The sequence below is a fragment of the Psittacula echo genome, assembly GCF_963264785.1.
Source record: "Psittacula echo genome assembly, chromosome: 5".
Classification (NCBI taxonomy): domain Eukaryota; kingdom Metazoa; phylum Chordata; class Aves; order Psittaciformes; family Psittacidae; genus Psittacula; species Psittacula echo.
This window is the reverse complement of record NC_137739.1, coordinates 50,981,307-51,053,395: the sequence shown is the minus strand read 5'-3', so window position 1 is coordinate 51,053,395 and position 72,089 is coordinate 50,981,307. Positions and strand designations below refer to the sequence as shown.

The 72,089-nt window shown below is 43.6% G+C and overlaps 1 protein-coding gene across 1 annotated transcript; it reads left to right on the top strand.

The window, feature by feature from the left end:
- Nucleotides 1-24,446: 24,446 nt before the first annotated feature.
- Nucleotides 24,447-31,480, top strand: NKX2-1 (NK2 homeobox 1; the record flags this gene model as incomplete). Its single annotated transcript, XM_080619416.1, has 3 exons — nucleotides 24,447-24,499; nucleotides 28,865-29,241; nucleotides 30,037-31,480. 3 exons carry the CDS (start codon nucleotides 24,447-24,449, stop codon nucleotides 30,705-30,707), a joined length of 1,101 nt encoding a protein of 366 aa, XP_080475542.1. The 3' UTR covers nucleotides 30,708-31,480.
- Between the last annotated feature and the right edge of the window lie 40,609 nt (nucleotides 31,481-72,089).

Below are 72,089 nucleotides of genomic sequence, written 5' to 3'. Positions count from 1 at the left end.
TTGGAAAATTCCTGAGCCACAAGATGCTGGAGGTGGAAGGTTATTTTGGAGAAGCATTACTATATGTTGTCATCTATCCTCTTACTCTCTTCCAGAGGCCTACTGATGGTTATTTTAGGATATTGGCTAGGTGGACTTTGATCTGACAGCTCTGAGATTCTTATAAACTTACATATTATGTTGGGTGAGATTCTGCTCTGAGAAAGCCCTTACAGTTGGAATTTTGTCAGAGATACCCTCAGACAAATGACTAGATCTGTCCAGCTTAAAAAATGAAGTAGAGCCACCAGAGATAAAACTAACCACCATTCAGTAATTCTAATCTTTCTTTGTTCAGACCTCTTTTTATTACTGTTTTGGTTACCTGCTGTAATAATGAAGAAGAGAATAGCATCACTGATGTCTTCTCATTACTGATGAATTTTTAATTATATTTTTGTTTCAATTTTTTGTTGTTAAATTGCATGCACTGAATTGCAGAAAAACCCACAAACCCACATCCACTACACTCTGAAATGAACAGGGAAGAGGTTGAATCTTTTCATATATATGTGGACACAGAAGCTAGATGTCAAGCAGAGGTGTTAGATAATCAGTCTTCGTAGCTTTTGCATTAGAAAGTACTCATCTTTGCTTTGATATCAAGGGCACCTGGAAAAGAATATCCTTTTCACCCATCCATTTGTTTCTGAGGTGTGTGGGAACAGCACTCACAGAAGGCAACAACCAAGAAAACAGCACAAAGGCATATGAAAAAAAGGAAAACAAAATCCTCAAGCTCATAGCATGTTCCCTTCCTTTTTCCTATTGCGTCATGAGGAGTCCTAAGAGATGATTTTTTTCTGTCTTCCACAAGTTTTTCACAAAACCTTGCTGTGGGACTGCCACACTTCTCAGGGCATGGAAACAGACATCCCTATTCTGCTGTGAGCTCCCCTTGTAAAGCCATGCAGGCATCAGCCTGTCCACCCACTCCTACCCAGCCCAGGCTGTTGACGATCTCAGATCAGCAGAGGACACCCTCTTACCACCATTCTCATAAAATCCAACTCTTCTTTTTCCACGTCTTGAGCAGCTATTGCCCGTTGTCTCTGTTTCTGAAGGAACCTGGACCTTGGAAGGTAGGAGCTGAATCAGGAATCAGGTGGCTCCTGGGGGGAGTCGAATTGAGTGTCTAAGAGAGAGAGGGGAAAGCACTTCTGGGAAGCAGCACAAATTCCAGCAAGTCTTTGCCTCCAGTGGAATGCTGTCTGGCAGTGGCACTTGTGAAACCTACTGCTTCCTACCTATCCAACCATCTCCTGGTTACCTTCATGACCACAGGAGGTTTGGACCCACTGCCATTGCCTTTGGCAGACCAATTCAAATTCTTCTGGTAGCACCCATTAGCACTGAGGTGGTCACAGGTTACTGACACAGCAAGTTTCAGGTAACTTTCGGTAATTTCAGCTGGCATTCAGAATGCAGTAGGAGAACAAAGACTTTCCTCTGTCTAAATATGCAAAGTACTTGACCTTGGTTCTAACCAAGCTTTTCCAGATGCAGTGATATATTTAACCTTCACTTTCAGAGTTTCAAAAACTAAGTCTTGAGGTGTCAAAAGCCCTAGATGTTTTTTAATGGAAAGTGAGAGAAAACGGCAAATCAGCCAGCGAGAAGGCTCTGCCGAAAACTGCAGCTGCATCAGTGTGACTGGGTAAAAAAAAATGTTTTTAAAACAGAAACTGCTGACACGGCTTTTGGTGAAGCCTCTGCAGCAGCTGTGATGGCTTTTAACTTTGAGTTTTCAGTGGGGGAAAGATATTTCTTGCGTTGTCATTTTTATGAATAACACAGGCGGGTCTCAAAATGCCAGGTCAGGCTGAGGAGCAGATGTAAGGTTAGCTGTGCCTTGGACTGGTCTGAATAGCCGGGACTAAGCAGTTTGCTGGGGGAGGTATGTACAATGAACGCAGAGGTTGTCTTTCCTCCAGCTCAAGTTAGCTTCAACACAAGCTGGTGTTGGTGTTGTGTGGCAGTGGTGACACTCAGGAAGATGGCTCTGAGCATCTGCCTCTAAGGGAAGCCAACATGGCACATGGAGAGAGCAAAGCAAAGAAATACAAATCAAATGCGAGGAGATGCATGGCATCTTAGGGCATGGACATCTTCCTTGCATGGCAGAACTTCTCAGCCTCTCAACAGTCCACACAGGACAGGGTGGCTCTGGGGCAGTGTCTCATAAGATGTCTGAAAAGAAGAGATCTCTGAAATCAGTCTCCTTTTCTGCAAAAAAAAAAAAAAAAAAAGACAGCAAAGCAGTCAGCTTCAGGCACTGCAGCTCTGGATTAAAATCTGACCCTGGGAAAACAGAGGGATGAGAAATGCTTCTGCCAAAAGCTGGCTGAAGAGCAAATGCATTGGTGAAAAGTTCTGGTTTTGAGGAACAAATGTTTTCAAAAAGAAATTAACAATTTCTTATTGTCTCATTAGTTTTTCCTGAATCTATCCTAAGGAGAAGGAAATGATCCTGCACCTCATGGGTGGCTCATATTTATCTCTCAGAAAGACCCTGAATTTTCACCCTAGGAACAGAAACACTCCCAAGAGGGGACCCTTTATACTTCAATAGCTATTCTCTGTCTGAGAGACCTGGCAGTAATCTTTTCTTTCTTTGAATACGTAAGAATTGCAGTAAGGGTATGTTACTGGGAAATACAATTCAATTTCTCAGAGATGGTAACCTTGAACCCACTCTCTTTCCCTGCTAAGATGTATTAAAAGTATGATTTGGGATTTGTTCAAGCATGAGCCAGGGACTAGGAGTCCATAACAAATTTCCCTAAGTAACATTTTATTTTCACCCACCCCTTTCAAATTTCCTTCCTTGCTCCCCATGCAAGATTCCTAGCCCTGCATACAGCTGGTAGATGGAAGTAAGAGTGTGGCCATGTCAACAGGGCTGCATGCTAATGGCAAAAAGGTAAGACTTGCCAGGAACTGCTAAATGCCAAAGACACACGTCACCTATTGACATGTAGCAAAAGCAACAAGTCTCCTTTGTCAGTTGTTGTGGAAATAGATAGAATCATAGAATCACAGAATGTTTAGGTTGGAAACGACTTTAAGATCATCTAGTTCCAAACCCCCAGCCGTGGGCAGGGACACCTCACATTAAACAGTGCTGCTCAAGGCTCTGTCCATCCTGGTCTTCAACGCTGCTAGGGATGGAGCATTTACAACTTCTTTGGGCAGCCTGTTCCAGTGCCTCACCACCCTCACAGTGAAGAACTTCTTCCTTACATCCTGAACTTCTCCTGTTTTAGTTTGAACCTACTACCCCTTGTCCTATCACTACAGTCCCTAATGAAGAGTCCCTCCCCAGCATCCCTATAGGCCCCCTTCAGCTATTGGAAGGCTGCTATGAGGTCTCCACACAGCCTTATCTTCTCCAGGCTGAACAGCCCCAACTTTCTCAGCCTATCTTCATATGGGAGGTGTGCCAGCCTTTTTACCACCCTGGTGGCCCTCCTCTGGACTTGTTCCAACAGTTCCATGTCCTTCTTATGTTGAAGACACCAGAACTGCACACAATACTCCAAGTGGGGTCTCATGAGAGCAGAGGGGCAGGATCACCTCCTTCGACCTGCTGGTCACGCTTCTTTTGATGCAGCCCAGGATAGAGTTAGCTTTCTGGGCTGCGAAAGCATACTGAAGCCGGCTCATGTTCGGTTTCCCATCAACCAGCTTCAGGGAGTCACATCCCAAAAGCTTTATAAATGTTTATGAGTTGTCTATATGTATGATGAAATTGGGTCAGACCACGCTGTGCTAACAGCAGTACCGCAGCGGCGCTGAGAGGCCTCGGGCCCCCTCAATACTTCCACTGCAGATCTGCTCTTTACTGGGAGCTTGTTGAAATAAGAGAATAGGTATATTGCAGCTGGAGTTCATTCTCAGTGGGAGAAGAATGAAACAAGGGGGCTGGCTGCATTTCCTGTTTGGAAGACTCTGGAGGTGGCTTCTTAAATTCCTGTACTTTGTGTTTATAGGAATAGGAAAAACAATGCACTACTGAAGATCAATCTATATGATATAACACCACTGACTGACCAAACCCAAGACTTCCTCCCTGACTCCATGCTGAGTTTTTGATGCTAAATTAAGCATTATGCTGTGTAAGATGCTTACATTTAATATCTTTAGTTAGTACATTTGTTTAGACCATTTTTTCTGAGACATTGAAGTGACCTCACTAGTGTTGTGGTTTAACCCAAGTAGACAGATGAACACCTTACCGTCACTCACTGATTCCCCAACAGTAGGGTGGGGGAGAGAACTGGAAGGCTAAAAGCGAGAAAACTTGTGGGTTAAGATAAAGGCAGATTAAAATTAAAAAGTGTCCTGGGTTCAGCAGCAGCAGTCAGTTTTTCTTCTTTTTAGTAGCTGGTGCAGCGCTGTGGTTTTGACTTTCGGCCTGGGAATAATATTGATAAAGCCGATGTTTTCAGTTGCTGGTCAGAATGTTTACCCTGACCAAGGACTTTGTGAGTCTCATGCTCTGTCAGAGAGGAGGAGAAGCTGGGATGAAGCAGAGACAAGACACCTGACCCAAACTAGCCAAAGAGGTATTCCATACCATAGCACGTCATGCCCAGGATGTAGAACTGAGAGTCGCCCAGAAGGGCTGGAATGCTGCGGGGTGGGGAGCGAGGTATCGGTTGGTGAGGTGTTGTATTCTCTTCCCTTGTTATTTCCTTTATCATTATTACTATTAGTGGTAGCAGTAGTGATTTGTGTTATACCTTAGTTATTAAACTGTTCTTATCTCAACCCGTGGGAGTTGCATTCTTTTGATTCTCTTCCCTGTCCCTCCAGCAGCGGAAGGAAGAAAGGTGTGGGGGGAAGTAGACTGCATGGTTCTAATTTATGGCCTGGGCTTAAACCTCGACAAAAAGCAAAAATCAAAATCCCACGGTAAGGAGGAAATCAGGCAAAACACAGGAAAAAAAAAAAAAAAAAGAAAAAAAAAGTGATGTAAAAAACCCAATTGCTCACCATTTGATTGATGCTGAACAAGACCCTAAGCAGTGGCAGCCCCAACAAACCTCCACTCCCCCCTGCCAGTTTTATTGCTGAGACAACATCATATGGTATGGAAAATCCCTTTAGCTAGTTGAAGTCAGCTGTCCCAGCTGTGTCCCCTCCCAGTTCTGTGTGCACCCCCAGCCTATTCACTGGCAAGGTGATGTGAGGAGCAGAAAAGACCTTGACTCTGTGTAAGCATTGCTCAGCAATGACTAAAGCATCCATATGTTGCCAACACTCTTTTCTTCACAGATCAAAACCATAGCCCCGTACAAGGTACTAAGAAGAAATTTAACTCTATCCCAGTCAAAACTAGCACAACTAGTCACATCTTTGTGGCCTGAAAATCTTGAAAGGACTGCTTGGATTTGGGATAAAATTTCCACTTCTTCCTATGTGGCTAGCAGGACTAGGGTTATCTCTGTTTTCTGTGTAAGACCCACAAGTTCATTTTCTATCTCATCTGACAGCTAAATTAGGTCATCAGACACCTGCTCAGAAGAACCTCTTCCGGTCAGATAGCAATTCTTGTTCTAAATCTGAAAAGTATCCAATTTCTCAGGCTCAAAAGTTTGCAAGGTTTATTTCCCTTCTCTAATCTCTTCCTTGGAAAATCAGCATGAAAGGACTTGGAAAAGTGCTGAGTTTTTTCTGAATGTTTGGAGATAGAAGCAGAAAGATGGAACATTTTCTTCTGTAGAGAGAAAAGAGACTCATGACCTTGAGGACTCATACCCTCTACTTTGCCTCAGGGCATGAACCAACATCGTTGTGATCTGAAACCATCTGACATAAGTCTTGCTGTGATGGGATCAGGGATCAGAGCAAAATGGAAAGAGATGGGGCTAACTGCAAAATGGATTTATGAAATGGGATCTGCTACTACTGCACAGCTCAGAGGAGAAAAAAACCCATCATTTTTCCCTGAAGTTGCTTACCGTCTGTGCTCCTGTTACAACAGGCAGCCTGTGTTTAAGATTTCATTGGAATATACAGCAGGGTTTCAGTGGATTTTCTTTAATATTTGGTGGAGTTTTCTCAGTAGGTTGAACTGGATTTCCTTAGAAATTTTCAGACCTGAACAAAGGGATAATTTGATTAGGCTCATTTCTTTGAAATTCTTTCCTGCTTTCCATACTGCCCATTTTGTCTGGATGCTGATCTGATTCTCCTTATTCTTTATTTTACTCTGATTTTCTTCTTTTGTCTGCTGCTTGAAGGTTTGGTATCATGACAAATATTCTCAAACAAGAAAATTTGGAGTTGTGATCCTGTCAGGGACCAGCAAAATAACTCGTATTTCAGTTATCAAGCTAACTTCTCTTCTATGGATAATTTAAAAATAGAACCCAGTACATATGTGCCACTGACAACACCAAATGTCCAAAATTTCAGGATCAGTCAATTCAAATCTTTAAACTGCCTTCAAAGCATTAATTTGTTAAAAAATAGAAAATCTACCTGTTACAATTTGAGCCTTGCATGTTCCATCAAGCTCTCTGTCCTTTGTAGGTATGTGAGCAAGAACCTTGCCTTAAGAGGGTGAAAGAAGACTAAACTGAGACAGTCTTATGTTTAAGGATACCTCAGGGTCTGCACAAAACTCCAAGTATCCGAGAGCTCATGTTAGGATGATGCTTGAGAGAGTCTGAATTCTTTATTCCAGAAAATGGAAAAAACAGTGGGGTGGAGGAGAAAAAAACACTCATGTTTTTAACTCTCCTATGGCAGACAGAACCTGACACAGGTGTGCAGCTGCCTGCAACAGGCTGAAATAAAGTATGAAACCATTGGAGCAAGTCCAGAGGAGGGCCACAAGGATGATAAAGGGGCTGGAGCACCTCCCATATGAAGACAGGCTGAGAAAGTTGGGGTTGTTGAGCCTAGAGAAGAGAAGGCTGCGTGGAGACCTCATAGCAGCCTTCCAATAGCTGAAGGGGGCCTATAGGGGATACTGGAGAGGGACCCTTCATCAGGGACTGTGGTGATAGGACAAGGGGTAGTAGGTTCAAACTTAAGCAGGGGAAGTTTAGGTTAAATACAAGGAAGAAGTTCTTCACTGTGAGGGTGGTGAGGCACTGGAACAGGCTGCCCAAAGAAGTGGTAAATGCTCCATCCCTGGCAGTGTTCAAAGCCAGGTTGGACATAGTCTTGGGTGAAATGGTTTAGTGTGAGGTGTCCCTGCCCAGCGGGGTTGGAACTAGATGATCTTAAGGTCCTTTACAACCCAAACCATTCTATGAGTCTGTGAATGGCCCAATATAAGAAACAAAATCAAATCAGTTCTGCTAGGTTGCCTGAATGGGTGTGCTGCATCTCTATATGTCTGTAGTTGAAGAAAAACTGTTGCAGAGGCACCAAGCAGATGAACAGCATTTGGCATTTAGCTCCCAGGGTATTAAGATCGGTATTCACATCTTTGCTCCTTGCAAGAACAAGGTCTGCAACTTCAACACACTCTAAAATTCTAAACACAGCAGAAGACAAAGAGATTAGAAGTGTATGTGCATACTAATGTTCGTCAGCATGTACCTGACTAGAAGTTTTCAAACCAAACTAGAGATGAAAATGCATACACACAGAATGAATAAAATGGCAGCAGTAACCCTCAGACAGCCATTTTTACAAAAAAAAAAAAAAAGCCTTAAACCAGCATCTGCGTGAGGTCACAATTTGTTTATTGAAACAGAAGGAACATATAATTAAACACAACACTTCAGATTTCTCACTGACAAGCAAGCGATGACCTCTAGATACAGATGTATATCAAGAAATAGTATTTAATACAGTAGGATCATTAATGTATTATCTTTTATTGCAAAGGCTGCTTAAATAATTTGTAAAGCTGATACAATGAGCTAAACACATAGAGAAATAAAGATTTTTTCAAGGAAGATAAAATTTCTATTCCTTCATGTTATTACAAAAGATTTGAAAAACAACATGTTCTGGCCTTAAGTATCAGACTTACATTTTGTCTTTTGTTACCACTTACAATAGAACCGCTGCTTGAATACCCAGCCATATCAAATGTAAGTTATTTGTATATCTCTATCCTCTCAGGAATTCTTGACCTTGAAATAGAATAAATATGTAACATATGTATTGGCTTTGCGTGTTCATAACTACCACCACCAGTGCTAAAATCCATAGACATTGAACACAAAGATGCAGAAGATGAGCTTGTGCAGTGCTATTTGACTCATTGTTGCAAAATGAGAAATTACAGTTTAAATGTTTTGCTGTCTTTGAATGACCCTTCATTTGTAATTGATTCAGCTCAACAGACTACAACTCTAAAACCATTGAGATATGGAACTTATTTGTCCCATGTTTAGAGTATGCTTCAGTCACTTTACCAAAATCAAACTGCACAGAATGGGACCTTCTCTATTTGAGTGCTTTGATAATGTGACATATTAACTTAGTCTGAGATGACTGGTTTTTCAGATTAGGAATAAACACCATACTTAGCATTTGTTGACCAGCTCCTTAAAAGGGAGTGGATTACATAAACTAAAACCTATAAATGAACCCACAATGTGGAAAAAAAAAAAAAAAGAGGTAATTTCTTGAATGACTGCTTAGACAACTTTGAAAATTCCCTGTGAGTAGCCATACTTACAGACCCATAACAATCCTTGAGGTACCTGCGTTGATAACAAAGGACGTGATCAGCTGCGATCAAACTGGTACACTTTGAGGAATGTGATTTTTACACGAAGACTTGAAGGTCTGTGCTCCTGTGTAAGGCCACAGCACAGACCTCTGGTGGCAGGAGAGTGGGGTAAAAAATTTTACAGTACACAACATGGGTCCTTCCTTTCTCCACTACCCCAGTGTGAAGGTGGGCTGTAGCCCTAAAGATTATCAAAGACAACAGATATCAACTTTAGATATATGAAAGATTAAGCAAGCAAGGTTTGGAGTCAAGGGATCATATAGTAATAATTTTGACTCCTAAAAGGTATAAAAGGCCTACCCAAAATCTTGCCTATTGTCACCAGAAAAAAGGAGCACAAGACATGTAGTGAGGACTCAATAGCTAGTTTTCTTTATCTTCCCAGTCATACACAAGTGATCCTGGAGACATGCGCACTGAGTGCTTGTGAGTATGTGTATATGAGAACACTAGGGATTGAAATCCATGGGGAAAAGAGCATGAGAGACTGCAGTCAGTTTTCTTTAAAACAAATATCACCCTTGCTTCCAGAAGGTCTAGAATTGTGTTTGTTAGATTAATTTTCTTCAAGAGCACTAACGCATCTGTTATAAGTTAGCTACTGCACTGAAATGACAAGCACTAATGTGACAAGCTGGGGAAGGTATCTAGAGGGTTCTCACAGAGACTGAAGCTGGCTCTGATTTTATTTAATATCTTTAGTGTGATTAATAAAAAAGAAGATTAGAAACACACTGATGGCATTTTCAGATGATTCTTCCCTGGGAAATGTTCCCATCCTGCACTGGGGACATCATGTTATGCAGATGTATAATAATAGGAAAGGACTAAAAGAGCCTGGGGAGACAGAAATAAAAACACAAGATTGATCTAGGGAAAACAGAAGGTGCAGAATCTGAAGGAAGAGAGGAAAGCCCAGAACAAGGCTATACAATGGGGATAATGAATCATATTTTCATCCTTGATGATGCATACGTTAGCGGTGGACAGAAAGTGCTCACTGAAATGTGCTATCCAACAAATACTTCTCATGCTATATGACTAAGGAAATACTGTAGCTGTCTTACTGATGCTGTGAGCAGCAGGACAGTCATCTAAGCTAGAAAAAAAAAGTCCTAATTAAGAAGCATAAACTCAGGAAATTAATCTTGTTTCTTAGTTTTGTATTTTTATTTCAAACTATGAGTAAGAGAAGGGCAGGGAAGATGGATGTGAGTATTCATAGCAATATACCACACCAATGGATATAATTTCAAAAGCTGCAGTCCTGCTAAATGGGTGATGGGGAAGTGGAGGGTGATGGAGGGAAAGAGGTAAGGAAGCTTTGAATACAGGCATGTAAGAAAAGGGAATGAGTTTCAATCTTGAGCAAAGAGACATAGATGAGCAGAGAGAAAGGACTGACAGCCCAGCATTCAACTGTCTAGGCAGTACCACTCAGAAAGAGAATTTAAAAATGCTACTGTGCTCCCCACCAGTTATTGTGCAAGGATGCTGGTGATGACCAAAAGAACTATGTTCAACACACCTATTTGGATATATCAATATACAGATTCCTACTCAGAGACAGCTATGTAAGCTGCTTTTCATAGGCAATGCATGGAATGAAATATTCCTATGGTGAGTCAACTCCTTACAACAGAGCTGTGTAAAACAGGGCAAAAGAAGACATCTGTAGCACAAAAATGTGACAGAGACAGAGTATTCATCATTAAAAGTGATGTAATAACAAAATATGTGAATAAAAGCAGCAGCTTGCAATAGAAATTAAAAACAAGACAACACTGGAAAAATTGAAGGAGGGGGAGACTCCTCAGGAAAAGCAATGAAAACCCATCTAAAACAAGATAAAGCATTACAGAAGGAAGAATCAAAACTTCACTGCTGCAGATATACTACTGGGTGTAAACCACAACTGAGACACAAGCTTGGATGACCATGATTGTGATGTCTAACAGAGGGTCTGCTGTGCTGGGCTCAGGTTGCCCCTGCTGCAGCCAGTAGCATATCATCTTCAGCGAAGCAACAGTCTCAGAAGAGGCCGATGAAGAAGTGAGGTGCTAACAGGCACAATGAGGCAAAGGCACTAACCTTTAGGGCTAGTAAGCATATTCAGATTCCTACAGGAAGTATCGTCTTCTACTCCATTTAAAAAGGAGACAACTCAGCCAAGTTGTTTGCTTAGTCCTATTATTTTGCGCAATACATACGTGGATAATATAATGAAGTTGATTTACTGCATTTTCTAGCACATTTACTCCTCATTAAAATTACATATTTGAGCAAGTAAAAATGGCAGAGTTCAAGTTTGTTTTCTCTTACTTATGATTCATCTCTACACAAATAAATTAGGCAGTCACAGGAGACCATCAGAGCTACCAGATGCAGTGATTCAGAAGAATTACTTAATCTGGGCTAGTGGAGAAAAGAATTGCAAAACTGGATGATAAGAAGGAGAAATCCAACATATTATCAAAGTTCTCATCTCACAGCAGTTTGCAAACAATAAAAAAGTACTTTTTTAAAAATGAACATTGTCTGACACATCGGATATTGTACTACAAAGCTTTAAACAGTTGTGACAACAGGCTTTGCTTTGTTAAAAATACCTTGTCCCTGACTTTTCTCTCAAGTACTCCTGGAGTAACTACTGAAGTTGATACAGTTATATTACAGCCACATACGCTTCAAACTCCAGCCCTTTGACTCTGCTATGCACATGGATGGAGAGTAAGGAAACCTGCCCTTTTCTGAAGAGAAAAATGAAGCACATGATGTAGAAAAGAAATGAGATGTGGCAAGAATGAATTTTAAAGAAATGATAACCAGAAAGAAACTAACCTTGAAAGAAATGAATGAATATAGAATATTTAAAAGTATAAAGCTTCTGTGTTCCTCTCTCATACAATCACTTTGAGAGGGACTTTATCATGTAAGTGGATACTAGAGATGAATTTTTTTTCAGTGTTGCATTCAAACATTCAGGGAAAGCTTCAGTCACATCGAGTCAAGTCCCAGACCAATGGAAAAAGCACGTTTTCTCCTAATGCACCAGGAAAATCTTGGCTCCACAAACATCGAAGCAAAGGAACATCCTCCCCTAAGTCCTCATGGTAGCCTCTTCTACAAGCTGTATTTCATCAGACTGCTGTCTGAGTGTTGGCCATACCACCTCCTCACCTTGTTGCACACCTCTCGGGCTATGTGAGAGGAAGAAAAAGCTGTTTATGACCAGCTTCACAGGCTCTCTGATGACAACTGAGTTGGAGTAAAGGTGAATGGATACAAATAGCAGCCACCTCACCTGAATCCAATCAAAAGCTATACATCAGATGTAACTATATACTGTTAATATTGATTTGATGAGTTGCATTTGAAGTTAAAGAATGAAGCAAAAAGAACGATTGCGTCAGTTGCAGTGGTGGCCCCTACCAGGTCTCTACCCTTTCTTTATGTGTACACAACTCTATACAACCAGTAGAAGTTATGTGTGCTCATAAAGCCAAGAAGGTTTGAAAGTGAAGAGCTTTACCTAGTATTCATTTAGATGACTAATCCAAAGACTATAATGTACAAAAAATAATACCCATTGTAAAACTTGGTAGAAAACATTTCCCGTGGAAAAAAAAGAGAGATGTTTGCCTTTCTATCTCTGGAGCTGTTGACTTGAAAAAAAGAAATACAGGAGCTTTATACTACACTAATAAATTTAAGAGAGCAGATGTTTTATGACAGATTACAGTGTGTCTATGGGTTGTTTTATCCAAAGTATTCCACACTGCTCTGCTTGGAAGTGATAGTAAATAGTGTAGTCAACCACATAAAAGGATAATATGTGTGCCTTATATGGAGAAACTGGATTTTGTTTTTCAGTAAGGCCAAAAGGCTAGAGGCATCCTCATTCTCTATTGAAGACCAAGCATTTTGGAAAAGCATCTTTAAAGTAAAATTCAATGGTACTATAAAAATGACAGAGGGAAACAAATACACTTGGAGGAACTACAAAGAAAACACTACTAGTTTTTTATTAAATTATTTTTAAACTAGTAGAGAGAGAGTAATATGTTAAAAAAAAAATCCGAAGACCCACATCCTCAGATCTGCTAGAGCAAAGGCATCCATATTTTCTAACTGAGCCTTGTAATACCACCAGTTTCTGGTGTTGTATCACAGGTGACTTCACAAGACTCAGAAATATCCCTCTAGGAAACAAAGGGCTATTGCCCAGCTAGGATAAGCATGACTGCTGTCTTTGGCAATGCGTCAGTTTTGCCATCACAGTGATGAATAATGTAGTCAGTTCAGTGTAATGATTATCTGAAGGCTTTGTAATGCAGTGAAACAATATGGCTTGACCAGACTCTGTAGTGCTCAGGAGTTTTGCAGTCTAGATTGTAATGTTGTCCATAAATGCAGGTAGCTAGCATCTAGTATCTGTAGCTGCAGCCTAAAATTTGATTCTAGCTGTTTTCCAACTACCTCCATTCCCAATTGTATGACTTCTAGGGCAAGAATCTAAGCCATGCTGCACTTTGGGTACAAAACTCCCTAATAGCTAAGGATGAAGCCCTTCTCTGACAGGTAATAAATGTAGACATCGATTGGCAAAGGAAAGCCAGACACCTTTCAGTGCCTGGAAAGTGGATATAACATTCCTACATAAGGCTTATTTACTTCTGCCGTGGTGACAACATGACTGATTTTCCATTCTGGTTTATCACTCTGCTAAACTACATTAATTAGAATCATAGAACCATAGAATAGTTAGGGTTGGAAAGGACCTTAAGATCATCAAGTTCCAACCCCCCTGCCATGGGCAGGGACACCCCACACTAAACCATGCCACCCAAGGCCTCATCCAACCCGGCCTTGAACACCGCCAAGGATGGAGCATTCACAACCTCTCTGGGCAACCCATTCCAGTGCCTCACCACCCTCTCAATAAAGAATTTCTTCCTTATATCCAATCTAAACTTCCCCTGTTTAAGTTTGTACCCGTTACCCCTTGTCCTGTAAAGCTATATACTGGGTTTAGGTTGCTGGAAGTGGCAACTAACTGCTACCCAGTCAAAGGCAAAGTGCTCTCCATCATATCTTTGTCCAACTAAATTTGGGTAAACAGAAAAGAACAGAGAAATCATGGTTCAAAGGTATCTTAACCAAGTTGTTAGCATGCACCTGGATAATCATGAATCTCAAGAGGCAACTCAGTATAAAAATCATACTATGACTAACTTAAAGTGTAACAGCGTTCACCGGAGCAAATTCACTGTTGCTGTAGATTCCTGGAAGCACCTCCATAGCAGAGGGGAGATGGCCTACTGGACATCTCCAGCTTTTCCCATGAATAGACTCAGTAGCAGACAGGGACACTTCTCACTGGTTTCTGCAAGGAGTATGACCAGAGAGCTCCACTGCAATGGAGCATTCACAGCAGAGCAGGTTGTGAACACTATTCAAAAGATCAAAGGGATGAAGGAGACTGAGCAATGCAACACCTGTGCTGGGTCATGAAGAAATCCTCCCCTTCACCCATCCAGGCAGCATTACTTAGAATCATAGAATCATAGAATAGTTAGGGTTGGAATTAACACCACTTATTCATAGAATCATAGAATCATAGAATCATAGAATCATAGAATAGTTAAGGTTGGAAAGGACCTTAAGATCATCTAGTTCCAACTCCCCTGCCATGGGCAGGGACACCCCACACTAAACCATGTCACCCAAGGCCTCATCCAACCCGGCCTTGAACACCGCCAAGGATGGAGCATTCACAACCTCCCTGGGCAACCCATTCCAGTGCCTCACCACCCTCTCAATAAAGAATTTCTTCCTTGTATCCAATCTAAACTTCCCCTGTTTAAGTTTGAACCCGTTACCCCTTGTCCTGTCACTACAGTCCCTGATGAATAGTCCATCCCCAGCACCCTTTTAGGCCCCCTTCAGATACTGGAAGGCTGCTATGAGGTCTCCACGCAGCCTTCTCTTCTCCAGGCTGAACAGCCCCAACTTTCTCAGCCTGTCTCCATACGGGAGGTGCTCCAGTCCCCCGATCATCCTCGTGGCCCTCCTCTGGACTTGTTCCAACTTGCTCCTTCGACCTGCTGGTCACGCTCCTTTTGATGCAGCCCAGGATACGGTTGGCTTTCCGGGCTGCGAGCGCACACTGAAGTCGGCTCATGGTCATTTTTTCATTGACCCACACCCCCAAGTCCTTCTCTGCAGGGCTGCTCTGAATCTCTTCTCTGCCCAGCCTGTAGCTGTGCCTGGGATTGCTTCGACCCAGATGTAGCACCTTGCACCTGGCATGGTCAAACTTCATAAGGTTGGCATCAGCCCAACCTCACAAGCGTGTCGAGGTCCCTCTGGATGGCATCCCTTCCCCCCAGCATATCAACCGAACCACACAGCTTGGTGTCATCGGCAAACTTGCTGAGGGTGCACTCAATCCCACTGTCCATGTCACCGACAAAGATGTTGAACAAGACCGGTCCCAACACCGATCCCTGAGGGACATCACTCGTTACTGGTCTCCAGCCGGACATCGAGCCATTGACCACAACTCTTTGCGTGCGGCCATCCAGCCAGTTCTTTATCCACCGAGTGGTCCACCCATCAAATTGATGTCTCTCCAATTTAGAGACAAGGATGTCGTGTGGGACAGTGTCAAAGGCTTTGCACAAGTCCAGGTAGATGACATCAGCTGCTCTGCCCCTGTCCATCAGTTTCGTAGCCCCATCATAGAAGGCCACCAAATTGGTCAGGCAGGATTTCCCATTAATTATTGATATAGGAGGGAAAAGTTTGTGTTAACTACTTAGCTTGCACAATGAGGCAGGCTTCCAGCAAGCATTTGATGGTCAGATGTACATTTTGAGAGGCTTCTTACCACTGGGTTTCACTTCCCTAGAAGGAAGGATACTAATAGGTTTTCTCATGGACTTTTAGCTGTTCAAAACAATTTTAATAATTCAGAGTAATTGAGTTTTTTAATTTAAATTTGAGGTGATTGCAAACTTAAATTTTTCTCTCACAGAAGAATTTGGTATTTCTCTTGAATCCACACTATTTATCAAAACATCAAGAGTTCTGGTGAAATTTCTGTCTCTGGAAAAAAAATGAAAAATTGATACTTGCTTTGCTTCTGTACTGAAACAGAAAAAAGAAGATTAGTGGGAGAGAAAATTTAACTTCTGATAACATCAGACTGTAATCAACAATAAAGCTGGGAAATAGTGTCCTCTCTGAAAGACAGAGAAAACTGTGGGCAAGCAACACCCCTAAGGAGTTTCTATTAAATTTGCTCAGGAAAAAAATTATTTCAATTCAGGAAAAAAGAAAAAAAAAAACCTGCTGAAAATGATACAGTGTAATCTAGCTTTAAACTTGACAGGCTTAATTGCAGTATAATAGATGACTCTTTACCTAGTTGAATGTAGATAACTGCAAGAAATATACAATAGAAATATGGAAAAATCACCTAGATTAAAGAAATAGGACTGGTGATTGAAAATCACCCTTGCTCTGGTGCTTATTTAGGGGTTTGGTTATATAAGCAATAATTCTGCTTTTCTAGTAACAGACACTGCATGTTTAAACCCCCTCTTCCAAACTTCTGGGTCACGGATTCCCCTGAGATACTAGCCCTAACATGTCTCCAAACTCACTTCCACAACAGTTTATTCAAGGTCCTTGAAGATGAAGTACAAGGCCATTTGTCTCCAGCTTCTCTCACAAAGCTGTACCATGGACCTCAAGTGTTGTGAAGAACCAATATAAGGCTACCAAGTAAAATTAAGGGAATAACTACTCTTATACACTAAAGTGCAGCAAGGCACTGAAGTGCCACCATGTGTCAGAATTTCATGATCAAAAAAAAATCCAAACAACATTTCAATGCTCTAAAGAATATGAACTTTCAAACGATGCTTCATTAAGGCAAGAATTGGAACCCTGTACTTGGTTCATCATCCTCTCTCCTCCCCCAAAGGCAGTTGCCAAAATAGCATAACCGAAAGTATCCTGGATGTTGAATCATGTTTGATTAAATCTACTGAACTGACTGCATCATTTTAATATGGAACTTACACATTTACCCATCTACAAAAAACACTGTGCTCCACAGGCGGAAGTATTTTTTTGCTTTCTCACTGCACTTCATGTAGATGTTCCTGAGAGCATTTTCTGTGGTCTGCTTAACAGGCATGTATGAATGTGCATGCTACGTTCTGCCGTGTGATTTCTTCCTCTTTTTGTAACCTTTTTTATATAAATTGTATTGAATGCTGATTAAAAAAAAAAAAAATCCACCAAAACATACCTTTTGTTTTAAAACCAGAGGTAAGAGACACTGTCTTATTAGAAAAGGAAGGAATACCTGAAAACAAAGCATTTCTGTGTAAAAGAGGGATCAGAACTAAACCTTATTTTCTAAGTAGCCAAGAAAACAAATCAGGTAAGAATTCAGACCTCTGACCACCTCTGAAGAGGAAAGCTAATGGAAACAGCACCTCACTAGGGACATTACTGCATATCATCACCTAACAGTGACCCTGAGGGAAATGAAACTGAAGAGAAATGGAGCTGTGTGCAAGGGAGGTGGAAATTTTCTCGTTTCTGAGTCTGCAGCAGAATAGTCTAATTGGATATACAGTACAGCAAAATTAATAAATATCAGAGGAAAAATATTTTCAAGCTTTATAAAGGAATGACATGCATATTGAGGGAATGGCAAAATCCTGCATTTCTAGCCATTTTTTATAAATGCAGGATACGTGATGACTTAGAAAATGAAAATTTAGAGAAGCCCATCAGCTCAAGGGACTGCGCATTCAGCAAAGCATTATGCCTTGCAAGGAACAGGCCACAGAGAGCTGAGCACCCAAAGTTCATTTATAAGTTTCTACAGAAAGACAAAATTTTGCAGAGGTGCAAACATTTCACACACCCTTTTTTATTCTTTCCCCCAAAGTTGTTGTTTTTTGTAATTCACAATTTTCCCAGGCATGAAGATCCTGCAGCCTGTGTAGTACTGCTGGCACTCAGACTGCTCTGTGTTACATAGAAAGGTGCTCAGCTGTGAGGCTGGTACTTGTACACAAGCTGTCCCACAGCCTCTGCCACCAAAGTCAGCTCCTACCAGTACACTGCCAGTGCTGGTCAGCTGCTGAAACTGGGATAAGAGGAAGAGGAGAGGAAAAAAAGGCAGTGTGGATGGGGAAAGATTAGGAAGTTTATGGTTGGCATCCTAGTGTTGGAACAGGTTTGATGAGAGGCTGAGGAGCTGGAGGTGGGAAGGGCAGAGTCACAGTGCTGGTACAAAGTCAGTGCTGGCAGCCATCATCCCTGTCAGGAGCCCTGGTCACAGCTGAAACCAAGAGCTCCGGCTGCCATCCCTGTCAGCATCAAGGGTTGCTGCAGCAAGCAGTACCCAAAGCAAGATCTGTTTGGAAACCCCTGCTTCATGTAATATGTATTTCCATTTGATGTTTCCAGGCTGCATTCAGGACAAAGCTTTTTTACTGAAAAAGCACCAAAATGCAATAATGAAAAGCAAGTACTCTTTGATAGGTTTCGCAGTGCAAGCTTTAAAGGCTGTAAGAACCAGAGACTCTTCCCACTGAATCTAAATGTAATACTTATTACTCTCTCTGGGGGAGTCCTGGGCCACAGGTGGCAAAGTGGCAGGACGGACCCCTGCCTGCCGGCGATGGAGCACAGCCTGCAGCCCTGTTTGCAGCCCCACGAGGAGGGACTGTGGAGCTGCGGGGTCACCTCCGTGTTTTTGCTCCTGACCTTTTTTTTAGCTGCTCTGTACTCAGTACAGGCACAGGGACCACTGGGCGCTTCATTTGTCTGAGCATCAAGCTGCTCTGACTGTGCATGTGCTTTTCACCAGAAACCCTGCCTCTAAGCCTTGACAGCAATCTATGCTAGCTGTGCTGCCAGAGAGGTCAGTGAGGCCAGACAGGCAGCAGGCAGATTTGACTCCGTTCACTCGTCAAAACAGATTTCTGAAAGGGCGCATGGATTACATTGGACTCACCTATTTCCAATATGACCATGAGCTAAATTTTTGCTTCTTATGCCATCTCAAAGTAGGCGTAAAATGCTTCCTTCCTCACCCTAAGACTGTTTATATTCATGGAGTGTTTTGAGATCCTACAGAGGAGGGATGGAAGCATCAAGTTTATTCACCTATAAGTCTTGTCTCTGACACCTGAACCAATCTGTGATGCCTTCCCTGCCTTCTGGCAACTTCCCAGAGCTTATAGAACCTGAAGCTGGCACCCCTGTGGGTTGCCAGAGCCGGCGCCACAAATATTGTATGTAGATGGCAAAGCAGCTTTCCTCCTTAGTCGTGTGTTAAGTGCTCACTGAACGAGTTTGACTCCACAAACTCACAGACAACCAGCTCAGGTTGCTTTCTCCAGTACTAATACGTAAACAAGTTACTCAGTTGGTTTTTTTCAGTTAATGTTATTCAGAGACAGTAAAATGCTGTAGAGTATTCATTCTGATTCCAATTGTGGAAATGGAGCATGTATAATTACCAGTGTGGGTAGCAGTCCATCTCATAGCCTTACTTATGCCAGTGAAGGATATTATCTCATTATATCAGCTTAGCAGTCTTCTTTCCCTGGAATTTAAAATAAGCAAGGCACATAAAGGAATGATGAAACAACTAATTATAAAGGACATTATTTTAAAAACTGAACAGTAGTAAAAATCCATTAATGGACCATTTTACATCATTAAACTACTTCCAAGAAAGTATCTAGGCTTTTTCAGCATAAACATTTCTACATCGAAAATGTAACTTGAACCTAACTCTATGGTTAGCTATTTTTTGAATGAGTATAATATGTGCTTTCATTTATGACAGGGCAAAGATGAGTGAAATTTTTAACTTCATTACGTCTATCATCCAAAGTCATTTAGAAGATGGTCCTTGTTACATGGAGACTCTTATGCACTAGAATGCTAATAATGACTGATGTCTGGGGAAACAATATTGAGCTGCTAGGAAGGACTTGTTTTAGCATATTTTTTAGGATTTTTATTTGAATAGAAAGTGCTGTTCTAATGCAAAGATAAAATTATTCTGGACCTTTAGAAACTTCTTGGGTGCATTTTTTAGGTTACAATACAAATACACTTAGCTTTCATTTTCCAGCTCTTGGTCAACCCAGTTGAACCTCAAGCTGAACTTCTGCAAGGCTGAGCATATCTTTCCTCATACTTGTAAAACATTTTGGTCAGCACTCAGTTGCAAGTGGAACCATGCTACCCATACCCTAGTAATAGGAGAGCCAACAAATCCTAATCAATGGATCAATAAAATGTCCAAAGTGAAGAGAGGTTGCTGCTGAGGGAAACAGATGAAGATGAGGGTATAAGTTGATTACAATAAAAGAAGCTCATTTAGGAGCAGTTCTGTTCTTCACGTAACTGCAGGAGTGGGTAAAAAGTCCCTTTCCAACTGGGTCCTTTCTTTGCCAAGCTACCCATTCTTTTTGGGAGCAGGAAAAGGTGAAACACTTTGATGAATCTTTTGCTTCACCTTCACCATCCTTGGCAAGTGAAATATCCTGGCAGATCAATACTATGCGCTGTGCAGCTCATATTAACAAACGTATTTGGCAGAGTGAATGTCAAAGAGTGAAAACCAAACCAAACAAACACTCATTGTACCCACTGCTCCCAGTAGTAATTCAGTACCGCAGACAGCTGTAATACACTAACCATTGTCTCCATTTCTTGCACAAAATAGAAAGGCTCTGCTTCCATAGCTACATATGGCAATACAGGTGCCATTGGTGTTGGAGTGAGTGAACCACATACACTGGCTTTGCAGCACTCTTTCAAAGATACAGCATTGCAGAGTAGTCTAACTGATGGAGGCTTATCTGGCCCCTCAGGATGTCAGGGTTCACCATTGCCTTAAAGGTGATGTGAGCTGTTGTCAGAATAGTGAAATTCCTTCTGTGGCACACAGGTCTCATGGCAGAGCATCCGTGACGTGTATGTCACACATACAGCCCATTGTACAATGAATCTTAGAGACCCTATTTACAATAAGAAACTCTTGAAAGAGTGGTACCTAGAAACTGAACTAGATGAAACTGGCAACTGAACTGAACCCTTTCCTGGCAAGAGGAATGCACCTGCTATATCAGCATCCTGGGTCATATATATGTCAGTAGCTGGTTAACAAAACCCAGACCTGGAAACAATGCTGCAGAGTGTATAGCTTTTTTAATGGGTTTGGTAGCAGGACCAATAAAGTTCATTGTTGAGTTTCCCTACAAACGGCTTCCTTTGTGCTGCAGCTTTTTACATCAGCTTTTAACTAGACCTACCAGTTGTACTAGCCAGACTGAGGGCATGATCTTCCCAGAGACTCTGGTTCCCATGAATTGAAAAGGAGACTCCTGAAACATCCCTAGAATTGCCTTTGGGCTTCTAAAATGGTCCTATTTGCCTAGAAAACCTGTGTCCTCTCTTCCATGGAAGGAACAGAAGAAAATCAAGGCAGAGTGAATTGAGTTTTTTTCATTTTAAGACTCAAGGGGAAATGTTGATTTTAAGGTTCACATGAGAAACAAGCAAATCCACCTGCCACTAACTGAGCCAGGTTGGATGAGGCCTTGGGTGGCATGGTTTAGTGTGAGGTGTCCCTGCCCATGGCAGTGGGGTTGGAACTAGATGATCTTAAGGTCCTTTCCAACTCTAACTATTCTATAATTCTATGATTCTAACTGTGGCCAGTTGGGTCAGTCTGGCCCTACCAGGCCATTTCACTTACTTGTCTCAGCCCTACATCTGAGTACTTCAGCCCCCAGTGCCACAGCAGATTCACCCCCCACACTCAGAAAAGAACACCGGCAATCAAGCTGCTCCTGCAGACTGGACACTAAGCTCAGCCCTTACGGGATGTACAGGCAAGAGTGGGAAGCTGGTTTGGAAAAGGCAGAGTCACTCCCAACAGGCAGTTTTTGAGCAAGAATCTTTTGTGTACGTGACCATGAACTGCCAAGAGTACAATTTGAAACTGTTTGACAGTGGTGCTCAAAAGCAAACACTTGGAATGGGCACAAATTGTTAAACAGCTTCTCTTGATCCAGTAACAGGTAAATTGCAGATACTTTCCCAGAGAGAGGAAACAATGCCGGCCGGATACGTCTAACGGAGGGTGTTGAGGAGGAGCTGTGGTAACATTAAAAGAAGCTAACCCTTCCCTCTAGATCTGGAGCAATGCACAGTGAGGAGGGACGAATATCCATGCAATTACATCCGTCTCCTACGATGACGACTAAGCAAGATCCCATTCCGTTTCCTCATGTGTTCGTTTTTGTCCTGATTTGGGAAGATTTCAGCAGCAGCCGCAGCAGGCCAGTGGGACCAGTGGAGCTCATTTGCCGGGTCCTCCGCTGCACTTCCCCCGGCGGCCAGCGGAGGCTGCTGCGGGTCGGTCGCCTCCGCCCCAGGGCCTGCAGGGTCCGGCCTCCGAGCGTCGCTCCGCGAACACGGCGGACGGCCGGAGCCGCCGAAGCTCAAACGCAGCTCCCCCGTTTGCAGTGGTTTCCCTTGCTAAAGGGAAAATAAAACAAAGCCAAAGGCGCAACGGGGCAGCTGGCAGCTTCCTTCCGAATTAAAGCCCCCGAGGGAGCTTAGACCAAGGCAGAGACTGCAGAGAAGAGGGGATGCAGTGAAGGATTTAGGGACAATGACCGGAGAGCTCGGTCACTCCAAAGTCAGTGACATCAGGGCGGCTGCGGACAGATCCGCTTATAGCCGCTCACTTTGCGCGGGTTCCCAGGCCTCCGTGGGGATGCCGGCGGGTGTGCTGGCCTTCGGCTGGGTGGCTCTGCCCGATATCCTGGAGCAATGAGGCAACAAGGAAGGATCGGGACTCCTCGCAGCCCTCCGGTAACTTCCCTCGAGTTTTGCTGTGAAAATAAAAGTAAAGCAAACAATTCCCTTCCCCCCAGCCAGAAAATAAAGCTCGGGTACCACCCGTGCTGGTCGAAAGGGCTCCATTGTCGTTTTTAAATGAGGTATTTTTGCAACCACTCGCCCCTCCCCGAGCCAGCGGGGAGCCACCCGTATCCCTGGAAGCGAGAGGTAGCGGGGAACAAAAGGCAAACTCCGAAGTGACATTGAAAATAAAAAGGAGCTTTGGTCACCCCCAGGGAAAGGTCGAGGGGGAAAGGTCGCCTTCCCGCCAGCGCACGTACTCCCGGCGGGCGTGGGGGAGCGCTCCGACGCCTGGCCGCCAGCTTCGCGGGACTCGCGGGCCCGACCAGAGGCCGTGTGCCGGCCGCACAGCCCCGAGGGCGCGGAACGGCGCGGAGCCCTAGCTCCTCAGCGCACCCAGGGCAGGCTGCAGATCCCCCGGCCTCTCGGAGGGGCAGGCCGGGAGCAAGGGCGGTGTCTTCCAGACCAAAGCAGGGGGCATTGAGCAACGCGCCCTCTCCCCGCCAGCCGCTGCCAGCCACACTGAAGACTGCTGCCGAAAAGGGCCGCGGTAAATCAAATCGCCACCCTGCACCCACAGGCACACACGTGTCCGTCCCCTCCGCGTCCAGCCCCAACCGGGATCCCGGAGCCGAGAGCCCCTTAGCCCGGCGCCGGCGCGGCCGCGGGCTTGGCGGAACAGCTGCCAGGGCAGGAGCCGCCCTGGGCCCCGGCGGAGCCACGGGACGGTGAGGGTAAGGGAAGGGAGGGCGGAGAGGTGACCCTCTTAAAAGCTAAGTTGCTTTTTGAAACACTTAGAGACGACAGGGTTGAGGGCTGTGAACGTATTCGTAAATATATACTCATGCGTACCCACTGCAGGAGGTATTCACCTTACACACGTGTGTGCATGTGTGCAGGGACATTCTGGATGTACATTCAAAAGCACGTGACTCGTGAACTATCTAATGTAATATACTGACAGCTAGACCTGAAATCAGATAAATAGATGGATCCCGGCAGGACTGTGTTTGTAGGTATCTACTGACAAAAAGTTTTTATGTATGTATTTATATCTACGTAAAACTTTTCACTATCTTTATAAAACAACTTTTGGCAAATTGTCTCAACAACCATTTTCCAGCAGAAATCACCCCTGGCTCGGGTGTATCAAAGATGCTTCGGGGAAACACCGAGTCTTGTAGTAATAGTGCTGTGGAGGTGGCAGTCCACTAACACTAAGGAAGCCAGATATGGAGGACATTATATCAATTGCTGATATTAACAATACCAGGATGGGGATGGGGGTCAGACGACACTTCAGGCACATCCGCGGGAGCACTGCTGCTACCCACCCCTGGCTACTGGGGCTCTCGAGCCTGCACCCAGCGCTTTCCCGGTCCTCAGGAGGGGCAGCCTCGGAGGGCGCGGTGTGGCCTCCGAGCCGAGGCGTGCCCGGCCCCCCCGCCTGGCACGGTGGCGGAGGTAGCCCTTCCCTGGCACCCCGCACCTGGCCCCACCCTGGTCCTCTTGGCCAGGAACGGGCCGGCGAAGGAAAAGCGGGGGGGGGGGGGGGGTGTCTGAGGATTAGGGCAGGAGGGCTCAGTCTTCCGCCAGGAATTGGGGAAGGAGGGAAACGAGCTGCGAGGAGGCAGCGCTGCCCTCGCACGGGACCTCGCGAGTGGGGCCGCCAGTCACGGGTGGGGAAGGGCCCCCGAGGAACCCCAGATGCGAGATGCTCCACGCCCTGAGCAGCTGGAGGAGCAACTGTGCGTGCGCTGCGGAGGGGTGAGAACTTGCGCTTTAGCTTTTGATGGCTTCGCTTGTTTTCTTTGATTCCCTCGCAAGGGGCAGAGATTTCGACCGGTGTACTGAGGAGTTTCTCCCACTCGAACGAGATAACTAGTGCGGGGATAGGGGGGTTTCCCATAGAATTGTCCCCATGAGCTACAGCAAGAGTTCCAAAGGAGCGCTTTCAGGGAGCGTGTCTGGGCAGGACTCCTGCCCTACACACCCCAGCGTGTGCTCTCCAGGCAGGGAGCAGCACCCTGCCCGCGGCCGGCAGTGGCGGCGGCATCGGGCCACCCTGCTCGCTTACAGGGGAAACCTCCTCTCCCTCCTTCCTTCCCTCCCTCCTGGCGTGGGCTCAGGACGCGGGATGCTGGACACATCTTCCATTTGGGGAGGGGGGCTAGGGTGACAAGGAAGCGTATGACGCCGACATGCAGAAGAAGTCAGTGATGAACTTTCTATGAGCTGGCTAAGGGGTGGGCCGAGAGGGAAAAGGTGCAGCAAGCTGCGCGGTGGTACCCCTTTTCCGGGTGCGGATCTTTGGGAGGGCAATTTAAACCTCTGTATGAATGTTACAGTTGTGCTGATGACCAGGATAAAAGAGTTCTGTCCCAGCTCTGATCTTGTCCCTTTAACTCAGACTTCTCTAGGAGCTGCTGGCCCCACTGCAGAGCCCGCCTATCTCCTCTTTCACAGCAGGGCAGGCTGCAGGCCTGCGGCAGGGCCGCCTCCTCGGCCCCGGGAGCTGGGCGGCAGGGCTGGGCAGGGTAGGGCAGGGGTGCCAGCAGCGGACCCTTGAATCGGCCCATGGAGAGCGTGGAACACCTCATGCCTTGGTATCAAAAAGTTGCGCCTAGACAGTGTCTCTCTGGTTGAGAAAGTATTCGCCCGCCGGTTGAGTGGGACTCTCCCCTCCAAGCCCTTCGGTAGCTCTGGCTGGTCGAGCACATTCGATTCCCCCTGGGGAGGCACAGCAGCTCGCATAAAAAAAGACATTGTTGTCTTTGGAGAGCCCTGTGCGCACTTTCAAAAGCTGATCCTTGAGTTCCCAGCCCCCGCAATCCAGTTGATGAGGAAACGCGCTGCGGTCTTGGTGGCACCGTTTCCATTGGGATTGGCACCATTTGATTGACAAAGTCTCCCATTCTTCCACCTCTCGAGTGTTATCAAACGGATTGTGTGGGGTCAGAAGCTATTGAAGGGACGTCTGTGTATCCGCATTTCTGCAAACACGGGGTGAAGACCGTGCCTTTCTCATGAAAATGCTTCCACCAGGCAAAACGCATCTCATCTGCCTTGCTCTCCTCCTTAGCATTTCTTTATAACTCGAGCATTTTACGAAGTAGCAGCACCAGGTAAACGAACCCATCAGCAGAGGCAGCCTAGGCAAGACCCTCCAGGGGCTGCAGGGAGATAGCCCTGGCAAGGCAAACTTGGGTGGAGGATTTCAAAGAGAAGGGGAAGGGAACGGGACAAGGGCAGCAGCGAAGCAGTTTTCTGGCCAGTTGTCCGCGGTTTGACTCTCCCCGGTATAGCTCGTTTGGGGCGGGAAAGAGAGAGGTTGACCTGCTTCCTTGTCGCTAGCTCGGTCTAGAGGGGCTAAAAAGTGCCGTCGGGACCTCGCGAGTTGGTATGTTCCTAAAGAAGCGGTCAGAGCTACACAGAGAATTCCAGCCCTCTTCCCCACGAAGGGGACATGAAGGGCTCTCGTATTAACTTCGCTTTATTAGACCTCGAGCAGCCAGAGCTAGACTTCCCAGGTTCATCTAACTGAGCAGTGCTTCGGAGGCGGTTTAGCCTACGCTCATGCCTGTGCCAGCATAAGATAACTATTCTTCCCCAGCCGCGGCAGGCGGTGAACGGTGTCGTTCCGGCAGCGCCCCGGGAAGGAGCGGGCGGGAGGCGAGGACTCTCCCCGCGCGCCCCCCCCGCGCCGTTCCTCGCCGCCGGAGCCGCCTCTCGGGCCTCCCCACCTCGCACTCCCTGGGGGGAAACGGAGTCGCTGTCCCACAGATTGAGCGGTCAGTCGCTGTCGTTCGCCTCTGAGCCGACAGCAGCGTAATTTTGGTGGATCTTGTGGTATTTTTTTTTCCCCTCCATTCGCACCCTCCTTTTTAACGGTAATAAAACAGATGCGGAACTGATGTGCCTGAGAAATCCTGGGAAAAAGGAACAGGAAAAAATAACACCAAACCACCAAGGCAAGGTCGAGTGTGTCTCTCTGTAGGAACAAACCCAAAGACCGTTTTGAAAAACACCCGAAGAAAGGGGGAAAAAATGAGACGCGGGGCGGGGGTGAGGGTGAGAAATGTTCCAGGATGTGGAAAGGGAAGATCTAAAGATCTCGAAATAAAAGAGGAAAGAAAAGAGGTAAAAACAGTAGCCTTTCTAGCCCAAAGTCGCCCTTTCCAGACTTCGGTGACCCAGCGGACTCACAACGAGCCCACTTCGGGGTGTTCAGCCTTGAGAGATCTGATACCGAAAGAGGCGGCTGAGATGATGTAGGAGAGCTGGAGGCCTGATTGAAGGAAAGTTCCCCCAATTATATTTTTGTGGAAAAGCTCACCTCTTGCAGAGCTCTAAAGTGCAATCAAGGCAGAGGCTTACACTTGAAGGACGTTAACTCTCATACGGGAACCTACTTTCTCCTAAACGGTTTCTTGCCTAGTGAATGAGAGCCTCCCAATTGAAGCAAAATGATCCTTATGTACTGATATCAAGCACAGTCACAAAGCGACCGGCTATTTATGCTGCCACTTTAGACAAAGATATTTAGTTATTCCCGGGTAGCAAGTGCACTTTTGCATTTTTAAGCACTAACCAGCCGAGCACAAACATATTTACAAGTGCCATTACTAAATAGTTACTTGACACTTCGAAGTCACTGGGTTAACTGTACCTTCGCTGTAATTTTCTTAATAATTCAGGTAATTGCTGTATTAAATTGGGTTTGCCAGGGCTGTAGGCCGGGGTATGAAACAGGGGAGGTTTCTCTCCCCTGCTCTGGAACACCTCGAAATAGAAGCTTTGGAGACATTAGACAACTTAGGGGTTTTCTTCGAAGACCCGAGTGACATTAGCAGCCGCTGCCTTTACGAGGGGTGGGGTTGGGAGGGGGAAAACAACGACGTCTGTGAAGGGGCTTGCTTTTGTTTCTACACTGGATCCGGGAGCAGACCCGAAAGTGCCAGAAATTGCAGTTTATTCAAAACTGCAGGGAATTCATTGGCAAAGTCGTGTAGCAGATGACCTGAGAGGTCTTCTCCATCCAGCTCCCATGCTGTATAAATAACCTTAGAAAGCAGCTTCTCAGGTTCAAAGGGACCACGAGAGACTGTGGCAGTCTTTGCCTTTGAGAATAACGAGCGACATTTTGCGCTAACCTATTTTTCAACAGTCTCTCGTCCCAGGCTATTAATTTACTGCTTGCTTTTGGAAACTTGCATCTTCCACCTCTCCTTGAGTTTGAAAGAAATTAAAAAATCCCTAAGTGAACAGAACTGATGGCTTTAGGGAGACAAGCGATCCTCGCCCTGGGGGTCTCGCCCTGGGGGTCTTAGCAGATATAGGAAAGGTTCTCGAGATGCTAAATCTCAGGAGCTGTTCAGCCACCAGCCGGCCGGGGGACCGGACAAGCCGGGGCGGGGAGTGCTGAGCGCTGGGACTGCGGCCCGGGCGAGACGGCTGCACTCGGAGAGTTGCCTGCCCGGCGGCGGGACTGCCACCACCCCAGCTTCGCGGGGGAGAAGGGGACTCGGTCCTGCAGCTCACCGGCATTCAGCCCCGTCTCCCTAGCGTTCACAAAGGCTAGGCTGTCAGCCTTGCCACCCGGGAGCTTATTTTAAATCCTTTCACCCCGCCAAACGGGGGTCATTTTGCCTTGCCTTCCATTTCCCATCCACGATATTACCACCCCCGAGAAAAATAAAGCGAGTCGTGCTCACGGGGTCTGTCTCCTTTTCTCTTTCTCTCTCTCTCTTTTTTAAGACATAAAAAAAAAAAAAAAAAAAAAAAATCCTGACAAGGAAAACTTAAAGGTGTTTACCTTGTCATCAGCATGTAAGCTAATTATCTTGGGCAAGATGTAGGCTTCTATTGTCTTGTTGCTTTAGTGCCTATGCCCCGCCTCTGGTGGCAGCCTAAAACCTGGCGTCTGGCTAAAACAAACGAAAGGCAGCCCTGAGCCTCCACTCAATCCAATTAAGGCGGACTTCGTCCACTCGGTTACGTGTACATCCAACAAGATCGGCGTTAAGGCAACACCAGAATATTTGGCAAAAAAAAAAAAAAAAAAAAAAAAAAAAAAAAAAAGAAAAGATTTGCCTCCCCTTCCTTTTTTTTTTTTTTTTTTTTTTTTCCCAGCCGCCGAATCATGTCGATGAGCCCAAAGCATACGACTCCTTTCTCAGTGTCTGACATCTTGAGTCCTTTGGAGGAAAGCTACAAGAAAGTGGGCATGGAGGGCAGTAACTTGGGGGCTCCCTTGTCAGCCTACAGACAGTCTCAGGTTTCTCAGCCGGCCATGCAGCAGCACCCCATGGGCCACAACGGAACAGTGACTGCCGCCTACCATATGACAGCGGCAGGGGTCCCCCAGCTCTCCCATGCCACGATGGGGGGCTACTGCAATGGGAACCTGGGCAACATGAGCGAGCTCCCGCCTTATCAGGACACCATGCGGAACAGCGCTTCGGCGACAGGATGGTACGGCACCAACCCGGACCCCCGCTTCTCCTCAAGTAAGTCAGCCCGCGGCTGGGTGGGCGGCGGGGGGTGGCCGCGCACCTGCCCCGCCGCACCGCGGGAGATGGGTGCCGGGGACTCCTCACCAGGGCAAAAGTCTGTCCAAATCCCGTCCGTCCGTCCGTCCCCCCCCACCGCCGCCCCCTCAATTCTTCCTTCTGCCCGAGGATCATGCCTGCTCCCTTCACCTCGGCTGGTTTCATGACAGCCGCCCGGGGTTGCTTTTGCACGGGGAAGGGGGTAGGAAACCGCGCAGCGACGCGGAGAGGGAGCTCGGGGCTCGCCGTCCAGCGGGGCAGCAGCGGCCCAGACCAGGGGGCCCGGGAGGGAAACGGCGGTGCCCGTTCTCCTGCGCGCCCTCCGGCACAGGGCGGGCGAGAGGGGAAGCTGCAGCCGCGTGAGCCGCGTCCCGAGTGGCGCGGGGGGGAGCGGACGAGTTCGCCCCGGCCGGCTTCAGCGAAGCCCCTGTCCCCGGGCGCTTCCGCCCCGCTGTCACCTCTATATTTGCTCGGGTGTCATCCCCCGGGCAGGGCGAGAGGCGAGCGGTAGCCTTTATTCACCGGGGTTGGGTCGGGCGAGGAGGGGTCCCGTTGGCCGCCGTTCGCTCCGGGGACGCGGGTCGTTGTTTGAGAGCTTGGGCGCCCCGAGGACCCAGCCGGGGCTGGGCTGCCGGGGGGCTGCGGCGCCCCTCGGGAGCGAACGGCGGTGGGTGCCGCCGGAGCGCGGGGCCCCTCTCGGACAGGGCCGGGCTGAGCCGAGCCGCCTAAACCGTGCCGCCTTCTCCCTTGCAGTCTCCCGCTTCATGGCGCCGTCCTCGGGCATGAACATGGGCGGCATGGGCAGCCTCGGCTCTCTGGGAGACGTGAGCAAGAGCATGGCCCCGCTCCAGAGCACGCCGCGGAGGAAACGGAGGGTCCTTTTTTCCCAGGCCCAGGTTTACGAGCTGGAGAGACGTTTCAAGCAGCAGAAATACCTCTCCGCCCCGGAGAGGGAACATTTAGCCAGCATGATACATCTCACCCCTACTCAGGTCAAAATCTGGTTCCAGAACCACCGCTACAAGATGAAACGCCAGGCCAAAGACAAGGCTGCGCAGCAGCAGATGCAACAGGAGAACGGCTCCTGCCAGCAGCAGCAGTCTCCCAGAAGGGTGGCGGTGCCAGTGCTTGTAAAGGATGGCAAGCCCTGCCAAGCAGGCTCCAACACACCCACAGCAGCTATCCAGAGCCATCAGCAGCAGGCTGCTACAACGATCACGGTGGCTACCAATGGCAACAGCCTCGGACAGCATCAGAGCCACCAGACAAACAGTGCGGGGCAGTCTCCAGACATGGGACAGCACTCAGCCAGTCCGTCCTCTCTGCAGAGCCAAGTCTCCAGTTTGTCTCACCTAAACTCTTCTACTTCTGACTATGGCACTGCCATGTCTTGCTCCACCTTGCTATACGGTAGGACCTGGTGAAAGGATTAAACAGAGCAAAAGAAAAAAAAAAAGGGGAAAAAAAGAAAGGGAAAAAAAAGGCAGATTTTCCCAGTCACACAGATCTCTGTCCTGTCCAAACTACTGGGTGTCTTTTTTTGTTTGGTTGGGGTTTTTTTTGTTGGTTGGGTTGGTTTTTTTTTTCCCCTTTTCAACGCTCCCCCACCTCCCTTCACTTTACTGAGTGGTTCTCTGAGGACCTCTAAGAGTGTGAGAGAGAGAGACTTGGGGTTTTGTTCTGTTTTATTGTTACTCTTGATGGTTTTGGGTGCTTTTATTTTTTTTTCCCCAATATTGTTGTATGGGGTGTTAAAAAAAATTCTGACTAATAACTACGGAGCAGTCTGCAGAAAGGGGACCATAGTTAGGCATGGTCCGAAGGCTTGAATTTCAGATATACACTTTGCCAGCGTCTAGGACTTGCATGTAAATATAGAGATTTTGGGGAATGGGGTGGTTTTCCCCCCAGAAAAAACGCATTCGCGTCACCCAGACACAAGAAGCAGCTTTCCTCCCCTCCCGCCCCGGTTTCCTCTGGCAGCCCTGCCGCCAGGGCCAGCGGATGGAGACGTGGAGTCATCAAAGGCTTGGCTTTTATTTTCCTCCTTACGTTTGATGTGAACCTGTAGCTGTATAATGCTGTCAAAAGTTGGACTAAACCCATAGTTTTTAGTAGTCTGTATATTTTGTTGTATAAAGAAAAAAAAATACAATCAACCAAACCAACCCCCACCTTTTTTTATGGACACTGATCGCCCCGTTGTAAATCCTCTGGCAATTTGTTGTTTGCGCACGCCGCCTTTTCCTGTTGTAACTTATGTAGATATTTGGCTTAAATATAGTTCCTAAGAAGCTTCTAATAAATTATACACATTACGAATATTCTTTTTTTATTTCCCTTTGGTTCCCCCTCCTGACTCTCTCCCGCATTTTTTTTTTTTTCTTTCCCCCTTCCTTTTTTCTTTTTTGATTGATGGAACCCCCCGGGTATGCTGCCAAACCCCGAGAGGCCCCCACCCCCACGGGGCCTGGCCCTTGGTCCCGAAGGGGAGCTTCGACAGGGAGTTAACAGGATACAGGCTCAGTCCTCAGCCTCCAAAAGTGACCAGCAAATGCGTGGGATTCGCAAACTCGAGAGCGAAAGGATCCTGTCCAAATTCATTAGCCCGATTACTGGGAGGGTGAGGGATGAGGGCCACCTCAGAGACTTCTTGCTAGAGAAAGCAAAGTATTCCGAGAGCAGAAATTCAAATGCCAAAGGCACGGAGGAGAAAGAAGGTAAAAGTCTAACGCCACTAGAAACAAACTAACGAAGAACCTGCTGACAGTATAGAACATGCGGCCGATTTAAAGAGCGTCCAGTTTTAATACCGTGTTAAAAAGAAAAAAAAAATTTCTACCAAGTTTTCCTATGTACTTGTATTTTAACGGAAGTACAGTCACCTTATTTATAATCAAAATAAAAAGATAGTTTATTGCGTACGGCATGTAGTTTGAATTAACTTTCTTTACCAGACTGCATTTAATTTTCTACACATACCAAGCCCTGAAAGCACGCACACCCAGACACACAGGCACGCAGACACACAGACGTGACCACGCAGTTCCTCTTGCACATTTGCCCCTCACTGCCCCGGTGAGAGGTCAGCTGCAGGCTGCACCCCAGGCGAACGGACATCGGGTTTGCCTGGGGTTTGGGGCTTTTGTGTGTGTGTGTAGCCATTTGGGAAGATTGCAAAGGAGGAGATGAGGAGAAAATGCGTGTGTACACGTGTGCGTGTTTGTGTGCGTGTGAGCGAGATACGCGCCCGGCTGAGACACCGAGGGACAGTTGTCAAGAAGGTGAATATTGTGAGCAATGCAAGGCAGTTAGATTTTAACTTTGCTGTAAATATATAAAGCGTATCAAGTTAAGCAGTTTGTATCGGACAAGCCCGAAATATGCTTAGTTCGCTGTCTTTCGGGTCCCAAATATCCCTTTCGTGAGTGTAACAGAATAAGAAGTCCCCCATCCTAAAAGAGACCTCGTAGCGTGCTCTCCTTCGCATCTGCTGCTCTTTATATATATATATAAAAAATAGTTTTGTTGGGGTTTTGTTTGGGGTTTTTTGTTGTTTTTTGTTTGGTTGGTTTTGGTTTTGGTTTGGTTTTGTTTCCCCCCTCCCCCCCTACTCAGATCCCCTCAGTTAAACCATGGAAGCATATCGCGGTCATTGAAAGATCCCTGAATTACAGAGGTATTATGAAATGCTCATATATTTGAAGAGAAAGCAAGCAGCTTGCCTGGGATGGAAACATCCCAACCTCCAGTTTAAGTAGCAGCTTTCGAAAGCTCCAGTCTTTTATTTATCCAAGATAGCCGGTGGTACTCGGACGCCAAGTGCTAGTCTGGATGGAGAAAAAGGGAAATGGAAAAAATAATAATAATAAAAAAAAGAGATTATCGGATTCTTTCTGCCTCCCCCCACCCCCCTTTTATTTCTAACTGGAGAACATCACGTGTGTCAACAGGAATTTCGAGACCTTTCATTCTTTATACTATGTCATGCTTTATACAGCGACATTCCCAACTCACCCAAAGGATATGCCTTGATTTATTTTTCTTCCTTTCTCTACGCGAAATACTCGTTTCAGACCTATAGCACCATGTTAAGCATGGCGGGAGGCATCTAGAGCTTAGTGCTGTTATTTCTGCTAAATGAAGGAAGTGTTGGGAATATCCGTGGTTCAGCGATGCAGCTCCCGCCGAGGGAGCGAGGGCAGGCTTAAGTCTACGGATTTTTTAAGTTAAGGCTAGTTTCTCCAGGAGTTAATATACAAGACAAAGGAGAAAGTGCGGTGATTATGTCGACATTTCCCCTTCAGATGTAATTAACGTTCCTATCCTTCCAAATACAGGAACTTTCAAAAGTGAGGAGCACTGAAAGGCATTAATAGAGCCGAGAAACAGTATCTGCCTCCTCCTCCACAATATTGGAGTTAGCATGTTCGATAGAGATATAGCCAGTAACTTTTCATTATAGACTTCGAGGGAAATAAATGAATTTTATTGTGTCTCGACAACCTCATAAACACATATTTGGTGGTGGGTGTAATTACTGTAATGGATTATTATGTACACTGACTTATCTTTCTTAAACTAGATTTAGTTTCGATTAAATAAACTCGTTTCCACTTTGTCTGATGTCGGCTTAGTTTAAAGTCTGTTTACTTGTTCCACAGAAAGGTGAATTCATCTCTTTATTAAGCACTAGAGACCGAGCAAACACAGTTCAAACTGTATTTACATATCAATCAGGAGAAATGCAAACAACTGCTCTTCAACAATTTTATAGGGTTTTTTATGACGTTGTGTTGTTGCCTTTTATCATAAAATTCTTTGTATAAACCAGTTATGCCTTGGTTGGGATTAAGATATTTCTGGGGTGGATGGGGTGTAAATACATTTTAACCTCCGGTGTCCCTCTAGAACACTCATAAGAACTTAGTCACTGTACGGCTTGTCTAAATTAGAGTATGTGCCTCCGTTTAAACTCCTGCTTCTTCCAATACGCTGATTTTCAGCCTCCTGGTAACCAGTGCAGAACTCGGATAATGGAATGGCTAAGGGGAGGGGCAGCATGATTCAAATCTGAAATGATGGAAGAAATGCACTTTTCTCCATGTAACAACTGCTGTATCGACATGGGACGGTGAGCGCCCCGTCTTTGGAGAGAAGAAGGGATCTGGTGCAGAATGGCTATGCCCTCCTGCTCCCCCACTCCCTGGCACTGCCTCCAAACGTAGGAGAAACGCGGAGGGCATTTATTCCCTGCTGTAAATAGGAGTTCATGCTTGAGTGCCATGAAGTGTGCGTGTAGTGGCACAGCAGGCTGTGCAAAAAAAAAAAAAAAAAAAAAAAAAAAACCCACCAAAAAAACCAACCCAAAACGCAACAAATCCCCATCGCCACCACTACCACCACCACAACAGCAACAATGGCAAAAGGCTTCTTCATATTTGCTGCTTCATATCAAAACGGGTTGTGCGGTGGGTTTGGGTTAGTTTTTATTTTGTCACAGTAGCCTGGTAACATCAGGGATACTGGAAGGAAAGGCTCGGGGGAGGCTGCGGAGCCGGGGCCTGCACTGGCGGCTGATGGAGCAGAGCGGAGCTGGGACCGCTCCTGCGGAGGGGGGGGGGAGCTGATCTACACGTATATTGCCTGCATCTCGGTTCAAAAAGCAGTCCAGGGCCCTAAGATAGTGCTCAGAGTGCAGATCCCAAACAGTGTAATCTGAGACAGCTCTGAGATGACACCAAGAGAAGTTGCCACAGGGAGGGGGGAGAAAAACAGAAGGGGGGGGGAAGTATTTTAGGAGTTTCCTGGCGGAGCGCAGGTAGAGGGGCCTCGCTGGGAAGCAGACCCGATCCAACTTGTCGTGACGGCTGCTTTTACAAAGCGGACCTAGAGGTAAAGACCGAGTGACTTCTGAAGAATTTCAGTCCTTTCATGGCCGTGTCGGGAGCAAAGCTGAGAAATACTCGCCTTTTTTTCTTTTTTTTTTCTTTTTTTTTTTTTCTCCTGTCTGACCCGCTGTTCTCTCATGAGCCCCTTCAGGGGCGGAAAACCCTCCAAACCCTAAGTAAATGGTAATACTGTTTATATGTTTCCAATGTGTACAGAGACCTGACCCAGTACGGCAGTACCTATGAGGTAGGGAGACTACCGCCTCTGGCAAAGTGGTGAATAATACGAAATTACTTCCCCCTCCCCCCCCTTTTTTTTTTTTTTTTCCTGGCTACGAGCACATAGGGAGCAGGTAAGGTCAAAGTTTTCTTTATCCTATGTCTTTCTCTCGAAGGCTTCTGATCAGCTATATAAATAAAACGGTGAATAAGATGTATTGATGCTACAAGAAACTGAAATTCGTTTTGAGGCTTTAAACAACTTCTGCAGAAAAATTCTTGAGAAACCTAGAGAAGAAAAGGTTAACTACGACATTTAATCTTCCATGTAAAGGTTTTTGTTGGGGGGAGGGGGAAGAGGGAAATCGGTATTTTCTTTTCTTTCCTTTTTTTTTCTTTTTTTTTTTTTTTTTTTTTTTTTTTTTTTTACAATGACACAGACGTAAAGAAGCAAAAAGCATTTCCAAATGGCCGAGTGCACTTGCGCTGCCTGCCAAAGGTGGTGTGAATCCGCTGTCCTGAGCTGGCGTATGGAAATAGGAGAAAAAAGTTTAAAATGTGAATTCTAAAAATATTCACCAAATGACTAAGGATACTTAGGTCTAGTTTTACTGGCTGACTCCATTTCTCACGCTAACAACTAAATGTGAATAAGATGTTTACTGTATTCTGAAATATATTTCTATTCGTTAAACACAGCGGGACTTTCCGAGTAATTTTAAATTAGTTTGTTGGTTGTGCTTCTATGGCAATGAATTTATACAGCTGATTTTAGCGAACGTATGGGACTTATTTCATTCATTCGATGAGAACTCCCTGTATCATTCTGAGTAGCGCTCCATCGATACAGGGGCTCCTTAAAGTATACAGGGAAAGAATAAAGCGCATGTACACACGAGGTTGGGTTGGTTTTTTTTTTTTTTTCTGGGCTTTGTTTGTTTGGTTTATGTTGGTGTTCTGTGGTTTCTTTTCTTTCTATTTTTATTTCCTTTTTAATAATAATAAAAGGATAATTGCAATGCTTAGAAAACTAAGCAACGTGTGAGATCTTCACTTCCATCTGTTCTCATGGGTTTCACCGGAGTCCTTCTCTATCAAGTAAATTTGGGCAAGTAATAACGTGCTAGAAGGCGACAAACTTATACACCTGGGATCTTGGAGGGAGCAGACTTTTTGCTTCGTATCAAAGGTGGTGCTGAAGTGGCTGAGTTAATTTCAGTGTGTCACTGACCTAATAGAGTGACTCTAGGACACGGTTCTTTCGGAGTTTCTTTCGGTGTTTTTGTTTCGTAAACTTTTTGTTTTCGGTACTGTTGCTATTCAGAGAAGCTCTTAAAAATATTGTCTTTTTCTTGAGCACCTTACTGCTCTTGGGTTTTGCTCTTAACCTGCGCATTACTTCAGAAACGCACTGTTGCTGCTGAGAAATGGAGTGCACGAATGTCCCCGTCCCCCGCACCTCTCTCTGCATTCTCTCACCGCAGGGGAAGAAAAATCCCCTAACAAGTGGACGACCGATGCGGAGCATTTATTCCACCTGTGTGCTTCTATATAAGAATTGTATCTGCAGATGTGTGCATTTGGTGGTTATGTAGGAGCTGATGTGCCCGGCATAAACTGCGTGGTCTGGGGAGCAGAGGCAGGCAGGAATGGGAAAACCCTCTCTTTGAAAGACGTTTCGTCCGCAGGCCTGTGCTTCCGCTCTTATTGTGATTTTACACCGAGGAAATCCTCCGTGGACCTTCAGCCTCTACGCGACCGGGAGCGGCCCCGCCGCGCAACCCCCTCCAGTCCCCGCGGGGCGCCCTCGGCGCTGCCCCTCGCCACGCCGCCTACCAAAAGAACTCCCGGCGCGGCCAAGGCTGCCGCTGGAGCTCAGCTCGGGGTTCTCCGTCGAGGGGAACTGGCCAGATCCTGCCCGTTGCCCGCGGGCTCTGCGGCCGCGGGGCTGCCGCCGTCCGGCCAATGGTCCCTTGCCCGCCGGGGCCAGAAGCAGCCCAGCAAAGGTCCCGCCCGCGGGCTGCGGGCGACCGAGGGCAGCGCCTGCCTTGCTCTGTATTTTTTTGAACGCCAGCTAAGGCAGCCTCTGCCTGCGCTGCCAGGCTGCCAGGATGCAGGTGCTGCCGGGCAGATACAGCTGTGCGCACCCGCAGCTTCTCCCGTCCTTGGCACATGGGGAGATGCCCCTGTGGGAGGGCTGCGAACGCCGGGCCAGGAACCCCTTTGACTTCCGTCCAACAGCCCTGACAAGGTGTTGATCGTCTATGGCGCCTTGCCATAGCCAGGGCGAGTGGCATGGGGTTCGGGGACCCGGTGCTGCCCCGTCACTGCAACTCACACCACACTTGCTTAGCGGGGTAGTGGCAGGGAAGTGCGCGGCACCTCCGAGGTAACTCTAAAAAGACCGAGGACGGGATGCGGCCGGACGAATTTGCGTCTTCGCAAAGGTACTGTGTGCAAGTGCGGGCAAGAACGAAGGACAGGTCCCAGCACTGGCATCTTCTGAACTGTCAGAGGGTTCCTGTGCAGCCACTTTCACGGGACTCTGCAGGGTGGTACCGGGCAGCCCGCTCCCATCGCGGTGCGCATAGGAGCAGCGGTCCTGGCTCGCCGGGGCGCGGGGGCTCCCTGCGGGCATGCAGGACCGGGCACCCCACCCCCGACGAGCTCGGGTTGCGTTTGGTTGGTTTAGGTGAGGGGAAGGCAACCACGGAGGAAGCACCAGAGAAAGTTTGTGCGGGCTTGTACCCCGCAGCGGCGGGACGGCGTGGGTGGGAAACGGGGCTGCCCGGGTCCCGCAGGCCAGGCCCGAGCTGCCACCCCCGTCCTGGGGACGCTGAGGGAGAACCCCACTTCCTGCCGCCGATTTCTCTCTCTTCAGGGCACTGGGGGCTGCCCGCTTCCTGCCCGGTGCAGATCCCTCTTTTCTCTCATCGCTTTTTATTTAGCCTTCTGAATTTGAACGGATTACTCTTTGGAAGATATGACAGGATTTAAAGCTCTCATTACATATCAATAGACGAAACCTTCGCACAGAGGTTGCCTTCAATCTTCCGCGTGTGAGCAATAGCTGTTGCTCCCTGGCTCTGGCTTTTCGATGCACACACACACAAACACAGCCTGCTTGGTTTTAAAGAGTGGCTCACGAAGCAGGACCCAGATCTCGGAACCGAGTAGTCCCGTGGGGCTCGGGAGGGTGCTGGTGGGTCGTGTGGCTCTTGCCTGGTGTCACGGGCAGGCTGTGTGTGGCGGCGGAGGGCGCTGGGACACGCCGCGGGTGTGTGGCGGTGGCTGAGCTGCTGCGTGGGGAGGGCCGGCGTGTTCCTGCCGTGCAAGTACGGGCACGGAGTGGGCTGTGCGCGAAGCGGGCTGCGAGGGGAAGGCGGAGGTGTGTGCGCTGGGAGCGGGGAGGGGGGGAAGTATGTGTGTAGCGGGGGAGGGGGTGTTTGTGTGTCAGTGCATCGCCCTTCCACAATGGCAGCGTAATTATCTAGCTGAAACATTCACAAATGGCAAAAAAGTTGTAAAATAGATCGACCTCCCTGAGATGAGAAGGAGCTAGTTTCAGCGCTGTTCAACCATCATGCTTTTTTTCAATACGTTTTATACAAGAGGATCTAGCGAGTGATTCCGATTCAATACACATAATCAGTTTGGAAGTCCTATTTCCATTTGAAAACAGGCCTATTTGCAATCATGAGAGCCGGACATGCTGGAAGATACAGGACGCATTCAGAGTAGGTGGTAGGTGAGAGAATCTGCAGATGAGCATCAAATATTTTCTCCCCGCTGCAGACCTTTTACACGATACTTTAACCACGATGTATTTTTAATCTAATATTCTTTTTGAAAATATGACCTAATTGCTTTAGAAAGCAAAGGTTTGACCTACAGCGAGAGTCCCTGTTGGAGGAAAAGAAAAAAAGCTACAGCCAAGGGCAGAATGGTGATTGGAAAAGCATGTTGATTGTCCTATCAGCCTCTTAGGGTTAACAGTCATTTAATCAAGAATACACCTGGTAAATGATCCCTAGAAAATTGTAACTTGCTTTTTAAAGTAAGGCGCGGGGGAAGGAAAGTTGCACGGAGGTATAAAGGGGAACGGGCGCCCACCGAGCCCGGCAGCCAAGCCGGCCGTGCCCCGAAGCAGCTCAGTCAGTCGGAGAGCGGGGCAGCCCGCAGCAACACGGGGGTCCCCGCTTCTGTGCCCCGGGAGCCGCGTCCCGCCCTATCAAGAGCGCAGGGGAAAGAACACACAAAAGCCGGGTCGCAGAGCCTGAAGGGCGAGTTGGCCTCAGGAGGGCAGAATCTGCTCCGGGCAGGAACAGCACCCCCCGCCCCTGCCTGCTCTGGAGCGTTTTTCTTATTCCTTAAGTGCCCGAAGCCAAGCGAAAGCTGGAGGCCTGCACGCCCTCCGCCGTGATCATCGTGCGGGAGAGGAGAGGGCAGGAAAGTTGGGGCCAGCCTGCGGGTAACCAAGAGCGAAATGAAGGCTCTCCCAGCCCCTCACACAGCACGTTCCCTTTCCCCTCCATCACTCGGTTGTGTGGCGGTGAGCGCTGCGGGCAGCGCCCGGCCCCGGCCCCAACCCTCCGTCCGGTGCCTGCCCGGGCTTTGGGAGCAGGCACTTGCTTCCTGTAGCTCAACACAGTGGCCCGTCCCAGCAGCAGCACTGCTTTTTCCTGGCTCCCACCCTCCGCCACGCTGTTTTATTCGTTGCCACTTCAAAGGGCCAAATCAGCTATAAGGAGGTGGTGTGGGGGGAGGTAAATAAATAAATATTTGACTAAATAAGGCAATGTCGTAGAAAGCTGAATTATCCCTGCAAGAGGTACACTATTATTACAGACTTGCAAACCACAGGCACACCGATGAGGACGAGAGGTGGATTTCTGCACCCCCGGCCCCGCCTGGGGAGCCCGTTCAGAGGCAGGGCTTGGACATCCCCCCCCCCCGCTATGCCCCAGTCCCTTTTCTCCGCTCCGGCTGCTCTCAGCGCCTCTCCCCGCCCCCGGGTATGTCGCCCTTTCCCCGGTCAGAAAAAAAAAAGAGCAGAGAAAGTTACCTCCTTTGGGATTTCTACCTTGATACCCCCAGGCCGCCAAAGAAGGACCCTGCACTCTCCTCTCCTCGCCAGCTAGTTAGGTCTGAGCCCTAACTAGGGCTCGGGCCAGAGGGCCCGGCAAGGTCTGGGTGCAGGAGGCCCCGAAAGGCTTAGCTCGGGGTTTTGAAGTGTTCCCTCCCGGGCCGAAGGTACCACAGTGACAAACCTGTTCTATTCTTCCCCCACCTCTCCCTCAGAAAAAGTGCGCATTGATCGCTCGTGGGACCCTTCCACGTCCGGCCGGGCACCGGGAACAAGGAGCTCCTCCGAGCTGGTTTCGCTCTCATGAAGCAAATTTGGGGTGAGGGAAGCGGCTGCACACTTTCCAGGCACTTTTGCAGAGGGAAGGGGCGCCGGGGCTGCAGGTACCGCTTGGCGGTGGGTGATGAGCTCGCTGCGTTGACGGGGGTTTCGCGGTCCCGCTGTTGCAGAGGGAGAGCAGATTTCCTCCAGTCTCTGAGCTGGAGCTGATTCTCCCACGAAGATCACGCAGTGGGGAGGTGAGCATGGGGGGCGAAAGAGGAGGAAGAAAGGGGATCTGTCCCTCTCAGGTAGTTATTGCCAAGACAACTGATGGTTTTATTCACATGTGTTGTCCCCTGAAATCTGTGTGTTAATCACGGGGAACAGGCAAGCAGGTTTCGGCCCCACGTGTTTTCTCCTCTCCTCAAGCCACGGAGGTTCGCTGGTGTTTCGTCCCGCTGGATCGTGCTCTGTTCTTTGTCGCTTGGGAAAAGCATTCCAGGACTCTCAGCAGAGTGGGGAAACGATTCGGATCCGATTTCCGATTTTTCAGCAAGTTCTGGAGATACATTACCTATTGTCGGGGGTCAAATATTTACCCACATCGGAAACATAGCCCCAAAACAGAAGCCGCTATTTCACCTTCAGGAGCATCATCTGTTCTCCAAACCAGACTTTAGCTCCCCTCGTCGTTTAAGAATACCTCACTTCTCCTCCCTTCCGCTCCCCACATGCATATTGCTCTCTAAGAGAACATCAACAAGTGACCCGTTTATTTTATTAGCCGAGATTTTCCAGGGTGGGATGGAAGGTCTGACCCCATAGCGGCAAAGTAGGCAGGATTCCTTCTCCACCTAACGGCACCCCACAAGCGGGGGACAGCACCCCTCTCTCCGCAATCCCCTCCCCCCACTTTCCGGGCAAAAGGGACCTTACCAACAAAAGTGACCCCAAATTAGAGGTGCTACAAGAAGTGTGTGTGTATCCCCGTGTTAACAGATCTGCGAAAGCATGGTGTATGCATGGGCGTTAAGGTGTGGGTATATGTGTGTTTGCGTGTGAGAGTGTTTGTGTAGAAAAGTGATGGCTTTCGCGTTAATTTGAATTATTCAAATGTACACTAGAGAGTCTAAGCAAATCAGGGTGAGATTTGCCGTGAGGTAGAGGTAATCCAGTATACAGCGAGTTAGAGAGGGGGGTAGGGGGTGGGGAAAAGGGGTGATCTCATTAAAAACAAAATTTAGGAGAGGAGAGTGCTCTGGAAAAGGCCGCCTATTTCTGTATATCGTTTGCCAATGCACAGCTGGGCTTTTTATTCTTCTTTATTTAAATATTCGTTTGATTTAAATATTCACTCCTAGACACCGGTCAAACTACCGATGGGATGGAGACATTTCAAGGTATTTTGACAAGATACCGACCGCTGCTCCGAGGTCCCTGCACGCGTTTTGAAATGAGGGATCCTGGAAAAAAAAAAAAAAAAAAGAAAGCGAAACGACACCCGCCCAAATGACTAACAATTAAAAATATTCTGTTGCTAATATTTAGACGAACAAAGGGATGGATGATGGATGATTCCTTTGCTCAATGAATACAAACTAAATACTAAAGCATCGTTAGGAATAAAAAGGAGTAGATGATGCATTTTTTAAAAATATTTCACATTAAAAAAAAATGTATACCTTTGATATGTACTTGTCCTTAACCTTTAAAAGCAACTGCTGTAAATACAAGATCCGTACTTTCTTTAATAGATTTTAGTGGGAGCTGGTGACAGAGAACTGATTTCTTTTCTATTAGGCTTTAGTACATCTTTGTTGAAGGCCTGCAGAATGACCAGGGATTAGATTTGCATCTCTTAGACTCCCTGTGTGGTCTTTGTGAGGAGCTTGTAACTGTTAAAAATGACTTGTTAGGAAGCGTGTGGGCTCTCATCTCTTTGCTTTTGACAGAATGATTGTGAAATTCAGATTGTTCTTATAGGCTTTACCCTGCAGATTCCACCTGAACCTTAAGCAATTAGAGCCTAATCTCAGTGCAATCATATAAAAGTTAGGATTTGCTGCACTTTGTTTACTTCAATTAAAAAGCTACGGAATATTTCGGAGTAGTTCTTAAGCTATATTCTGGGGGCATTAGGGATTTTTTTTCAAGCCCTGAATGTTATCCTCTCGGTCCCATCGCTCGGCGCTTTGGAGTGCAAAGCACTCGTCGGGTTCCGCCAGCGAAACTGAAGAGGAAACAGCAGGAAAGAAAAAACAAGCTGAAATTCCTGGCGATGCGGAGAGGAGAAGATGTCTGAGGCATCCGCTTGATGCATCCGCCCGCAGACCCGCCGTGCCCCATGGGACCCCTGGCTTACGAGCCGGCGAGGAAAGGTGGAGTGAGAAGTACTAGCCCCGGGATAAGGCCCGGGGCTCGTAGATGTTAGAGCGGTTGCAGCGGCTGGTGTTGGCGTCTGGGGGAGCCTGGGATCAGTTCGTTACCGAGGCGAAGCCCCCGCAACCCCCGGAGCTGTGCCACGCGTGTACCGACCCCACCGGACACCTTCAACACGCCGCTTCCAAAAACCCACCACGGCAAAACATCACCTAACCACGCCACCTGTCTGCAGCTGTCCATAAGCTTACATTCACCATATAAAATGGGGAAATAGGGAAAAAATTTTACTCGGAGAGGGTCTTTTCTTGCTCGGATGGCAAGTGTCTGTTTGTGCTCAGGTTTCCTATGGCCAGACTGAGAAGGATGCTTTTTACTACTGATATGCACATAATTACGGTTTTCAAGTGCCATTCTCTCACATGAGAACTATTTTCTTCAAACTGAACCGCTTCCTTTCTTTTTTTCCTTCTTTTTTTCAGTCCTTAGGATTTTTCAGGAAGTCTTTACCAAGAGTCTGTGGTTCAAAGCCGAATTTTTCTGAAACGTTTTAGAACTTTCGGTCATTCCGTTAAAAACTAGGGGACAGATTTTCTCACCACTTGAGACATTCGTAATGGGTATCCTGCGTTAAGGCGGTCTGGGCCCGATCCTGTTCCCCCTGAAGTTGCGAGGCGAGATCTCCGGCTGTCAGGAGAATGGGATCAAGCGCTTCCATGCTAATAAGGGTTTAATAGCATCAGCACACGCCCAACAACCACCATTATAACCTTGGCCCGGTCAGGTGCAATGATATTACTCCTCCTAAAGTTATTCTGCATTTCCTTGGTGACAGCAAACAGCTCTTTATCGTCTCTCACAACCCACAATAACCCACAGGCAGCGATACCAATAACTCACTGCTGTTTTGTAATTCTTTTGCCTCGGAAGGCTACCCAAATAACAGTAAAAAAAAAATAAAATATCATCTGCATCTTTGAGCCCCACCAGCCTATAGCGCTCAGAGCGTTTCAGTCCGAACGTTTACTGATAGCTGAAGTAAAAAGTCATGTTTTTAAAAGTGAGTTAGTTACCCTCTGATCAGTCTCTGTCCTGATGATGAGTGTGGAACTGAGCACTGGAGTGGAACATCAAGAGCTCCTGTGTGTATCCTGCTCCACAACTTAGCTGCTAGGCTTGCTCCATTTGACCTGAAAATGCCTTTACACGGAGCGTTGGAGTAGTCTAGCATTGCCACTTTAAAAACTTTATTTCAGGGCTGTAAGAGGGATACAAGCCAGACATCTCTTACGTATTTCATATTAAAAAATAATCCTGCAAGACTGCTGCAAAGGTGTAACCTCTGTAAATATATATTTATATAGCAGCAGTCCTGCAGGATTGTTTTTAAACCTCAGATTTTCACTCCTTCCTTAGACCCACTGTGATTTACAGTTTGTCTTTTCCTTTCAGTTCATAACCACAGACAACATTTTCCTTTAGAAAATTTCAGATTTACTTGAGATGACATGTCTGCATTTCTGCGAATTAAAGTAGTCTTCAGTCCTTTCCTGTAACGGTGAGATACATTCACCAACTAATTGTTATTCTAAGAAAATAAAATAGTAAAACTCAAAGATAGTCTCTGCAAAATGCAGAATGCACCCAATCAACTGATTCTAATGTTAAGAAAAGTATTCCTATTAAAATGGTGTCATGCAGGCAAATACATTCTCTTCCTGCAGTGTGGAGGAACTTCTTGCCTTAAAAGGCTGTTTTACAGATGAAAGCAACTCAGTCCACAACTTAATCTGTTTTAAATCAGGCTTCAATAGGGCTGAAAGAGCGATGGAATGACAAGATTTTTGGGGATATCTGTCCAAAAGTCACCCAGTATCTCTGCTGCCTCTCCTCTTTCCCCTGCTTTCAGTGCCTGTAATTGTGTGTATGTATATTGGATACTCACAGAAAACAAGGCAGAAGCAGCTGAATTAAAGGCAAAGCTAATACAGCAAAGGTAATATAGCAAAGGTTCTACTTTGACAAAAGAAACTGAAGTACACCGTACTGTTCTTGCTTGAGACAGAACCACAGATTAGAGAAGCATCAAAGCAAGGGTTAAAGCTGATACTTTTCTCAACATATTGATAAATCCATGCTGAAAATCCATGTACTGAAAAACACTTGTAGGTAAGGAAAAAACAGAGAGAAGCAAGCATTTTTTCCTAGCATTTTCTGACTCAAACATAGGATAATGAGAGGAGCTGCCCTAAGAATGAAGAGCAAGCATGAAGAAACAAGGCAGGACAATGCTAACATGTGCAAAGCTCTGCAAAACCAGCATGGCAGATAAGGACAATAATCTGTTCTCCAGAGGCTCCTTATCCAGTCCTTATTAGAAACAGGAGGCAGCTGATCAGACTGTATGCAAGTGAATTCAGGTCACATCCTATTTGGATGATTTTGCCAACACACTGTCACTGAGGGAGGACAGGTTTTTCAACACGATAATGCAGAAAAGTTATGTGTTGAAATCGAGGGAGCAAAGGGGTCATGGGTGTTAAGTCTCTGAGATGTGCCAAGAGAGACACCAGGAGGCTCTTTCAATTTGATAAGTGAAATACAATCTGCAGGCTTCCTAGGTTGCAGAGAAGACCTTTCCAGTTAAAGACAGGGTGGACTCAGTGTTATCAAAACCAGAGCTGTAGAAAGGTTCGAAGTAGGGCTTCAAAACATCCAGAAATGGCCTTCTTTTGCTGATGCTGAAGTTAATGGAAAAGCTTTCTTGGCTTCTGAAGAAGCAATTATGTTACTCCTCTGGTGAATATTTTAGGAAAGCTTAGAGGTGAGAACAAATTTGACTGTTGCAGAAGTCAGAATGGGCCAGAAGCCAGTGAAGGCCAGAAGCCAGGAGGGCCAGGCAACATGGGTTTTGGTTTTTTTTTTTTGTTTGGTTGGTTTTTTTTGTTTGTTTTTTTTTTTAATTGTATTTTGTATTACTCTGAAGTCCTCTGTGTCACAGGTGTCTTTCAGTGAAGAAGTCGAATTACAAATATTACTGCTTTTTTGCTAGGGCCATTGATACTTGGACACATTGCTGATCTAGAGTAAAAACCTGGTCTGTTTATTGCTGGCTGACAGATTCTTATGCAACAGTGAGTGATATGTCCATAGAAAGTAAGACCTCAGTGAGAGCAGCATTTCGTAATTTTTTCCTGTTTCTCCAATCTAACAATTTAGTGAAGCCAAATCCAGATCCCAGGACTGCTTCACAACACATAAGACACACAGCAATCATGTCCTCTAGCAGTACAAATAATGACACACATAATTTGCAATCCTTGACTTTCTAATATGCAATCTTTATTAAGTCCTAAGCCAATGTGTTCAGAGCAATCAAATGAATCTGGTTTTCCCACATTTTTCAGTGGAAAAAATATGCCTTGGTTGCAAGCCTGAATTTTAGCAAATAATGTGAAAGGTAGGTGCCTCTAAAGAGGATAACAGATGTCTTTGCAGTCAGATTCCTTTCGGGTGTCTTGTCTCACCCAGGCAAGCCTAGTTCAAAACAGTTGGGAAAATGAGTGAATGATCCAGAGTTTGCTTTGAAAAAGAACATGAACTGTAATGCATGATAGTCCTAAAGCCTGGAGGAATAATGAAAGGGAGATGGTGTATTCTGAAAGTTCTCTGCCTAGACTCCTGACTGATGTGAGGACAACTTCTGCCACTCTTTTCCAATAAGGAACTGCAGCAATAAAAAAAAACAGGCTCTAATGAAGGGTTAAGGCCCATCCTAAGGGGATGTATGGGGTTATTACAGCTTAGACAAAAGTCCTGGTACTACTGCAGGTACAGGAAAGAAATGGGGAGGGTGTGAATATTCAAAAGTTCACAGATACTAGAACATTCTTCATAAAGCAATGGTTAGGCTCAGAGAAAAGGTTGTATGGAAAAGTTAAAGTCAGACCAGACTCGATATAACTTGGTACCCTGAGTACCTCACTACACTTTCCTCTGACAGCAGTACTACCTATTGGTTGTAAAACAAGATGCTCAAAGTAAGTATAGAACAATTGGCTCAGATGAGGGCTTTCTGAGTAATTTCTGGTAGCTTTCTGAACTTCTTGGACTTTCCCAAGGGTATCCTGAAGCAATGAATTACATCTCTAAGCCACTACATGATTCATATTTGGCAGTTCAAGGTCCCTCCTTTCTGGAGCTCTTAAACAGGCAGACTCCATACGGCAACTTTCTTTGTGGTGTTAGGTTAGAGTTGCCCTTTCTTACAGTACTTTGTAGCTTGGAATAATTTCTACCATGATCTTCCCATGCAGTTTCTAATGCAACCTTTTTTCCAGAAGCAGCAAAGTGTGGGGGGACCTGGAGAAGCTACTCTTCTTCCTGTGGACTCAGTAAGCAATGCTGTAAGATCCAAAGATTTGCCCTTATTTCTGATGTCCTTATTGCTGTTATTATCTCTGTTTAGAGCATGAGCTATACATCACTATTTTGAGCAGTTCTAATGTTACCCTGAATAGTTAATACATCCCCTGAAGAAAAAGAACTGCAAGTTTTTATGAGCCTTTTCATACTGTGAAGAACCAACATTTGCTTGTTTAATTCACATAGCAACTGGAAACAAAAATCTGTGTCATATTCCAAACTCTTTTCTCTCTCTCCATGATGCTCTTAGGAATGTATTAGTTTTTATTTCACTGCAAATACAACCAGTACCTTCCATTTGGTTCTCTCTTATACACTATTTCTGTGTCAATCCAGAAGTGACATTTTAGTTATATTTATTTAAGGAATATGAGAGTCTTTTCCAGTATACAAAATCAATGAAGTGTGTTTTTCCAGGACAGAAGCAAGGAGGTTGAGATGACACTGTCACAGTCTACATGTAACTAAGAAAAGATTTCCTATACTAGATGTCTTTTTAATTTAGTAGAGAAAAAGCACAACACCTTACAGCTGAAAGCTTAGACTAGGCAAAGTCCAGCTGAAACAAGGTGAAAATCTTTAATAGTGAAGGTGTAAGAATGGTATGATAGATCCTCCACCACTTTAACTACAAGTTGTATGTCTTTCTGGAGCATGGACAAAACTGATGCAGAAATTAACAGGTGACATATGGCAGCCTGCTGTGTGCAGGCAGTAAGACAAAAGATACACACTGCCCTTTTCTAGTCTCAATTTCTGTGACTCTGAGGAATCCTAGACCAAAACCTCTTTGTCCTTGGAAGGACTCAATACTTTCCTGTTCAAAAAGGGTATTACTGGAGATCAAGAATATTGATCACTGAGTTACAAAGTTAACACTTGTAACCTGAGATCTGCATTTATGCTATACCCAACTTGAATTCCATAAACAGAGATGTCTGCTAAGCTTTTACCCTCAGAAAACTGAAACAGTAAATAGGAACAAATGTTTCAGTTGAAGAAAAATACTTCTGTTCCTATGTTCTACTAACTAGTCCATCGTTACCAGTCACCTATATTTCACAGCATGTGAAATCCTGGAGCCTTTCCAGGAACCAAACATGAGTTCCTCAATAGAACAACCCAAACCCGCCATCACACAGGCACATGAAGGTACTGAAACCCTAATTGACACTGAAAAGTCCACAGTAAGGACCCCATAAATCTATAGTGCCTGCTATAATCAGCTGTTACAGGGCTCCAGTACTCAGTCCTCAGACAGGTCCCTTGACAGTCTCACTCTACTTGGAGAAAGCAGACATGTAGCGAAAACTCAAAGCAACTCACCTTTCCTAGTTTCTATCGAGGCTACAGATAGTCTCGGCTCTTTGGATATGTGACTCAAGAGGAAGAGGTCTCCAGAGAGCTTTCACCATCTGTCTCCTGCTAGAATTAATACTACTTTTACTGACATAGCTGCCCCACTTTTCTGCCTCAGTTTATCTTCCGCATGTTTTCCAATCTAAGTGTTTCCGCAGGGAAAGAGGAAGGGAGAAGAGAGAGGAGTAAACTTTGCTGGCATTTCATGCTGGTCTACCAGCAGTTAACTGAGGCTGAAAAATCTACTTTGAAAGGCTGCTGCAATGAGCCTTTAACAATACAGTAAATGGGGTTCTTGAGACTCAACACAGTCAGGGAAAGGGGAAATTCCAATTAATCCGAAACATGGCTTTTACTTTCACCTTTTACACTAACAATCAGACTACCTTTTCTTATTCAATTCTAGCTTCACAACTGGAACAGTATTATTCAAATGAAATTTGAAGGCTGCTTTTGGATCTTTTTGCTACACAACAATATTGCTATTTCCAAGAAGAGGACTTCTGGAAAAGAGCTACATAGTACTTTCTAATGGAAAAGGTGTGACCTGCCTTCAAGGTGGAACATTACTAGGTCCACATTGACTAAAAAATTATGGCTCGGAGACCAGAGACCTGAGATGTTAGAGATAAGGCCTATACAATACATCTTGATGACTCGGATTTAGGGTGTACAGGAGTTATAGTCAAATTTTCAAATGCTTCCAACTCTGAGTCAACCAAATATAAATATAACAAGGAAGCCTTAGTTAGTGCATTCAGAAAACATGAAAATGAGCACACCTTATCATCCCATTACAGAGATAATATCGATTTTTGTTGTCAAAACCTGAGTAGATAAAAAAAAAGGAAGGAGACAGGATGTAAAAAAAAAAGGAGGCAGGAGAATATGGAGAACTGGAATATAGTATCCTGAAAGTAAGAAATTTTCTTTCTGAATATTTAACATCATAGGTTGATGTTTAATGTAAATAGGTAATTGAATACTTATTTCTTACGAGCAGTACCTATTCTCTTCTTAACCCCTCTGGAAACCTCCCACAAGGTGCAATTTCACTGTATTCTTCTGCAGACTGAAAAAGAATGAAAAACTGACCGTGATCAGAACTGGCATGGATTTCTGCTTTCTCCACAGGATGGATGACCACTGTCATTCATAGGTCCTGTGATGTTTCTTACTTTTTTTCTTTCTGGTGCCAAGGTGATGATGATGTATACAATAAAGCTGAGCTTAATCACCTCACTGCAGTGCCTAAACCCCAGAAAAACCCCCAGCTTCAAACAGAGAAAAAGAGTGAGATAAAGAGTTTTACCCTAATGAGAAAACTGAGTCAGATATGAAGAAACAGGCTTAAGGCTCTTCTGGAAGTCTGTAGCATGATAGGGAACAAGAAAGCCTGCCACTGTGCAGCTAACATCTCAGTCACAAGTCTCTCCTTCCTCTCTTTGCTCTCAAACCCCTAGGAGCAGCAGGAGCAGCGTAACAGAAACAAAAGATGTAGTATGCTCTCACTGACCCCGAGCATGAAGAGGCCTCTCAGCTCCAATTCCACTTTATAGAAGTGTGATTTCATAGGGGTCCAAGAATATGTCACGGTTGCCTAAGGGGCATAACAGGGGATCGCTAGAAAGTACAGGGGAGTAGCTAGGTGCTACCTCCTGTTAGCATAAAATACACATAGTATTTCAGCTGGGATTGATTTCTTCAACGATCCAACAGCTGACAGCTTTCACTCTGGCATTTTCACTGTGGAGTTTTGTTTTAGCCGATGGTCTGTTCCTTTCTGCAGACCTCCTAAGCCCTAGGAGAATCCGATGCTTCCAGAAGGCCAACAAGAGTGGTGAGCACTGACTGATCACAAGATACGGCCTCAAAAGATGCATATTCCAAGAACTCCCATCGCAGACAAGGGACAAGTTCCCATGTGTTGTAGAGCCAAACTGTTCTCGAAATTAAATTCTTCAGACAACTTGGTTTAGATGCTGTGATTTTTAGATGAATGCCTTCTTCTGCTTCTTAGAGTCAGTATGGGCAGGAATGAAGAAACTTCGTAGCAAATATAAAACGTAACTTTTGAAACTAGGATAAAGGATTTGGAAACTGGCATGAAGAGGTGTGTAACCAATGGAAAATCTGAGATGTTTTAAATCAAATTATTTAAAAGTGGTGGTTTGTTTGAATATTAAATAAAATTCACTGTACTGAACTTTCTCTAGATACTGAAATTTCAATAGCACCAATTAAAGGGAAAACAGAAATTCTTATGCAATTCACACATCTTCAATATTAAAACAGTCTGATTTTGCACAATAACAAAATGCCTGAATGCCTGCCTCTGCAGCACTGAAATGGCTTTTTACTGTCTCAGATTCTAACACCCTGAATGTATGTACGTATCTCCACAGATACACAGAGGCAAATGTAGGATATACAGGGTAACAGCATCTATTAGTGATTCGAAGTTAGCTTGTATATGAAGGAAAAAGGGGAGATAAATCACTGAAGGAAATCATCATATGAAGGAAAAAGGAGAGATAATCACATATTTCAGTTTTTCATATGCCTAGTCTTGTTTTCTTTGTATACATGTTTTAAAAATCTTACCTCTGAGCTGGAAATGCAATCACAAAGTAGTACACTTTGCATGTACACTGTACTTATAGAAGGGGTCTGCAATAGTAAAGCAAGTTTGTAAAATTGTGCTTTATTTTAAAACATAAAATCAACATGCCATTGGAAATATTTCTAGTGAATCTGCTAAGAGCATATTAAGGAAAAAAGGGTTACACTTGTAAGGATATTGAATCCATCTGTTTTTAAGCGAAAATCTATTAAATAGCAAAATAAGATATTGTGCTGTGTGTTCCTGCTTAAAACTGAACAACACTGGAACATTGCTGTTAATTAGCTCCAGTCAACATGAGATGCTTTATGACATTTCTCACATCGGTGCTTCATCTGGGCTTTAGAATAAGCATTTCCGACACCCTGCATTAAGAAAATGTGTGGAAAATATAGCTTAGTCATTCAAAACATTGAGGTATTTCAGACAGTCTTCCCTGCCTCAGAGAAGAGATTTCAAATAATTTCCATAAAAACAGATTAAATCACTGAGCAGTGTGGTTTGTAATCCAATTTACTTAGCATTTGGGGAAGGTAACATCTATTCTTAACCATCAAATCATACGTATTGCTTTTTGAAAGATCTTACAGCCTTTATGTATTTATTGTAATTTTTGTATAGTTATGTTATGCGAGAGAACTGTCTGCTTTGTAAAGGCATCATATAAAAATCTCAATTTAATGCATTATAAATAATGAAGTGCTACATTACAATAATTATTTCCATATTAAGTCAATGCACAGCTGAGTTACCTGTATTAAACATCTACACTTGGCTTAATGCCTTTAAATAACATCTGATTCACTCTTCTTATTGCAACTATTCAACTAATGTTCTGGCCCAGAGGAGGCTGCAGAGTTTACTTGCATAAAGGCAGTGACTTGCCAGGGAGAAGTGCTCTATTGAATCCATTTTATTTATTTAATTTAATTTTGATTTTACAATACATACATTTGAAAGATTGAGACTCTTTGTGTCATGCATTAGTAACAGGAATGTAAAATCAGTTTTGTTTTACAGTGTCAGGCACTAAACAGCTTCCTGTTTTACCTACCCTATATTAATAAATATATATACCATTTTTTGAGGTCAGAGGCAGTGCTTCCAAGCTCAGACACTTGTTTTTAACCAGGATATATATCAGAGAATACAAAGGACAAGGAAGTTTTTGTCTAAAAAGCCAGGCTGAGCACAACAGCTTTCTTATGTATTTTCTGAATCTTGATAACATGTTTTCCTCAGTCATTATTTAGTATTTGTTCACTGTTTGTTGCTCTGGATGTAACAACAAATAAACAGTACTAAGGCATTTTCTGTTGGTCAGTTGTAAATGTACTAGACCAAACCGAACAGGGGCTACCTTAATTGCAAAAGTGAATGGGCTTTGGGGATGGGATTAATTAGGAGGAGGGAATGTAAGGACTCCCACTTTTACAGGCAACTACCTTGTATCATTAGTTTGCTTGGTTTGGGGGCAAAAAAAAAGAACAGACAAATAAAGAACCCTAATCCCAAGCCCCTTGCAACAAAACATTTTAAACAGAATTTAATGCATTTTCAAAGACCGCTCTTTAGCCTCTCTGAAGTTTCATTAGTATTTAAAATACTACTACTATGAATACAATAGAACACATGCCTTCAAATTATTTAATGCTTCTATTACAGAAGAGATTCAAAACTGACCAGCAGGACAATTGTGCCATTCACGTTCATGTTTCAATTAAACATTTGTAAATGTTTGTAAATGCTTGCTTGTAAAGACCTCAATGTTCTTAACACTGACAGCAATTTTATGCTCAGTAGTTAATGAAAAATTACATTGCTGTTTTTTACGTTACACTGTTTTTTAGTAAATACAATGTGTGTGCCATAATGTCAACTTTGAATATTAAAGCAGTCACAGAATTGTCTCTGGACTCATTGTTTCTTAAAGCAAGTATTTTTCAGGGAAAGGTCAAATGGTTTAGGTAAAAATATTTTAATCCTTTGGATAGACAAAGTTGTAAAAGGAATGATGTGAAGTTCTGGAAACTTGAGATTAGACTTTGGCTCAAAATGATATACTGTATGAGCAATTTTTTAAACAGAAGTTTAAATCACATAATTTGTCATCATTTTCAACAGGCAAAACTATCTTCTGCTAATGAGGAGAGAATCTGGTGCAGTGTGTACAACTGAAAAGAAAAACATTTGAAGGAAAAAAATCACAAGCACAGAGCAGTCTATCAAACACTTCTATCTAGAAAATACTGGTACTTAATTCTGGTCTTCTTCATGCTCCTTGGCTGAGGATCAAAATTCTTATTTGGACAAAACTCTCACAGCTGTCTTTCTCTAGATTTTTGCCTAAGCAAAAGTGACAAGAATTTGCCATTTTGTGCACCAGTCTGGTTTTCTGCTCTCTCATACAAATTTTAAGCCACTGGCTTCAGCTGAATTATTTTTGGTACACATTATTTAACTTGAAAGAGCTGATCCCTTGGATTATACTTCTTATTTACATAATGTAAATGTAACTCTATGTCTTTAAAAGAAATTACAGATAATGAAGCCCAGGAAATTTGTTGATGGACTAGGAAAATCTTTCTGCCCTAATTTTCTCTTTTGTGTGTTACTTATTGTAATAGAATCAATAAAAACAACAGAACTGGGAAATGAAGTAAAGAAAAGAAAACTCAGAACTGCAGGAAAGTCCATTTTTCCATTAATGGTTAAGCATGCAGGCACAAAGGCACAGAAGACAGCAGTGCAGGGATGAAATATTCTATACAGAGTACTACTAGTCAGAATGAAATGAATGAGCCATATGAAATCCAGCTTCAAATCTTATATTAGTATAAAGAGAACTTCTTTTTAAAGTGTGCTGCTTACAATTATGAGAAGAAACTGAAGCACCAGATATTTCAGTGTTACAAGTAAACAAGCAATAAACTAATGAACGAACATTACACAATAAACTACTTAAAAAACCTATCTAACCAGGCCTGATCGTGAAGCCTGTTTAGGGTAAGATTTCCATTAATATAGTGTTCGGCTGTAAGAACTGCAGGACTTGAATCCAACAGCTGTGCCTGCAATTCTTTAATTAAAAAGACAAATGAATAATTTAACTTTTAACATTTTCTTAAATAAGATGGCTTTTCTGCCGTAACAAACTATTTCTCCTTCTGGGAGAAACGTCTCTTTTAAGACCATACATTTTTTTTAAGGTCTTAAAAAGATTTCTCATGCAACTTCATGAACAGATGCCTAAATAGGATGTGGACCCACAGACAGAGTGCTGATAAAATACAGAGTCCATCTATCTTGTTTGTGTTTAATAACAGCAAACATGTGGAAAGATGCTTCAAACCCCCTTTATTTGGCCAACCAGTTCAATGGAGATAGCTGCACTGATTAGAAGAGCAGAATTTTTGTGAAAGGTGGGATCAGCTAGACCTTTAAAAAGAGCACAGAAGGGGAGAAAACTGTAGAGGAGTGCTTCCTCTGGGGACAGAGTGGTTTATTGCCAAAGCAAAAACATAAAAATTGGATCTGAAATACACAGATCTTACAGAATCAGCTGAAGTCAAAGAAGTTCAGGCATACTATGAAGACTTGCTTTTCTGTTGCATTTGGTTTAGGAGGGGATGATAGGTAGCTTTCTCCCAGACTTTACTGTAGACAAAAAAACCCTCAGAAGGACCCCTCATTTGATCTCTGGTGGCTGAGTATCCACCTGGGACTTTCTCCTTATGTATGGATCTTCTGAGACATGCTGCTACTGAATTCAATGAAATTGAGCCCTAACTGTGACTGAGATATGAGGACACATAATTAACTGTGTTAGAAAACTGACCCTCAGCCTTTCATTAAGATGGAATTTTACCCTGTAAAATATGAATAAGTAAAGACATTTTAATCAGGAAAGTAAAATAACCAAATGATTCTCCTCTGTTGTTATTTTTACACTGCAGTGAGACAATGGTAGGGAAACTCACTTTAGGTGATATCACTTAATTAGGAAAAGCATTCTAATCAGATCCCCCTCCAATTGCAATAACTGTAGGGAGTCAAGTACATTTCTATATCAAAGTAGCAAGCTGCAGTGAAGTATAGATATTGATATTTTAAATTGCCATACAAAAGCAATAGCAGAGAAAGTACAAATACTAAGAAATCAAACTCATATTCTCTATATCCCAAATTTCAGGATTGCTTCTCAAAGAGATACATTAGAGCTGTTATGACAGTTTTTCACCTCCACTAGTTAAAATAATGCCAGGATCAGTACTTTCATAGCCAGGACTTAATGGCTAATGAGTGCCATTGCACAGACTGCTCCCATTGGTGACGCTATATAAGTAACAGAGACCACCTCAGTCCTTGCATTTTCCTGGTATTTCTGTCCATCTCACTTGGATATATCGGAAACCTGGAGCAGGATATGGATATAGCGACGATCCGTTGCTGAAAGGTCCATGTGGTTAGTATTGTTGGAAGCACAGTATCCCCACATCCTCTGATTCAATTCCTTTTTTGGTGACTGTGGATTAACAGTACAGTTAAGCCTTCTATATTTATAAGTATGCTTACAGTTTTCCCCTCTACATTTATCTCCAATTCTGTGAGTGCCTATTAATGATAGCATTCTACAGCATTCAGTTCCTTGCATAGGAAAAGTAGCTTTGGCTTACAGTACTTGATACTCTGCCTTCTGCACTGGACTAATGCAAAGCTTAGGAACTTTGGAAATCCCCTTCAATTTCAGAGTAAATCTCAGGGTTTATTTCAATGAAATGGGTTTTCAGTCAGGCGCCTCCTCCCAAACTACAAGTAGCCATGCATAATAAAAGCCATACATAATAGGAAGTGAAATAAATACTAAAGTACTACCAATTATATGCAATTAGTTGCATTGCCAACACCAATCATTGAAAAGTTACAAAACAGGATTTAAAATAACAGTTTTTAATATATGTGTAGGATCCTGTTCATGCATTTACTAAATTTGAGTGTTTGGTTTTCCCTTCCAGCTTTTCTAAGCAAACAGCAGTTAGTAACTCCAGGCTTACTTTGAAAAAAACCCCACAAAACCCCAGTGCTCGTATATTGGCTACACAGTCTATGGCAGATTGAAAAAAAAAAAAAAATTGATGAAAAATATGGAGGTAGGTTACATACACATTTTAGTTGTCTGTCCAGAATACCCATAACTGATGAGAAAAAGGAGGGTGCCATGAGAAAAGAAAGACTGCTGCTAATATTCAAGCTCTTCATAAGTAAAGCTGATTACAGAGTGTTATAGAAAGATCTCAAGACATTTAGTAAGTGACCACTAAAATTGGTGATGAACCTAATGTTGATATATGCAAAGTAACAGATTTGAAGAAAAAACATCTCCTTACATACAGTTCTACATACAAATATGGTCTCTAAATTAAGCAGCTGTGCAGGAAGGAGCTTTTGGCAGTCTTTTTGTACAGTCCCCTGAAAATACCAACTCAGTGGTCAGTACATGTGGTACATGAGATGTTAAGAGTTACTGGATGTGATAGAGAAGAAAAAGGAAGGTATCTCTGCATCAGTGAATGAATTTATACTGCAACTACATATTAAATAATAGCCATAGAGTGAACCTACCACAAAGGAACAGAGCAAGGCTACAACAGATTCAGGAGGAAAAAAAAAAAAAAGGAAAAAAAAAGAAAGAAAAAGAAAGAGTTATCAGAAGAATAAACCAGCTTCCTACAAAGTCTGTTTAATATGTTAAGAGCCTTCAGCTTGGAAACCAGGACCTATAAAGAGTGACGTGAAGAAGGTGAATAAGGAAGAACTACAGGGCATTCAGTGAAAGGATGAAGTAGCAGGTCTAAAAGTAACAAGAGGAGATGCTGCATAATCTTACTGTGGAATTCATTGACTCAGGATTTTGTGATGCCAGTAGAAAGGGGTTAAAAAAACCCATAAAAATTTACAGAAGGAAACTCTACATGTGGTTACTAGCCACAGCATGACCTCTGCAACTTTCTGCTCAGGAAATCATTAAACCATTGAATGTTTAGACGTGGAAGTGACACCACAGTAATACCATGTTGTACTTTCCCTATCTATTAGATTCTGAGGGTCTGCTGTTGAACACTGCCAGACACTGTGTCCTGGATTAGCTAGATCTGCTCCAACACAGCCATTCTCTGGATACACTCACATGAGAATTTTTTTTTTGGGGCGGGGGGGGGAGAGGGAGAAGAAAGCTTGTGTTTTCATTTAGCCACATACTCTCAGAAAACAGAAATTTAAAGTAAAAATAGATATTAGGAGTTCTTTGATAAAATGACAAGATGTGAAATTTTCCATGTGACAACCTGGAGAATCTGCATGGAAAAATTCTCATTGATTTTATTGAATGCCATTGTTTTATCTTAAAGGCTGCAGAACCGGTAATTTTTTATCATGGCTCTGACATGTATCTACCTAATGAGACACAATCAAAAGTAATTTTGAACCAACGAAACATATCCTGGCTGAAACCATTAATTTCCAGCCTTTCTGAAGGATTTGGAAAGAGAACACGAGCTAACAGAACTACTTTTAAACCACACAGTTTGAAAGACTGCAAGGTCACTCAAAGGTAACTTGCAGACTGACAAAGGATGCTGGGTCAGAACAGATGGGCACACTCCCAAATCAGAATGGTTCTGTTTAACTGCAAGATCAGCTGAAGGAAAAAGAAAGTGTATATACAGAAGGCAAATTCTATGATTCAGGGTAAAACGTATGAGGGCAGGGTAGGAAAGGCAACTTTTGTCTGAATGTGGAAGACACACAAGCCCCATGAAGTGAAGAAACACATGTAAATGTTTCTTATTTTTGTCTACAGCTGCATTGGTCCAGGTATGGAGTGACTAATTTTGAAATCTTTACAAACTTTGTGTTGTCTTAACTGTTACAAATGCCCAGGAAGGGATAAACTGGAGCCTGGAAAGTTGGAGCTTTACTGTAATGAGAAACCTGGTAAACCAAAGCTGCTCTTGCAGGCTTATGGCAGGTGGCCAACAAGAACCCATTTTTGTAAAGGGATTAAAGACGAAAAGCAGATGCCTAGGATATATGTCAGAGATGTCAAGGAAAGAAGCAGTGCTGCAGCTTACTCAGACTAAGGAAAGCTTAAGAGCAAACTGATCCAAAAGGCTAGGACCAAATCACGGAATGTCTAGTGGGATGAGCTTTAGTAGGACTGAGTGACAAGAGTCAGTGAAATAAAGATTTGAACAGGGGAGAGCAGAAAGCTTTGACGACTGGAATTCAACTGCCTGTTTGTATACAGCCTGACAGGCTGCAGTGCTAATCTCCTCTAGCCTACGGACTGAAGGAGAAAATGCAAGACTACTGACTATTCCTGTATTCAGTGGTCACCTTGGGTGGAATGGCCAACGCTGGGATACAGCACCCATCCCTCTGGCTTCCACTGGGCACAGAGTGACTGCTGCAGAGTGGCCACTGTGTTCATGCTCCCTGTACAGACTGTTAGGTTAATGTAGGAAATAACTCCCTTTGCAGACCCTCTGCTCTACAGTGAATTTTGCTTTCAAGTAAACATACATGATTTTATCCCTCTGACATTAGAAATGATGTTCTGTAATGTGTACACTACCCATACATTTGACTTGTAGCATGTGCTGAATAACTGATGCTTTGAGGTTTTCCATTTAAATAGAAAGATCTACAGCTCAATCCAAATCTCCTACTCAGATATGCCTTATTTAGAATGACTGAAGGTTCTTTTTGAAAGCTTTTCTAACCTCACACATCTGAAGCATCTTCTGAATAAGCTGATATTCTAAAATATCTTTGAAGCTTCATTTCTAAACAGACCATTATTTCCATGTCATTTATAAGGGCATCTTAGTCTGGTCCTCTATATTCTAGGTCAACACAAACATGTAATGTTCATGTTGTAGCAGTGGTGGTCTAAGGGTGTGAGAGCTGATGGAGCTGGGAAGAGCAGAAAGCTTAAAAGCACAAAGCCTTGAATTGTCTGTTTTTTTTCTAAATGGTGGGTCTAATCAAAGATACCATCTTTACCAATCTCACTTCACGTATTACAGACCTGTACACTGTTACACTGGAAAACATACTTTTAGAAAGTAATTTTTCCTAGCTAAAACATTTATATATTTTCATGCTCCCTTTTGCTGTCAGAAAAAGATGAAACAATAAATAATATTTTAGATCTACACTAATCTCAGTAAGTATGTTTGCTGTATTTTATGAAGTTGCTAGAAAGTCTTTATTTGATTTTATCTAATTATCACATAAATGCAGGAACATTAAGTGGGCTGATGTCAGCAATCAGGACTGCTTGTTACACAACATCAGTAACAGGGGCTCAGGTATGAAACAACTATAATTATAGGTATTTAGCCAAAATTTATGTCAGTTCTAACTGATTAGCTGTGTAAGTCTTTATAAGTAATTGAAATACTTTATAAATAAAAATTGCAAACTTAGCAACCAACAATATAGGCATAATATAGAAGTTTGATTGGTTGTACAATGATACTTAATTCTCTGTCTTTTTCTTCACTTTTGCTGATTGTTGCAAGCTTGTTCCTTCTTCAGATTTCATTATTGGATGGTTTTGTCCTCCTCTTTTTGTCTCTTTAGTTTGTTTGCCTTGGGATTAACATAATGGCTAAGGGAGGTTAAGTCTACATAACATTCAGCACACATCTATCTTGCACGGCCATTAAAACTTGATTCCAACATGGCACACATAAAAATAGTGTCTCAAAAATATTTCAACAGGGTTTCCTCAAGCTCTACAGTACAACTAGCCTGTAATTTTCAATGGATTCATCAGCATGTGCATCATTTTGTCAAGTGCATGTTGTTAAGACATTTATCTGTTCAACACCATGTTGTGGCTATTGCCAACTGATGTAGTTAGCTTGTCATGGTTCAAACCAATCTTTATCAATATTTAAGTAATTCTCTTTCTTAGGAATAAACATTAACTGTTGCTTTTCAACCAGGGATCCAAGAGTACAGACAGCTGCAATGAGATATATACCATACCAGAGTGATATAGGTATATTGATGTAGTATCAAACATTTATCTTCCATTAGGACCAGCCACATCTCATCAGCTATGGGATCGCATCAAGTATTCTATAGCAAAATGTTTTTCCCTAGAAGGCATATGGAAAGTATACATTTTGGTTAATGCCAGTTATGTCACATTTTATAATCACACTGTATTACTGCATGTCACACAGGCCTCCCAACAGGAGTCTTGCAGCAGGTCCCTGCACGTGCCTATTTTGTATCATACACATACCCCTCAAAGTTAAAGCTCAGATTGCTGCACATTTGGTTGCTCCCACACGTGCAGCAGAGCAGGTTTTCCTCTACTTCGGCTGCTAAAACACATAACTGCTGCGTACTTGCAACAGTCTACCTATCAGTACACTGAGAGCAATGAGCTAAAACAGCTGCAGACAGTGGCCATGGTGAATATCCCTAATTTCTAATCCATTTCTAATTCAGCAAAGTATGAAAACCATCGTCACGCACTCTTCCCCAGCATCACCACCTAATACCATTTTCCCACAGAGAAAGCACACTCAGCCAGGCAGTCTTGTAGGTTTGGTTCCTTATATTTACTTATAGCTTCTTCAAAAGAATTAATTTAGGGTTAAGCCAGGTAGAGCTATGTGCAGGTGCTGAAAGGTTTGCTGTCAGATGCCACTGGCATAGCCAAAGCTGTGTCCCAAGCTATTCCTGTGGAAGTATTTAGTTGCCTGACCTGAAGTGAGCTGTCATAAATTTAAGTATGGCAAAAAAGCATGACTCACTGCTATGTGCAGTTCCGAAAAGCCCTTAGTAGAGGAAAACATGTGACTTTGCACTTGCTAAAGCAGGGCCACTCTAGAGTTTACAGCTGCTATCAGCCCTCAAAGCTCTTCCTCTTCACAAACAACAGCGCTTTATGCATGAAGACTGTCTCAAGAGCAAGACAGAGGAGCTCTGATGGAACCATATTCCATTGAAATGTGCTATTTTATCAGTTCACTTCAGAGGAAAAAATCTGCTTTATCATTTACAGGATGTCTCTTAAGCACATGAAGCGTATGGAACAGGAGCTAGGATAGCGGGGGGACAGTGCTCCCCAGACTGCACTCTTCCAACAGCTCCCTGCCCCCGGCAGTCTCCTCCCTCCACATCATTTAGCTTTAGTTTCCTGCTGTTGGTAGTCCTCCTCCTGCACACCATGATCCTAGCACCACTTGTGTTGCCAGGACAGTGCTAAAGACCTGATGCCAGCACTGTGAGGAAAAAGAGACTATGTGGATTGAGAAAAGCTGATAGAAGAGGCATCAGATGTGTTGTAACTCTGCTGTCTTCCTTTACAGTAGTCTTTGTTGTTCCTCTTGAAGGCATGTATTTTCACAGAGACACAGCCTGGGGTACCCATTAACCATGTTTTCAGGAAACCACAGTGAAAATCTTCTCTTCATCTGTAGTGTTGACACTGAACTTCACCCTTTCATCTCTGGCTGTGAAGGAGCCAGGAACAGGCGGTTATGACAATGGTCTGGAGAGCAGGCAGGAGACATGCTGCATGCTTCAGTCAAAACCATGCTCACTGGTGCATAAAGGAACAGGAGTTTAATCCTGTTACACCTGATTTTTATTTCTCCCCTATTTTTAAATTTCATCAAACACAAAAAGATTTGCACATTAGACATACTTTGGTAAACCTTAGAAATGGTCTGGTTAGGAAATCATGTGGCTACAGTAACAACGGTCCTTCTGCACAGGCCAAAGGCAGGCCCAATACATGACTGGTCCCAAGGATGCCCTCCTGGCACCTGCAGGTGCAGAGGAGTGGCACAGGGATGAATGAAGAGAAGCTCAAATGACAGCCCACATCCTCCCAGCATATCAGAAGAAAAGTGCATGTGTCCTAGGGACTTGCCTAGAACTGCCTTTAGTCTCCTCCAGCAGTACAAGGCCCCACAAAGTGCCCACCATGACTACAATGAGCATCATCATTAGGTAGGTGATAAGGAAATGTTGGGAGAGGGCTCTCCTGGGCAGGACACCAAAGTCTGGGGCTCTTGCTGCTTAATCAGCTCAAAGATGAGCTGTGGTTGTCACCCCAGCGTTCCTGATCCTGCCCGAGGCTGGGCCGCAGTGCCCCAAAGGCAGCCGCCCTTGCCCAAGAGAGTATACTGGTGGCTGCCGTGAGATGCTGCTCTGCCAGAAACCGGGCAATGGCACCCGGGAGGCCCTGAACTGTCTGAGACAAGGGAGTGAGACCCGTGCGGGGCAGTGAGATGGTGGCAGTTGGGTGCTGCCCTGCCTCAGCCAGCAGACTGGCGTCTGCTGGGCACACGTCTGGCGGCCGGCCGCGCCAGAGCCGGTAACGAGGTCCCCGAGGAGGAGCGCTCCCAGGGCACGGCGGAGAGACCCGACGGCGGTGTCGGTGAGAGAGCGCAGTAGTAGCTCGGCGGGGGGAACCGCGCAGGGCTTCCCGCGTTCCCCTTCTATGCTTTCCGTCTGCTCCCAGTTAAAAGTAAAATAAAAGAAATCTATGTTCTCCACTAGTGCGGCCACTGGGGCTAAGGATACTGGGCGGATCGCCGTTTTAATCGGGGGGCGGCGAGGCCGAGCGGGCGCGGAGCGCCTGGCGGGGCGGCGGCGGGTGCCGGCGGGGCGTGGGCCCGCCTCGGCTTCCCCGCGGCACTCGAAAGATACTTTAAAGGCGGTGAAGAGACACTTGGCGGGGCTGATCCATTAATTTCGCTTTATTACCAGCTCGACAAGAGAAATCCAAAATTTTAGGGAGATAAGTTTATGTTTGCTTTCCGCTCACAATGAACCCAGCGCAATTGCCACTCTCGGAGCGCCAGGCGGGGGGCTGGGAGCGGGAGGCGCGGGAACGCGCCGAGCCGCCGGCGCTAATGGTGGGTTCTGTTTGTTTCCATTATTACAGCTATAAATAATAATAGTTAGGAAAAAAAAAAAAAATCCTGACAAGTTCGGGTGCTTTCATTCACCGTGTTCCGAGGGTTTCCCTGGCGGCGCGCTGCCCCGCTCATCGCCGCCGCCTCCGGCGCGGGTCTATTTCGGGCGGATCTGACGCCCTTGGCCCGGCCCGGCCTCCCCTGCCTCCCGCTCGCACCCGGGGCCGGGGATCGGGGGGCCGAGACCGGGGCTCCGAGTCCCCGTGGCGTGCGCACCTGGCGCTGCTCTTGCAGGCCGCCGCCGCAGCCTTGGCCCTTCTCCGTCTCGTTGTCCTCCTCCCCAAACATCCATCCCGCTCTGCGGAGCTGCAGCCCCGTCCCTTTTTAAGCCGTGCCCTACTTTGTATTGGCAGGTGAACAAGCCTGAAAATGGATATTACAGCTTTTTATGATATAATATCCCTCTAATTGGTGCTTCATAGGGCCGTGTCTGAATTCTTTTCAATTAAGCCCTAAACTACAGTAACTGTTTCTCTCGGTACATGCTGGAAAAGCCATTCACGAGAAAGGCGACTGGTACTGCACAATTTCAAAGTACCTTTAATGTGTCAAAAATGTTTTGTGAAGAAAGCAACACTGTAAATGCAATCACCTACATTGGTGTCCCCATTGTTAAGCGGGAGCCAAAGTATTGCTAATTGTCCTGCGTTTTAGCTGGGTTTTTAGAGCATTATGTAGTAAGTACACCGAAGGGTCAATTTGTGAAGTGAAATACTTAGCATGCAAAGCGTAATACAAGATGCTGTGTAATACTTGACCTCTCAGCATAATAAATGTAGCAGTGAAACGCTGTGCATTCAGGATTCGCTGAATAGAGCCTCCGCAGAGGAACAAAACCAGAAAATGTTCTCTTCATTCCTTTTTTTTTTTTTTTTTTCCACTAAGCGAAAATTATTCTTTATAATGGCCATTGCAGCAATTAGCCAGCATTTGGGGAGAATAAATGTGCAGAAATAGCAATTTCTTATTTTAAATGAGATTTTTGTATGGAGCCTGCAAATTACTTGGAGGTATATGAATAATTGTTGCCTTAGTTTTATGCTACAGAATAGGGTGTGGGTGGGTATAAAGATTTCCTATTTGCAGTTAAATGTTTAGACATTTTATTATTTTAATTTCACTCTCAGTCTGTCTCGATTGACCCTGCTTTCCCCACTGATCATTTCATGTATGCCAGGAAGCAAGTACCCAGATGATGGAAGCTTTCCAGTTAGGGCTTTACGGTTTGTGTGCTTGTGTGTTGGGGGGGAGTGGGGGTGCTGTTCCTTCCCTCCTTACCCTCCCCCCTTTTTTCTTTGGTTGCTTTTTTATGAATGTGACATGTAAGTGCAATCAGGTTTTACTCTGGAAGCTACTATGGTGTTTTGAATTTAGCCTGCTAAATCAAAACATTTTAAGAATGTAGCATATTTGATGGGCACTTCTCATTATCCTCTGGAATGGTAAACCTAATTGGTGCTTTATTTACACATTTTAAAGGTTTTGTGCTCTGAAAAAAAGAGATGCAAAATTCTTTCTCTTGGGCCTTCCAGATTCCTGCATTGAGTTTCAAGTGGGTTGAAATTTTTGTGCTTCACTTGCTAAAGTGAGAGAAGTTTTGTGAATATGAAATTAAAACACTTTCAGAGAAATCATGGGAAGTTCTGACAGCTAGAACCTATTAGGAACAGTTTGTTTTGGACAAATCAGTAAGCTTCATCGTGCATTTCACTAGAGCAGTGCTGGAAGTTTATACCTGGGTAATGTAATGTCCAGTATAACTCGTTAAACATCTGACAGAAAAAAGCTTGGATAATTAAGTTAGAATATATAACTTCAGCTTACTTCAACTCACTTGATCTAAACCTTTCCTCCGCTGTGTGAGTTCTCTCCCTGCGCTCTTATTCACTCCTAACAACCTATTCTCCCTACTCTGAAGTTGCACCTTAGCAGAATTACGTCTGAAAGTGTGACATCCTGGATAGTGGAATAACATAGTCTGAAGACAAGTATTGGTCTCCTACCCAGTCCATAAAACTGAATGTCCCCAGAAAATATGGATTCTTTGACAGAACTTGCCAAATATTTTCTATAACTTTTATGCTTTGATAGTGTTTGGAGTTTTTCTTCTGGTTTTGTTTTGGATTTTTTTGTTATTAGTTTCATTTTGATTATATGCATGAATAGGTTTAAATTAATAATGCAATCCTGGTATCTTGTTTAGGCCTGTGTGTTTCAAAACTCTTTCCACTTCATTAAGGTGTCTTGTCTGCAGAGATTTTGGGTTGCAATCCTGAGCTAAATGCAGTCAGTTTGTATTTCATATACCTTTATAAGCAATTACTGTAAAATTTACTAGTGACCACAAGAAACACAGTTACATTATATTCTGTATTAAGGGGTCATAATCTTTTTAGTAACCTTTCTTTTTTCCTATCTTCCAACCTCTGTTTTTTAATGGGTCTTTTTGATAGAAGATGAACAACCAGCCCACAAAATGAGAACACGTGCAGAAATTACTGGTGAGCAAAACCGTAGCTTTAGATCTTCATCAGCTTCTAGAATGAGTATTTGGTAAATTAAAAGCATCACTGTCAATGCTGTATACAGATTATTTTTCTCTTAACTTACTGAATTATATTAGAAACAGGTGCTGTGAGTTTATGTGCTGGTAGAAGCATAGGTTCCACATCAGTGATGGTAATAATGTATATTTACAACAGTGTCATATTTACTGTGTATTTTTGTCAGCCTGATGTGCTCCCTGCCTACTGTGGTATTTTCTGTGAAAACTCAGATCATCTTTGTACTTTTGAAAGAAACTTACCTTCCACAGAAGCATCCCATTTAACTCAGACTTTGTACTCTTTTAGGACTAATGTGTCCTCATTTGAGGTGGAAAGTGGTCACTGTTTATTCTCCTTTAAGTTTGCAGTTCTTACATTACATCTTATGTGAACATCTAGTAAAACACCTTTGTCTAGGTCCTCTGCTGAGCTATATTCTCTGAAGCCAGTTACTCTGAAAACTGTTTGTCTCCCAGAGATTTGTATTACTGGAAAATAAGAATTCTATCTGTCCCAATGGAATCCATGGGACTAGCTTCTAGCTTCCAACTGTCTCAAGATATTAGGTGAAATCAAGTGAATTAATTGCTATGTGAGTGATATGCCACCCAACTTTTTGAGGTATACATAATTAGATGCACAGTATAAAGAAAGCTGGCTTTAACAGAAGATAGAGAAGGCAGCAGACTTGGTAAATTAGCCGAAACTCACCAGCATGCCAAAGCTTTCTACAATTCAAAATACAAATTAGAAGATCAGACAATAATTATCACACATATCACATAAACTCATATCTTGTGTATTTTACTTTTGCCTTTGCCAGCTGCTGGGGAGGGTAATGATGACTGGTTATACTAAAGCACTCATGGTATTCTGTTACATTTAATTAAAAAGGTGGATTAATTTTTCATTATCCATTTGTGATTAGTGCCTTCATAATGGTTGCAAGGAAAAAAAATCTGTCTTTTGTGATATTTCTACAAAATATTCACAGGTAACATATTTTCAGTACACACTGTGAAAGCTCCAGTATGAAGAGGGAGTTTGTAATGGACTTTTCTTTCTGTCAGCTTTGGGAAAGCACACTCCGTGGAGCAACAGAGAACACGTCGCTTCTTCAGCATCTTTGCTCTGTTGTGCGTCTTAGTCTTTAATGCAGTTTATAAGGAAAAGTAGTCAAAGTTTGTTAAGAGCACGTTTTCAAATCAGTGTGTGTCTTCAGGAAAACTAAGGACTTGACTACAGCAAGCCGTGACAGCCATCAGTAGTATTGTTCAGCCAAAAAAGCATAAGTGAACAGTTTCTTCTACCTCAGTTTGTTGTACTTTAGCTACCTTTATGACAATATTACTTATACATTTCTGTGCTTCAATAGTTAATTCTCTTATTTAAATAGTTGAATAACCCCAAATAATCTAAACGATGGTCAGCTAAAGCCCTTAAACTTGGTAAATGTTTCTAGATATGATGTCACTAATAATTTCTTAATACAAAAGCAACCAAAAGAAAAAATTTGTATCTTTGCTGCTTCATAAGTACCACTGATAAGCTTCAGAGATACAGGAATCTTAGAACTGATGCAGGGGCAACCAATAGCCTGACGTGGTATTTAGCAACATGTATACAACCAAAAGACAGGCACCTAATTCACTGTATAAACCTGATTTTTAGAGTAAACACACATTTCTCACCACTTGAGAAAAACTTTATTAGCATGTATATTCAGGAGTCTCATTTTAGGCAACTAGTCATCTATTTGTATATGTTTACTCATTTCTAGAAAGAGGGAACTAAGTCTTCTGTTGAGATCAATTTATTTACTGGGACAAAAAGCCCTCTTCAGCTATGATAAGACATATCTATCTGTCTTGTAAATTCAATTCAGTTTCTTTCCCAAAGCTGTGCAAGGATGAATGTGATCAGTCATTGCCTGATAATATGATATGCATGCTTACAAAATGACTTAGCAAACAGAAATAGTTTTCCTCACCTTCCATCTAATAATTTTTTTACTTGTAGAAAAATTTTTTGGTTCAGTGTGCTTTATTCATTAAAGTCTCCTGGTTCTTGTAAAACAGAAAGTTATAGCTGGTAGGCAAGACGATGTTCTTTGGTTCATTAACTTACTACTAGATGTTAATAAGGAATTTTAAATGTAGAGAGGCAAAGAGGCAGCTTTGCAGTTGCTGTCCATAAATGCCTCCCTTCAGTGTTCTTGTAGATTCACCCTCATGTGCAACTTTCCCCCGCAAGTCAACTTCATGCACATGGTCAATTAAGAGACTGAATCAAGTATTCCATTCACAGAAATAATGCATATGCTGTGACCTCCTAACTCTCACTTAGGCAGATCCATAGTGTAAAGAAGTATAATTGATGGTGTACTTAACAGTTTCGATTCAAATTTGTCAGAAAAAGAACTGTATTAACAGGTAAAGGAAAATAGTGTAACAAAGGATTAACCTGACCTTCAGAGGTAACCAAAGGACATGTGTTTTACAAGACAGGATGGTGGGTTTATATCACTACAGATGGAAATATGCATCAAGATGAAAAAAGTTAAGGAAGATCCACCTGGCTTGTCTTGTGTCTTCTACTGATATTTTTCCTTCCTTCAATTTCTTTCTGTTTTTTTTTTCAACCATCGAACTGTTGAATTGATTACTTTTCCACAAACGACAGAATACTCAATCAATGCAAGTCAGTCATTGCACTGCTTAGTCTTACTGTCTGATGTATTCATACTGTATGTGATATTTTCTTCAACAATCCTGTTACCTACAAACATAATCCAGATTATTTCCATAAGAAATATAATTGCTTATACCAGAGGTCAATTTTTTCTCCATTCTTATGGCGTCAGCTCTGTATAAAACCAGCAGGAAATGTACTTGTATGACTGAGAATGGAATTAGCTCCTAGGTTGGAAATATCTGACCAAAGGACAAAAATCCTCCAGATGTCAATGTATATGAGAAAAAAGGAGAAAATGTAGAGATCTATGTAAAAAAGCAATCACACTTGTTTTAAACTAAGATTGTGAGTAAAATGAAAAAATTAACAAAACTATAGAGAGCTGTATAGGGGGCAATTGCAATAAATGAAATGGGAAAAAAGTCAAAGGCACGTAAAAGATGATGGCATAAAATGACACAAGATAAACAGAACATGATTGGAAATTGGGATAGTTTTATTTGCCATATCACAATAAGTATAATAAGATGTGTGAAATTTGTCACTTTCAATCTGCTGTTTTCTTTTTGTGGAACATCATAAAGATGTCTATCCAGGCTTTTTCTGTGAATTTGCTGATGAATCCTAAAATTATAATGAATGAGATCTGGGTTTGAATGAGATCTGGCTTCAGGCTGAGATCAAGTGAAACCATTGATTTACTATGAATTCAGTACAAACAGATAAATACGGACAGGTTCACCCACTAGAATTTGTGTATTTATGAATCTCGGCAAACTATCCAGGACTATTGAGTTTTTAATGAGATCAAATCTTAACAAGTTTCATTTGGCTGCATTATTAACTCTGAGTATTTTATATAACTCCAAAATACTATTTTGTTTTCCCATGTATACATGTGTGTGTGAGTGTGTATATATGTATAGATAGACCTATGTATTCATATTGCATGCACTGATAATCGACTCTCTGAAGAGGGTTATATCTTACATAGCATTCATTATATATAAATAGAAAATATTTAAAAAAGATAATGGTTATATATGTAGCATTATCTTATGACATATTAATTCATATAATGGAATTTATCAATAGATTTGAAGAAAAACTGAAGTCTGTGATTTTGGCTACATATTTTTTCCAACATTTAAAAATAACAAATGTAATAATCTGTCACATTAAAGTGGAACTTTGACCTATTGCAATGGATTCAAAGATGTGTTTTACAGTTATAAAAAGCTTGAAGTTTAAAGTAAGCGCTTTTTGTATGAAACAGTAAGCATTGCATGGGTTAATTAGCTGTAGACTTCATTTTCCTCACATATTTCATTTGGAAAGCAAAAATTAAGGATCAAGAATTAATTAGCTATGTACAAACTATGAAAAATTGTTGAGGCAAGTGCTGTCTTGGTAATTTATGACTATATTTAGACATTGTAATGATTAGATTTTAAAAGAAACACGCTAATTAGAACATTTTTCCAAAGTCACACAGAGGTCAGGGATGACAGCAACCTTATGTAAAATGGAGACTAAATATCTGCTATTCTGCACATTGTATGGAACTGGTACAGTAAGGCTAAAGCCTTTTCCTGTTCAATGAGTTGGAATTAAACATGCTAATTTGAGATCTCCTTCAAGTATTTTATTTAACTACTTTGGCCTTTAATTCCTTTATATTGCATCATTTAATGTAATGTTATTTATATATACGAAGCACGTTATACTTATTAACCAATGTGCAAAAATCTAAAGTACAGATTTTATGTAATGGGCTAATTACAGGACTTTAAAGCCACCTACTGAGTTTTGCTAAGCTTAACAACAGGTTCACTGAACTGGATAAATTTATTCAAACTTGTGGAAATGAACCCCATTCTATGTGCAACCGTACTGGGAAAACACACAAATTATACCTCAATACCAGTTTAATGGGTCAAACAGTGAACCTGAATACCAAACTTATCTACATCTTGCAACAGCAGAGAAGCTATAGGCCCTGGGTGAGAAGAGGAAGTGCCCTTTCATAGTTTCTTCCTCAAGTTTGTAAATAACTCAGACTCAGTATATGGGATGAGCCAGATTTTCCGGATATGTAGAACTGGCTTAGTTTTTCTTCTGGTGGCTTTGAAGCTGCGGTTTAAAAACGCAATACATGTATCTTATGCAATTGTGGAAGAAATGTAAATATATGATCCTTTACTATATCTTCCTATTACACCTGCTATGTGCATGTTTTATTTATTTATTTATTTGAATAATTTAAAACCAAGATTGCTTCAATCAGTCGTTTCATATGCATCCATTAGGTCTGAACTTCATCTAACTCATTTGTTTGTAAATTGGGTCAAATTTCATCAAAGTTCAGCAACTGGACCTTTGTCAAAATGGAATGAAATCAGAGTCATGCCAAGAATGCCTTATTACTATACTTCTAAGATAGCGTTAAATTTTTGGCTTCATTATTTGAAGAGTCTAGAAGAGGCTTAGGTTTCCTACTTATTGTTGAAAGTTTCACAGAAGTTCACAAGGCTTCTAATTTCCATGGATATCCAAAGTCACCTCATTGTTTTCCGTCAAGTTACTCTAGATTTATGTCAGTGGAATTCAGCAAACTATGTCCCCTAGTAACCCTTTTTTTCCAACTTTGAACACTATTCAAATAAAACCAAAATGAAAAGGCCAGCTTTCTTATTGTAGCCATATCCTGCCCTTCAAAAATGACAAAGCAGTTTTCTATTTTAAACACCACTGTAGGCTAAGGTTCATATGTGATTTTTTCATTTGCATTGTTCTTCAAAAGTATCAGGCAGATTATCTAATAAAAATCTTTTCTCAGAAATTGAGTATTCTGTTGCTGAGATTTTATGTATCTATATTCTGTTTTGGATAACTATGCATAATCTATTCAGAAGCTGACATTTGGGTCTTGATAGATACATTCAAGCATGTACTTTCAGGAATAATAATGCCAGTGCACTGTGTTCTACAATGTGTGCAATGAAAATGTGCCTCATAAAGCCCATAATTGTTGCTTAAGTTACAAAGATGATTTTTTTTCCCAGTAAATGAGGAACAAGCCACATAATCTTGCTAACACTATATGCCCAGGAAAGAAGAGTTTAAATAAGAAATGCATAAATTTAGCAGACTGCTGTAACAAATGAAATGGTGTAGCATTGAAAACATTTGAGGCAATTAATCAATGCTGTGTTTGCACATATCATTAAATATATTATACTAAGTTTAGATTTGATTTCTATGCTTCTTTTATAAAGAGTTAAAAGAAAATACATTTGAATTCATGCTGAT